The 72,089-nt window shown below is 39.0% G+C and overlaps 1 protein-coding gene and 1 pseudogene across 1 annotated transcript; both read right to left on the minus strand.

Annotated features, from left to right (window-relative positions):
* Nucleotides 1-17,736: 17,736 nt before the first annotated feature.
* On the minus strand, nucleotides 17,737-21,768 carry LOC129042544 (histone demethylase UTY-like; annotated as a pseudogene).
* BPNT2 (3'(2'), 5'-bisphosphate nucleotidase 2) lies at nucleotides 17,737-53,413 on the minus strand. The gene is made up of 5 exons (XM_054498736.2): nucleotides 53,027-53,413; nucleotides 39,876-40,038; nucleotides 37,892-37,987; nucleotides 26,022-26,183; nucleotides 17,737-23,903 (listed from the first exon to the last, which is right to left on the minus strand). Exons 1-5 carry the CDS (start codon nucleotides 53,411-53,413, stop codon nucleotides 23,632-23,634), a joined length of 1,080 nt encoding a protein of 359 aa, XP_054354711.1. The 3' UTR covers nucleotides 17,737-23,631.
* Between the last annotated feature and the right edge of the window lie 18,676 nt (nucleotides 53,414-72,089).

Below are 72,089 nucleotides of genomic sequence, written 5' to 3' on the forward strand. Positions count from 1 at the left end.
GCCCCAGGCTCACTAAGCCAAAGTGAAAAGCCAAGCTGGGTATGGAGTCACACAAAGCTGCCTCTCGTTTTTTTCCTAAATAAGATAGGTACAGAGATAAAAGAGCTACATACCTCCCTCACCATGTGCCCACAATGGGCTCCAAGATCTTTACCCTAAAACAGTTTTGTTGAATTTCATCCTGACAATGTAAGTTGATAGCTCATTTATCTTCACAAGCATGGAACAAAGGACAGAACTTAAAGTCATCCTTCTGCTCACCTGAGCCAAATGTATATCTGATTGCTTCCTCTGCCCTATGTTTATTTCATCTTATGGAAAAATGCAGTTTCACTGAGTGAGAAAAATGCATAAGTGACTATTCCTGTACTTCTTTCTCACATGTAAAATGTGTATTCAATAAACGGTGATCAAAGACTCAAAAGAATGCAACTGCTTGCCTCTTATCTACCCACACCATTATAAACTTTTTTTACTCTTTTCCCAATATATGCCCTTTTCTCTTAAAATATTGAGGTACCAGACCCTCTTTGGAAAAAGCATGAACCACAGTTTTTCCTGTGGTTCCATGTCTTTTTCCCAGGTGCATCCTTAACCTTGGCGAATAAGCCTTTTAAAATGATTGAGACTCACCACTGTCTTTGATTTACACTGACCAATAAAATCCAAATTGCCCAAACAATGGCTGCACATCCACAGAACAATCCCTTCCTTCTCAGAGAATCATCCAAGTTAAACTAGTTAAACTTTCACAGAATGCCTCTTGCCCAAGTCTTGTAAAACATTTCACTCTTGTTCCTTAGTTAGACTGCTCCCTCAGGGCCTTCTAGTCCCTGGGATTTTTGAAGCAAGTCCTATGCTAATGGCAGTGTTGATTTTCACAATTTTTGATGCTGTGACTTAGATAGGGCTTGACCCTGCTACTCAGCATCAACACAAGACAGCAACTTTAGAGAGACTGTTTAAAGAACAACACAATTACATGAGGTCAAATCCTTTTAACAAGTTCCTTATTTTATATACACTTTTTTGTTTTTTTTTTGTTTTGAGATGAAGTATCGTTCCTGTCACCCAGGCTGGAGTGCAATGACACTATGTTGGCTCACTGCGACCCTCCACCTCCCAGGTTAGCCATTCTCCTGCCTCAGCCTGCCAAGTACCTGGGATTACAGGTGCCTGCCACCACGCCTGGCTAATTTTTATATTTTTAGTAGAGACGGGGTTTCACCATGTTGGCCAGGCTGGTCTCGAACTCCTGACCTCAGGCAATCTGCCCACCTCGGCCTCCCAAAGTGCTGGGATTACAGGTATGAGCCACCTTGCCCGTCCTTTTATGTATACTTTTATATACATGTACATAATATATATTCCTAGTGGTTTTGCTTTTCTGATTGAATTTGAATTGATACAGAATTTGGCACCAAGAAAGAGTTTCAGAGGGACAACATCTTAAGGACAAGTTCTTTGAATTGAATATGGAGTTGGTTTTCAATTTGATTAGATTTGAAGGCATTAATGACCCTGTTTCCAGCGGCAAAGGGGCAGAACATGGCAATCAGTTGCAAAAGTCTTGCAAATTTTTAACTACATTTACCCATAGAAGAGAAGTCTCTTGGGGACAAAGTATTTACTACTCTAGAACATTTTAGCAAAATGCAGAGTAAAATAGGGTAGGTTGGTTTCTTCTAAATGTGCTGTAGAACTTAAGGGAAAAAAAATGAGTTCAGGGCTTTAAATTCCCAGGTTAATATCTGCATAAGGACCTGAAAAGCTCCTGTGACTGCCTTAAAAACAATACAGGCCAGGGGCAGTGACTCACGCCTGTAATGCCAGCACTTTGGGAGGCTGAGGTGGGAGAATCACTTGAGGCCAAGTGTTCAAGACCAGCCTGGGCAACATAGTGAGAATCTAACTCTACAAAATTTTTTTAAAATTATCCAAGTGTGGTGGCACATACTTGTAGTCCTAGCTACTTGGGAGGCTGAGGTGGGAGGATCACTTGAACTCAAGAGTTTGAGGTTAAAGTGAGCTATGATTGTGCCACTGTTCTCCAGCTTGGGTGACAGGGCAAGGTCTTGTCTCTAAAATAAATAAAAAACTTAAAAAAAATTCTTATCTCCTGTGACTACAGAACTGAGATTCTGAAAAAACAAATTCAAAGTTTCATCTTGCTGGTGGGTGAATTACAAGGCAAACTGAATACTCAAACTTCATGGTCTATTTTGTTAAAATTAGGGCAATGATTGGGAAGGAATGAGATTCTAAAAATTGGAATTGGGTCATATGGACAGATTCTGATAAATCTGGAGACCTTGTACCCCCAAATTCCACCAAGCCTTCTTTGCACTTCTACTGCTGCTCCCTGAAGACGCTCTAATAACTTTCACTTGGCTGCTTTACAAAGGGCTGCTGGTGCTCTCCAGGACGTACTCCCACCACAGGTCCCTGAGGGCCTCAGAGGGTGAGACTCAAAATGTGGTCTGTAATGAGATGCAATGAACATCAAAATAACTCCATGATTTTCCAACTTATATTGACATAAACCTGAGGAATATATGTGAGAACTGATCTTCAGGGTGTGGAATCAGAGTAGAGAAAATACAATGTTGGATCAATAAATAAAGACACACCCAAGACTGGCTGATTCATAAAGGAAAGAAGTTTAATTGACCTACAGTTCCACATGGCTGGGGAGGCTTCATAATCATGCCAGAAGATGAAGGAAAAGCAGAGGAACATCTTACATGGTGGCAAGCAAAAAAGAGTGAGAGCCAAGAGAAAGGGGAAACCCCTTATAAAACAATCAGATCTCATGAGACTGATTCATGACAATCAGAATCATGAGACACTACCATGAGAACAGTATGGGAGAAACCACCTCCATGATTCAATTATCTCCAACCAGGTCCCTCCCACCACACGTGGGAATTATGGGAGCTACTATTCAAGATGAGATTTGGGTGGGGACATAGCCAAACCATATCAGAAGGCATTCATTATGTGTGTCTGGAAAGAATCTGGAAATTAGAATGAGCTATGCAATGAACTGAATGTGTAACTCCCAAATTCATATGTTGAAACTTAAATCCCAGTGGGATGGCATTTGGAGGTGGGGCCTTTGGGAGGTAATTAGTTCATGAGGGTAGAGCCCTCATGAGTGGGGTTAGTGCCCTTATAAAAAGAGGCCAGAGGCTGAGCTAGCTCTCTTTAGGCCAGGCGAGGAACAGCAAGAAGACAGTTACCTATAAACCAGGAAGAGGCTCCTTACCAAGAACCTGATCCTGCTGGCACCCTAATCTTGGACATCCAACCTCCAGATCTGTGAGAAAGAAATGTTTGTTTTTAAAGCCACACAGTCTATGGTATTTTGTTATAACAGCCTGAGCTGACTAAGATAGGTTACCACTTGTTTTTCAGATTTAGCCGTATGCTAAAGTGAGCATTTTATTCATTACACATTCATGTCACCTACTACCAGAAAAGACAAGCAGAAGCTGAAAATAAAAGGTGGAGGCCTACCAAAACCTTCCACACTCATCTTAATGCAACTATTAAATGCTTCATTAAAAATTTTTAGAAATCTAGGGAAAATATATGACTAAATGGGGTGCTAAACTTCTCACATTAATGAGGATTGTTCTAAGCAAGTGGAAACATAAGTAATTCTACCTATAAGCAAATTCCTGTCATGCTTTTTAATTTTTATGCCCAATTATTTATATGGGTTATGATTTTGTACAATTACTTATCACTCAGTGCTTTTCTTACACATTTAGATGAAACAAACTTGTGTGGCTTCTATGATGATGTCTGTAAAATAATTAAATACCAGACCTGGAGCTGAGCTGCAGTAGACAAGGACATTTAATCCCAGGCTACAGAAAACATAAAAGCATCTATAACTCTTCCAAGTGGCCAGCCAACATGGTATCCAATGTGAAAGGAGTTTTGTCCTCCAGGAAACAAGGAAATAAAACCCTTTTTTGTGACAACATAAAGCTGAAAATGGATCTTAAAAATGGATGGTCAGAAAGAGAACCCTCAAAGAGAAACACCTTCAGGGCTGAGAAAATGAAAGGAAACCATTCCAATGGCAATGAGGAGCAGGCAGTGGGCATGTGGCTGGAGCAAAGCAACCTTCTTTAAACAGTCAATGCGAGCTCTGAATGTAAGATCTGTAATTTGACTATTTACAGTCTGAGAAACTGTGAATGTTCTCCAGTTAAATATGAGGCACAAATTCAGGGAAATAAGTGCAGCAATTCTGGCCCCTGTGAGACATGGACCATGTGGGGCCCACAGATGAAGCTCTGTGGAATAAGAAAACTCAAAAATAGTAAGAATAGCTAACCTTTATAGGTGATATTGATGCAGGTAAACCCCTAAATTGGAGCTCAGCTCAGGAGTTTTCTTGATATTGAAAGAAAGCAGATTTATTAGGGCAACAGCGTACAGCAGAATGGCTGCTCCATAGACAGAGCAGGGCTACCACATAGGCAGAGTAGCACTCGTGAATTGCTGGCTAGCTATATTTATACCTACTCCTAACTAGTTCATGAGTTATTCATGAACTTTCTGGAAAGAGGGCAGAGAGTTCCCTGAACCATATAAGATAAATTCTGGGCATTGCCATGGCATTTGTGAATCGTCACGGCACTGATAGGGGTGTCTTATAGCATGTAAATGTATTATAATTCCTAGTCCTAGCTGTTTTTAGCTGTTTTCTCTGCTTCGTCCTACAGCAGGGCCCTGAAAACAATCCTGCTGCTCTCCTACCTCAATGTGATGCCTTGTGATTAGACCTTAGGGGAAAACAAATTATCCTAATTTTTCAGATAAGAAAACTGAGTCACACAGAGGATAAATCATTTGTCCAAGGTCACTCAACTAGGTGAGAAGCTATCCCATCCGACTTCTGTGCCTGTGTTCACCACTACCCTACATTCCCTCATCTGAGAATAAACATCTCTCTGGGCTGCTGCAACTGCCACAAAGGCTTGTTGTTTTTTTAATAGCTCCTTGAGAGATAGAATAGTAAATTATAATTAGAAATCCACCAAATAGCATTTATGGTTGCTGTACCTGGTTAACTTACACTACCTAAAGCTTGTGAAGTTCTTGTTTCATTGGGTGGAAGGATACTCTTGACAAGTCATTGTTGTTTTCATAAAGTCCCAAACTGTATAGCTTCAAATTAATGCTACTTATCAATATCTCTATGGTGCACACATCACGTGAATATTTTGGAAAATTTCAAGTGCTCAGGAGGTGTATTAGTTTGTTCTCATACTGCTATGAAGAAACACCTGAGACTTAGTAATTTATAAAGGAAAGAGGTTTAATTGATTCACAGTTCAGCCTGGCTGAGGAGGCCTCAGGAAACTTACAATCATGGCAGAAGGCAAAGGAGAAGTTGGCATCTTCTTCACAGGGAGGCAGGACGGAGTGAGCGCAAGCAGGGGAAATACCAGATGCTTATAAAACCATCAGATCTCATGAAACCCACTTATCACAAGAACAGCATGGGGGAATTTTCCCCCTCCACACTTGGTCTCACCCTTGACATGTGGGAATTATGGAGATTAAGGGGACTACAATTCAAGATGAGGTTTTGGGTGAGAACACAGCCGACCCACATCAGAGCGGGAGGGACAGCAAGCAGCTTCCCTTATAGGAGGAAAAGGATGTGGCACCCTTGGCTGGTACAGTGAGTGATTGACATGTGCTGTTTTTCTTGCTATCCAGAAGTCACTATGTGAGATACTGTGAAATATATATTTAGTCTTTATCCCCATTTCCTGTCTTACAACCTTAAAATCCTTGGAATCTCCAAGCACTTTCTGTATGCTAATGTTGATAGATACCTTCAGTGTGGGGCTGGTCACTGGAAAAGAAAGAGCTTGATTCAAGGCTTGGGACTTTCAGCCCCACCCCCAACCACCAGGGAGGGTGAAGGGGGGGTGGTGCTGAAGGTCAAGTTGATTACCAATGGCCAATAGTTTAATCAATCATGCCTGCATCATGAAGTTTCCATAAAACCCAAGAGGACTGGTTTGGATAGCTTCCAAATAGCTGAACTTGTAGAATAGTTTCCTGAAGGGTGCCCTGCCCAGGGAGGGCATGAAAACTCCGTGCCCCTTCCTGCATACCTCGCCCCACACATGTCTTCATTTGTATCCTTTATAATAAATGTGTAAGTGTTTCCCGAATTCTATGAGCTGCTCCTGAACCCAGAGATCCCTGGGGGCATGGGAACCCCAATTTGGAGCTGGTTAGTCAGAAATTCCAGAGACCTAAGATTGGTATCTGTGGGGAGTGAGGAAGTCTTGGAGATTGAGCCCTCAACCTGTGAGATCTGCTGCTATCTCCTGGCAGATAGTGTTGGGATTAGATTGGAGGACACTAGCTGGTGTCCACTGTAGAACTGACTGCTTGCTTGCTGATGCGGGAGAAATCCTCACATATTTTGGGGTCTGTGGGGTTATGATATATATTGATTTTCACCCCCAGTTCCTGGCTCATAGCTCCCATAGCCCTTGTTGCAGTCTTTTGTTATCAAGTTGGGTGTGTTAGGCCTCAGAGGCAGCCCTCTGACCCTCTTCTGCCTTCTTTCACTCTAACATTCCCTGCCTTTCTGATTGTGGCTCCTGAGATTCTCCCATGGAAGACTCGCTTTGTCACCCAGGCTGGAGTGCGGTGGCACAATCTTGGCTCACTGCAACCTCTGGCTCCTGGGTTCAAGTGATTCTCCCTGCCTCAGCCCCCCGAGTAGTTGGGATTACAGGTGTTGCCATCATGCCCAGCTAATTTTTTATTTTTTAGTAGAGACAGGGTTTTGCCATGTTGGCCAGGCTGGTCTTGAACTCTTGACCTCAGGTGATCTGGCCACCTCAGCCTCCCAAAGTGCTGGGGTTATAGGCGTGAGCCACCATACCCAGCCCCATCCTATACTCTTGGGAAAGGAATGCTGACATCATGAAGCTTCCATAAAAACCCAAGAGGACAGGGTTTAGTGAGCTTCCATAGCTGAACACGTGGAAGTTCCTGGAGGGTGGTGCCCTGGGGAGGACATGGAAGCTTTGCATTCCTTCCCCCATACCTTGCCCTCTGGATCTCTTCATCTGTACCCTTTGCAATATCCTTTATAATAAACCAGTAAACATAAGTAAGTGTTTCCCTGAGTTCTGTGAGCTGCTTCAACAAGTTAATCAAACCCAAAGAGGGGTTGTTACTGGGTAGCTAGACAGGCATCAGCAGGGCAGGAGAGGGCTCCCTCTCCCTGCGACACACACACCAGGGGTGTCAGGCACCCATCTGGTGAGGGCCAGGCAATTGTTAAGCTGTCTCTCTAAAATAAGAAATAAAATAAATAATAAAATAAGTTGCAGCCAGTGCCAGGCAAAGACAGTCTCCCAATAGACAGAAACACCTGAAAATGGTGATCAGCTTCCTGATAAAATCTCAGGAGTTGGGCAAGTGGGCTCAAGCATGCACATCAAGAGGCAAAATGATGGAGTTTCACTTCTCTATGACTTTCCTCTAGGAATGCTAGACTGGTAAGGAGAAACACCTCAAGTGAGCAGGCATACAACTCCAGTAAACACACTGCGCCTGCAGCCCCTCCCAGGTGCTGGCAGGCCATTGTGCATGTGGAAAGCTCACACCCAGGGAAGAATCGTGGGAAAGGGATGCAACACCCTGGAAGCCTGCCAACATATAAGACCCCAAGTCAAAGGTCAAACAATGCACTTGATCTCTCAAGTCACCTACTTGGTCCTTTTCCAGGTGTTCTTTATTGCCTTTTCTTCCTACTCTAAAGCTTTTTAATAAACTGTCACTCCTGCTCTAAAACTTTCCTCAGTCTCTCACTCTCTGCCTTATGCCCCTTGGTCAAATTCTTTCTCCTGAGGAGGCAAGAACTGAGGTTGCAGCAGACCTGTATGACTACACCACCAGTAACATGGGGACCCCAACTTGAAGCTCGTCAGTCAGAAATTCTGGAGGCTCAGAATTAAGACTGGTTGTGTGGGGAGGAGCAGTTAGGGACTGAGCCCTCAATCTGTGAGATCTGACACTGTCTCTGGGCAAATACTGTCAGAACTGAATTAGAGGACACCCAGTCTGTGTCCACTACTTGGTGTCTGGGGAAAAAGAAAAACCCACACATTTGGTTACAGAAGTCTTCTGTGTTGATGATTGTTGTGCTGTGAGAGTAGAGAAAAAACAGAGTTTTTTCTACACAAGGTCATATAAGTCTTCTGTGTTGATTGCTGTGGTATAAGAGCAGTGGAGAACAGCTTGAAGGTCTTTTCAAAATAGTATGTCTTGTTTTTTTGCCAAATTTTACCATAATATTTGTGTTAATATTTGCCCTAAGCACTTTTTTTGTGGATCTAGTGCATCCCAGGTTTTGTTCATCTCTTTCTCCATTTAAACCAGATATTTTTTTCCCAAGAAGTTAACCTGGAGTGCTCTTCACATACCCAGAGAAGAATTTCCCCCCCGACTTCAATAACTAAGCAATTGCTGGAGTCAATAAATATTGTCTCTGAATGAACTAAAGATAAAAACCTTTTCTGTGCAAAAATAAATTTATTCTTTTCTGGTTAGAAACACTTTTAATTGCCTTCACAAATGAAAGAACTCATGCCCTAAGTTGACTGTTATTCTGCTTTTATTACCATATAAATAGCTTTTAAATTCAATATATGACTCAAGTTCATGCAAATTATAGAAATAGAAAATGTTCATTTTCAGAAAACTAAAGTCTAGAGTTTACATTTTTTTATACTCCAATAACTAAGCAGTTCAAATTATGAGCATCACAGGAATCCTGACATTTTTATTAGACTACCTATGTTTAATCTTAAAGTGCATATTAATTCTCAAGACATTGACCATCAAATTTCATTCATTATAAATTATTCTTTGTTTTAAAGGAAAAAATAGTAGATAAACTATATTTGTAGATCATGCTTTACTTTCTCTTCATTTTCTGATGTTTTGTAATAAACAAGTGATAAAAGATGGATATTCAACAAAATGCTTAAAAATAAGTTAGTAAATATTATGTCCTCTGGAGCAGGTGTCCCAAACCCCTGGGCCATGGACCAATATCAATCCATGGCCCATTAGGCACTGGGATGCACAGCAGGAGGTGAGCCGTGGGTGAAGCAAAGCTTCATCTGTATCTACAGCCACTCCCCATTGCTTGCATTACTGCCTGAGCTCCGCCTTCTGTAAGATCAGTAGCAGCAATAGATTCTCATAGGAGTGCAAACCCTACTGTGAACTGCACGTGCGAGGGATCTAGGTTTCACACTCTTCATGAGAATCTAATGCTTGATGATCTATCATTGTCTCCTGTCACCTCCCAGATGGAACCATCTAGTTGCAGTAAAACAAGCTCAGGGCTCCCACTGATTCTACATTATGGTGAGCTATATAATTATTTCATTATATATTACAATGTAATAATAATAGAAATAAAGTGCACAATAAATGTAATGTGCTTGAATCTTCCCAAAACCATCCCCCTCCTGCCTTAGTCTGTGGAAAAATTGTTTTTCATGACACTGGTCTCTTATGCCAAAAAGGTTGAGGACCACTGCTCTGGAGAATATGCACCTCTTAAACAAATTTAAAATTTTGTTGAAATAATTTTTCATTGCTCAAGATGCTGACTTCTTGAAATCAAAAGGAACTACACATGCAAAGAGTCAGGAAAATAAATTTCATAATAAGAAAAAAAATTATTTTTTGAGACAGGGTCTTGCTTTGTCACCCAGAGCCACTGGAGTGCACTGGAGTGCCACTGGAGTGCAGTGGCACAATCTCGGCTCACTGCAACCTCTGCCTCCTGAGTCCAAGTGATTCTCCTGCCTCAGCCTCCCAAGTAGCTGGGATTACAGGTGTGCATCACCATGCCCAGCTAATTTTTTGTATTTTTAGTAGAGATGGGGTTTCACCATATTGACCAGGCTGGCCTGGAACTCCTGACCTCCGGTGATCCACCCACCTCTGCCTCCCAAAATGTTGGGATTACAGGCATGAGCTACCGCACCCAGCCTCATGTCCTCATATTTCAAATTCAATCATGCCTTCCCAACAGTCCCCCAAAGTCTTAACTCATTTCAGCATTAACTCAAAGTCCACAGTCCAAAGTCTCATCTGAAACAAGGCAAGTCCCTTCTGCCTATGAGCCTGTAAAATCAAAAGCAAGTTAGTTACTTCCTAGATACAATGGGGGTACAGGTATTGGGTAAATACAGCTGTTCCAAATGGGAGAAATTGACCAATACAAAGGGGCTACAGGCCGCATGTGAGTCTGAAATCCAGCAGGGCAGTCAAATTTTAAAGCTCCAATATGATCTCCTTTGACTCCGTGTCTCACATTCAGGTCATGCTGATGCAAGAGGTGGGTTCCCATGGTCTTGGGCAGCTCTGTCCCTGTGGCTTTGCAGGATACAGCCTCCCTTTCAGCTGATTTCACAGGCTGTCATTGAGTGTCTGCAACTTTTCCAGGTGCACAGTGCAAGCTGTTGGTGGATCTACCATTCTGGGATCTGGAGGACAGTGGCCCTCTTCTCACAGCTCCACTAGGCAGTGCCCCAGCAGGGACTTTGTGTGGGGGCTTCAAGCTCACATTTCCCTTCTGCACTGCCCTAGCAGAGGTTCTCCATGAGAGCCCTGCCCCTGCAGCAAACTTCTGCCTGGACATCCAGGCATTTCCATACATCCTCTGAAATCTAGGCAGAGGTTCCCAAACCTCAATTTTTGTTGAGCACCGACAGGCTCAACACCACGTGGAAGTTGCCAAGGCTTGGGTCTTGCACCCTCTGAAGCCATAACCTGAGCTGTACCTTGGCCCCTTTTTGCCATGGCTAAAGCAGCTGGGAGGCAGGGCACCAAGTCCCTAGATTGCACAGAGCACGGGGACCCTGAGCCTATGAAACCATTTTTTCCTCCTAGGCCTCTGGACCTGTGATGGGAGGGGCTGCTGCAAAGATCTCTAACATACTCTGAAGACATTTTCCCTATTGTCTTGGTGATTAACAGTTGGCTCCTCTTGCTTATGCAAATTTCTGCAGCTGTCTTGAATTTCTCCTCAGAAAATTTTTTTTCTATCCCGTCAGGCTGTAAGTTTTCTGAACTTTTATGCTGTTTCCCTTTTAAAACTGAATGCTTTTAACAGCACCCAAGTCGCTTCTTGAATGCTTTGCTGCTTAGAAATTTCTTCCACCAGCTACCTTAAACCACCTTTCTCAAGTTCAAAGTTCCACAAATCTCTATGGCAGGGGCAAAATGCCACCAGTCTCTTTGTTAAAACATAGCAAGAGTCACCTTTACTCCAGTTCCCAAGAAGTTCCTCATCTCCATCTGAGATGACTTCATCCTGGACCTTACTGTCCATATCACTATCAGCATTTTGGTCAAAGCCATTCAACAAGTCTCTAGGAAGTTCCAAACTTTCCCACATTTTCCTTTTTTCTTCTGAGCCCTCAAAACTGTCCCAACCTCTGCCTGTTACCCAGTTCCATAGTCGCTTCCACATTTTCAGGTATCTTTACAGCAGCACCCCATTCTACTGGTCCCAATTTACTGTATTAGTCTGTTCTCACACTGCTGATAAAGACGTACCCAAAACTGAGTAATTTATAAAAAAAAAAAAAAGGTTTAATGGACTTACAGTTCCACGTGGCTGGGGATGCCCTACAATCATGGCAAAGGCAAAAGGCAAATCTTCCATGGTGGCAGACAAGAAAGAAAATGAGAATCAAGTGAAAGGGGTTTCCCCTTATAAAACTATCAAATCTCATAAAACTTATTCACTACCACAAAAACAGTATGGGGGAAACTGCTCCTATGATTCAAGTACCTCCCACTGGGCCCCTCCCACAACACGTGGGAATTATGGGAACTACAATTAAAGATGAGATTTGGATGGGGACAGAGCCAAACCATATCACATTTATACGATAGAATCCTATTCAACAATTATTTTTAAAAATTCAATTGAGTATTTCTAGACAAAGAAAGACTAAGCAAATAGAATACAATATAAATATGATGGGAAACATATTGATAAGAGGCAGGAGGCAGACAAAGGCCTAGGCAGATAGGGAAGGGTCCCCGGAGAATCTCTGACCCTCCCCACAAGTGTTTACCTGCACAGGGGGCTTGCCTGGGCATGCCCGCAGCAGACTGGAGGCCCACAGGCACTAGGGGAATGGGGTGGAAAAACCAGGAATTCATGCCTTATGCAGGGGAGGGGGCTGGCCTCTTAAGCTTGTGTATGGTAGCCCTGGTATTGAACTGTGACAGGGAAACCTGCTTGAAGAACCCCTCTCTTTGCTGACAGCTTTTCTTTTGCTTAATAAATTCCACCCTCCTCACCCTTCAATGGGTCCATGTGCCTAATTTTTCCTCATCATGAGACAAGAACCCGGATTTAGCTGAACTAAGGAGCAAAAATCCTGCATCAATATGTATATAGACATACAAAGAAATCTAGGTTAGAAAGACATACACCATTTAATGGGACATACCCATTCAATGGGTCCACGGGCCTAATTTTTCCTCGTCATGAGACAAGAACCTGGATTTAGCTGAACTAAGGAGCAAAAATCCTGCATCAATATGTATATAGACATACAAAGAAATCTAGGTTAGAAGGACACACACCAGTATGCAGTAAAGGATTAACGTTGACTAGGAATATTTGGCTCTTGACTAATTTCTAGGAAGTAACCTCTAATCCTTGAAATACCCTCCCTGATAGGACAGTATGTGTTTACATGGGGGCTGTGAGCCACACTAGATAGTCTAGGCTAACAACATAATTTATGGCAGGGACTTTGGTTCACATGGTATCAACCTGACCTCTTAAAGAGCTGTAGACTAAAGTCAGTAATGTGGCCTACCAATCATCCTTAAGTAATCCATCCCAGTAAAAGCCCTGGACACCAGGGCGTGGGTGAGCCTCCTGAAACAAACTTTGCAAAAATTATAACAGTGAAAAAATTGTAACAGTGAAACAGATCTGCTTTAACCAACTCCATCTTGCCTTTAACCTCCAAACTGTCCTTGGCCATTCCTGGGCTTGGGCCAAGCTAACTTTTGGATAAATTTAGTTTGTAGTTTAAATAATAGACCTTTCCAGAAACTAAACTGCCTTTGTAAAACTAATAAAAGGCCACCAGGTTAGGAGGGGGAGGGAGGCTTGAATTCTGCGACAGATAGTAGTTACATGATTACTATCTGTTATTCTGGAGGTCACAAGATTTCCAACTCCCTAATTTCTCCTATAAATAACATCACTATTGTAGGACTGAAGATTGGCCTTTTGAGATGTCTTTTCAGGCTTTTGCATTTCTGATGACCAGATGGCCCCACCCAGACCAACAACTCCTCTGGTGGCCCCCGTCCATAAGCAGACTCAATGCACAAGGACTGATTTTCACACCCCTATTGGTTGCATCCCCAACCAATCAGCAGCACTCATTCCTTAGCCCCTTGCCCATCAAACTATTCTTGAAAAACCCTAGTCTCTGAATTTTCAGGGAGGCTAATTTGAGTCATAATAAAGCGTTGATCTTCCACTTAGCCTTACACAGGCTCTACATGTATTAAACTCTTTCTCTATTGCAATTCCCCTGTCTAGATAAATTGGCTTTATCTGGGGAGTGGGCAAAATAAACCTGTCTGGCATTTACAGTCCCAAGGTGGCAATACTCCATGCATGTTGCCACATAGGGTTGATGACAGAAGTGCTGTCTGCATGACTCCACTGGGAGAGGACAATTAGAAGCTTATATCTAGAACTCTTATGGACTCTGCCCTATGACCCTTTTCCCATTATTAATCTTAATCTTTATCCTTTTGCTTTAATAAATAATTACCATATAACAGTTTTACTGAGTTCTATAAATCCTTCTAATAAGTTGAAGCTAAGAGTGGTCTTGGGGAGCTCTAGAACTTGCAGCCATTATGTAGTGTTTGTCTGGGTGGGGTTCTGCAATTTTGGCTGATCTATAAGTCTTCTATGATAAACATGTATTACTGATTTTATCAGAATGTTTCCACTGCTTTAATCCTTTAAATGTGTGTATTATTTTATATAGAAGTAGTTTAAGGAAGTAATCCCAGGGGTGATCATTGTAATGTTATTTGTAATAGCTAAAATGGGAAATAATTGTACAAAAGAGGATACATTAAGTAAATCATACACATCTGTATAGTTGAATATAAGTTTTATAACATGCTATAATGAATATCTACTGACATAAGAAATCAAAGCTATATTGCTAAGTTAAAAAAGCAGAGAAAAAACATATTTCTATTATTATTGAAATACATAATACAATTTATATTTCCATAGGAAAATATAGACAAAAAAACAATAAAAATGTGAATCACAGTTTTCTTTGGATAGCAGGATTAGGGTGGTTTTTATTTTTTGCATTGCACTTATCTGTATTTTACTCATTTTCTTTTTGAGCATGCATTGTTTTAAATTAGGAAGACAGCCAGGTACAGTGGCTCATGCCTGTAATCCCAGCACTTTGGGAGGCAGGTAGATCACCTGAGCCCAGGAGTTCAAGACCACCCTGGCCAACATGGCGAAGCCCTGTGTCTACTAAAAATACAAAAATTAACCAGGCATGGTGGTGCATGCCTGTGTGCACTTGATAGGCTGAGTCAGGAGAATTGCTTGAACCCGGGAGGCAGAGGTTGCAGTGAGCCAAGATTGCGCCACTCCATTCCAGCCTAGGTGACAAAGTGAGACCTTGTCTCAACAAAAACAAAAAAACAGGAAGAAAACTTACTTGGAAAAAAAAATTACTTTCAGTTCTACCCCTCAATTAATTATTTGTAAATCTTCTAAACCAATTTAATGATAGAATCTAAAATTGTTCAATGGCAAATGGAAAAAGAAATAGTCTCAAGAGACATTGGTGAGTATAAGTTCTTGAAGATGGGGTGAAAATAGACGCAGACAATTAGAGAAAGGTGATGAACATATCTCTAAGTTTCCTAGTTTGGGAGGCTTTTGGACACTATTGTCTTTAGCTAAGGAGACTACCAGAGGTTGTGTACTGCAACATAATTACTTTAGATTTGAACATACTGAATTTGAGGGGCATGCAGTATAGTCAATTAAAGATATGCATTTGAAAATATCGGTCTAAAGTGTAGGATAAATTTAAAGCAGGGATGCATAAATCTGTGGTCATCAGCACAGGCGATATTTGAAAATTGCTCTGGGAGAATATGATGAATGGAGACCCAAAAATGGAAACTTTGAAAACACAAACATTGAAGTGTGAATTGTAGCAGAGGACACAGTAAAGAAACTGAAAAGAATAGTTGAAGAGGTAGGAGGATAACCAGGAGAAAACAAGGTCACTGAAATCAAAGGGGGAAAAATAGTTCCCAGAAAGCATTAATTAGCCACAGCAAAGTTCAAGCCAGACAGCAAGACAGGAAACCCACTGGGAAGTTCGGGAAGTCACTATTGGCCAGTATGAAGACCATCTCTAAAATGGGAATATTTGCCTTCCCCTCCATGGGCTGTAAGTAAGGTTGACATAAGAAATGTAAAAATATTATACAAATTATCTAACCATCCTCAGATGCACATAATCCAATTCCCCACCCTTTTATGTGGACACATTACATTTATCTTCAAGTAACTATCAAATATCCACTGTACTCTCTTCTGCTTTTTACCAGCTTACCTTCTGTGATCTTGACTCTTCTAGGTACTACTTGTTTTTATGTAATCCATGAACAAAGGTATTCCAACACAAGACGCTAGACTCTTAAATATATATATATATATATATATATATATATATATATACACACATATATATGTATTTTGACATGGAGTCTTGCTCTGTCACCCAGGCTGGAGTGCAGTGGCACAATCTCCGCTCACTGCAACCTCTGCCTCCCAGGTTCAAGCAATTTTCCTACCTCAGCCTCCTGAGTAGCTGGGATTACAAGTGCCCGCCACCACGCCCAGCTAATTTTTGCAATTTTAGTAGAGACGGGGTTTCAGCACGTTGGCCAGGCTGGTCTCAAACTTCTGACCTCAGGCAATCCACCAGCCTCGGCCTCCCAAAGTTCTGGGATTATAGGCATGAGGCAATTACAATATTCTAAAAATATAAACCCAATACTCCAATGGACTCATAGACAGTAAAATATTACTTAGGTCTCTAAAAAGCATCAAGAAGTCATGAACTTCTTGTAATATTCAGGTATTTTCTGCCTCTATATGCAATTGTAGCCTGGAGAGTGTTCTTGGAAGTATATGGAAGGAGTGGTAGTGAATTCCAGAACACTGGCCACCTAGACAACACAGGCTGGGGCAGAATTCACCAGCATTCAGAGCAAGCCCACAGTCTCCCCAACCCAGCCATCTTTACATGCAGCTTTGTCAATGGGGAAGTACTAACCTGCAAAGTCAATAAATACTTTTTCCAAGAAGTCCTTAGGAAATTTAATGTGCAAAATTTCAGTCATGCAACATTGGAAAGAATGTCAATTTATACTTAAGAACTATAGCTGAAGAAATTAAGATAATGTTGTGGGTAATAAAATGTTGCTTTCAATGGACTTAAAGAGAGAAACAGTTTGCCAGTGATGGAATGAGAGGTCTTGCTATTTTGAAGCTTGCTTTATTGATCCTCAGAAGAAACTTGAAAAATTTTAAAGAGGCTAGATGATGCCTAACACCTACAAAACTTAAGAACAAAAGCTTGTGTAGCCTTTTCATCATACTTTTTTTATTAGTGAAACTGGCTCAACCAACCAATAGAACTGATGTTTATGGGATTTTTTTCAATCTACATAGAAATTGACCCTCCTGGGCTTAAAGCTTGAAACTTACATTTGTCTTATCTGAGTTCCTTCAGGCCTCCCAGATAATATTAATAGCAAGGAACTGAATCTTACCCAATCATCTCATCCATCCAATGAGATGCCAGACCATTCATTCAACCACTTGCTGCCTGCTGACCCACTCTATTTCCTCACCCCTCCTGTTTTCCTTCTCTGCTACATAAACCTGTAACTTCAGTCAGGAATTTGGGGGGGTTCAGTGACAGACAGATTTGATAGATTTGAGACTTATCTCCCATCTCCCTGACTTAACATCACCCAAATAAATAAAGCCTTTCTTCCTTGGCAATACTCATTGTCTCAGTGATTGGCTTTCTGTGAAGCAAACAACCAGACCTAGACCAAAACCCTGATGTTCAATAACATTACCACCTTTCTACATTTTTTTCCTTTCTTCTTTTGTTCTTTTTTTATCCTCCATCTTACTTTTTAAAAATCTCAGAAAGGATTCAAGTTAGTTTTATAATATGTATGTCATGTACATCCATTCTCAAACAGATGACTTAAGAGTTCAAAATCAGATGAACTCAGAGACAGAAAGCTGAAGAGTTACTAGGAGTTGGCTCGGGGTGGGCGCAGGGATTTTAGCAGTGGCTGGCGAGGATGGTGGAGAATGAAGAGTTACTATTTAATGAGTATAGTTGGTTTAGAAATGATGAATAGGTTCTGGAAATGGTTCCAGGTGGTTGCATAACACTGTAAACGTACTGAATGTCACTGAACTGTACACTTAAAAATGGTTAAAATGGTAAATTTTTATGTGCGCTTTACCACAATGAAAAAAAAGGGGGGGGGGTGCAAAAAAAGGAGATGCAGCACACCATCTCTTTTAGACACGACCAATTTATTCAGAGAATTCAAATTTCGTTTGGCAAAGTATATCCAGGGCAGAGAGTTTGGGATAATTATGTCATTGGAAGCAATCACATTATCTACAGCAAATTGCCTGGGGTAGTATCTGAAGGAAAGGCAAAACTTTTAAAAACAATTTAGTATGTGTGGGGGGGGTGATAATCATAAATATTTGCAAAGGTAAGAAAACAAACAACCAGCTTATACAACCAAGGCACGAAACATGCTAATGCTAATAATCCTTTATTCAATTTAGCTCAACACACATTAAGTACTTAATTTGTGCAAGAGACTGGGCTAGGTGCTGGGGTTGAGGTGGAAATACAAAAACACCAAGATGCAATCCCTCTCAAGAACTGTATAATCTAGTAAGAGCACATATAGAGATGGTGCTTGCAGTTAAAAACTGCTCTAAGACCATGGGGAGAGAAGAGTTTACTTCCTTCCAGAGGGTGAAGTCGGGACCCATTTAAAGTTGGTAGTATGGGTGAGGAAGGTCATTAACACGCTAAGTAAACTGGTGTCTAAGCATGTGACGGCAACAGCTAATGGTCTAGTTCCTCCATGGCTTTAAATACATGAAAGGGAAAAGAGTATTCAAAGGTATTTTTATTTTAATTTCTCATTGTTAGCCCAGTATAAGGCAGGATGACAAAAAATAAATAAAAGTATGAAGATGCAAGAACATAGACTGAACACTCCATTTCCTAGTTTTAGTGTAAACTCAAGCCCTTGTGCATACACATCTAGTTCCTGAAGTCCACACTGCCAAAAGGGAAAAACAAGAAAAACCAGCCCTAGCAGTGCCCTGTCATCATGGCAGAGCACTGTCTCTTCTGTGGGACTGCAACAGCTAGCTTTGGCTACTGCCAGTAGTGGACAATACGGCACATGGAAATTAAAAGTCCATAAATGTGCCCTCCTAACACGAGAATAAGAAAGGTGGCTAAAGGAGATAATTTTAGTGACGGAGGGGATGAAATATTTTTTGGTTAATTGATGTAATGATGACTCACTACGCCTTATTTCCTATTTTTAAAAACACAGAATGAGCAAGTCATTCCTGAACAAAAACTTACTATGTGTATAACATACACCTCAAAATGAATTTTAAGAGAACATATTACTAATCAAATAACACAGTTTATGTTTTTTCAATTTCCACAAATTGTTAATTATGATACTTAAGGGAATCCTTACAAACACAATATATAACAAGTCATTTCAATATTATTCATCATCCTTAACTTCTGAAAGTTTGGTTTATGTTATCTTATCTAGAAAGAAAACTACTTACAAATCTCATTTTCCCACAAAATTAATTCAACATCCAACCTTAAAAATAAATAAAGCTTTGCCAATGGTAAATTGGAATGCATATACCTGCCAGGCTTTGATGAAATAAAAATAAACAATTTATATAAGCAGTACCTGGTAAAACCAAAACCTCCTTTTGAAGTATAAAATTCCATTCTTTTTGCCCTCTCAGAACTGCCAATCAATTAGAATCCTCTCTCCCAGGAACTGTTCTGGTTTGTAATGTCATACACAGTATTTTTTAACATTAATAAATTATTGATATGCTACCATAAATAAGTAGTCACTTTTTAAACCAAAATGACTGCAGAGGACTAACAGCACACTGAAATAATTTATTTAAAACTAAGATTTGTAAAAACGTGATCTATCCTGGTCTAATATTATTAAAATTAAAAATCAAAAGATGAAATATTATTTCAGACCTATATACATCAAGATGCCAGTTCTTATAAAAAACATACTTTAGTTGTAAATGCTAGGTTATGCAAAAATAATTTTATTTCAATTTAATGAACCTCCCCCAACTATAATATTAAAAACATCAAAAGAACTTAAGTTTTAATGGCAAAAAGTTCCTATTTTCCCCATCTACTAAAAAGATTGTTTTCCCTTATTAACATACAATGCCCTATTGTTAAGGCACAACTTTTTTTAGATTAAAAATGAAACCATAGATTAGGTTTATTTTATACAACAGTTACAAGACAGACTTTTTGTAGGCATATAAATACATCTTAAATTCAATCAAGATCTAAAATGAAAAATTATTTTTTCTTTCTAGGATCAATCAACACATAGCCCATAGGTAGTTACAGCTAGAATAATTCCAACAGTTCTTGTTTTAACCCGTCAGATTGTCTCCAGAAGGCCATCTTCAAAGTGCGATCTAAGAGAGGAAAGCTGAATATTTTCCTTTCTGCAATGGCATTCCACCTTTCTTTACTTATGCTCAGCTATCAGAGATGGCTGTCACCTTCAAAGCCTAAGTGAGCTCCAATTTTTGAATTCAACATGAGACAAGGACAGATATCCTGACCCCTGGGGTGACCAGGGGAGATGTCTGCTTTGCATCCTCCCTGTTACCTTTCCCCTGACCTCCCTCTAGCTTCTTTCTGACCCTCTTCCTAGTCACCACCTCTCTCCCTCTGACACAGTTCACAAAATATTCAAAGGGAGCACCTAACAAACAGGAGGAATTTGCACAACTGTTACTTAAAACATACAAACCAAAATGTTTTTGTCACTTCATTATATAGTATAAACAATCAACTGAATAATTACTGATTTAAAATAAAAAAAGAAACACTAAAATTGGGGTAGCACATACCAAGACAAACATGACCATCTTGTAGGTCCTTGTAAATTCAACTGAACTGGGGATACAAGTAGGAAAACAGTAAAAGCAAGTTTCCTCAAGCATGCGTATCTACCCAACTCTCTTGTATTTTTTTTTACATTTACATTCTTGAACAATGGGTAGAAAGAAATATTTTGTAAAAACACTTATATTAGACTTGACAACGTAAAGGTTTGTGGTTTCGAAGGTGATTTTTCCTTTACTTTCTGAGGAGTCTTTGTAATGTAATAGTTAACTAGGCCTCCTCCAGGATTGATCTCTGGTACTAGGAACTTTACCAGAGCTTCAGATTTCAGCAGCCAATATCCAGAAAAATGTATATCTAAAAGAATTTGGGAGTGAGAGTTGTGAGGGACGTATCCTGGCTAAGAAAGAAAAGCAGAGATAAAGGAGAACATGAACCGGTAAGGGAAATGGTCACAAGGTAGAAGAGATGAAGAGGGGCAGAGGAGGGGGACAGCTGATGGGTACTGAGATCACTGATGTCACTGCCTCTACTAAATGTGGTGCATAAAAGTCGTATTTTAACGAAAAATTGCCTCAAAATAAGGGCAACAGTGAAGAAAAGACCAGGAGCTGGTGAGGTGTGGGTCATTAAAAGCAAAAGGTAATGACTTTGCTACTTTTTAGAAATAATTTTCATGTAATTCTGGGAGATTACATTACTCATTCATGAAGGTGTTTTACTAGTATGCTCTAGCACAATGTCTTGTGTAAATAAATATAAATACTGTTCCTAATTCTGCAATGTATATTGGCTTTTAAAAACAAACAATTTTAAAAATGAACTTTTTATAAAAGTACTTAAAAATCATTAGTAACTAGACTATACCCAACATATTATAAAAACAATGTATTTAACTCTCAACCAGTATCTTAAGTTTTGCACACAACACACATCCTTCACAAAGTCATTATCTACATGCAGATTAATACAATTAAAAATAAAAATAAAATCATCACTTTGGGAGGCCGAGGCGGGCGGATCACCTGAGGTCGGGAGTTTGAGACCAGCCTGACCAACATGGAGAAAACCTGTCTCTAACAAAAATACAAAAAAATTAGCTGGGTGTGGTGGTGCATGCCTGTAATCCCAGCTACTTGAGAGGCTGAGGCAGGAGAATCGCTTGAACCCGGGAGGCAGAGGCTGTGGTGAGCCGAGATCACTCCATTGCATTCCAGCCTGGCCAACAAGAGTGAAATTCTGTCTCGAAAAAATAAAATAAAATAAAATAATTCCTGCTAATATGAACTAGTTTGCTTCCCATTAAATCAGAGTTCCCATATAACATTGAAATTAAATTCCATTTTTTACTTGCCAGTCCCATTTCCCTAACTTTGACATACTATAATAAAAACAGATGCTTATACCACAGGACTCTGGCAACAGCATATACCTTTGCCATCTCTCCTGAAAAAGAAAGCTTCTTCAGCTTATTGCAAAGTAAAAAAGATGAGGTCTCTGATACTCTTTTCAAAATTTTCAAGTCCTATTTAAATATCAAGTGTTCCACCTACCAAAACTTTGAATGAATTTTCACTGAAAAGGCCTACTAATGAGGCCCACCACCTTCTCAAATTTGACCAGTTGGAAGAGATTGGGTGAAAACATTTGTGTCATATTAGATTCAGTAATATGACTAATAAGAAAGTAAAGGGCTTTGGACAATGTAACATACAAACCTAAAGTATGCACATTCCACCAGGCTAGAACGTACATTCTTTGGTCAATTTTACTTCCAAGATAGGAAAATAAACGGAAAGCTGCTTTACGGTTAAAAAATTTAGCAAAGAAAGAAACCATGAGAAATCCCTCTTCTTATCAGTATGTTATGGAATACAAGGGCACTGGAGTCACATGAAATAATGGCATGGATACTTTACATGAAGTTTCCAGATTTCACATTGAGAGAAACCATACATCCCAATGAAAGATAGTTCACAAAGCAAGGTTCTAGTTACGGTAACACAATGAATATGTCACAACTTTTTTTTTCTAACCAGACTAGAAAAAAATTTCATCAAAAAGTACCTCCAACCTTCTCTATTTTAATCTGAAGGGAAATTAAGAGAATCTCAAAAGTTACTACACTTTCAGAGTTTGGTTAGGCTAGATACATTTATTAATAGTAAAAGTAACCATGGCAAAAGCAACCATACTCATTCTTGATAATGAAAGGATCTTCTATATACAAACCTGGCAAATTTAAAAAAATATACTAAAACAAAGTATCTGAAAATAATGAAAGCTAGTTCAATTAATGTAATGTCAAGTAACTTTCAATTGTAATAGAATCATTTATATTCTTATAGTGCCTTACATCATATTTTATCCTTAATGAGAAAATGAACCAAAACTATAGTGCTAACCCTGAAACCTTAAACCGAACCTTACAAAGTTAAAGACTAAGTGTTGGTCAGAAGGAAAAGGATGCAACCATGCATCTTCCACAGGGAAAATGAAAATAGCAAGATAGCAGAAATGCTGAACTCATGGGTACAAACACACTTTTCTTTATAAAAACAAAACAACACACACACATACACACAGAAATTATTACAATGCAAACCATCATGTGTCTCTATTTCCTACCAGCTGGTGAACCTGTTATTAAAATTTCAAAGAAAAAATCAATTAAACTTTTTCTATTTTAATCCATAGAAATATTCAGTAACATAAATACAACATTTGTTGCATATTAATGAATGTGTGGCTTCTTGTGCTTTCCATCCAACTTAGAGGTAAAAATCCCCAATGACTTTATTTTCAATGAGATATAGTTGTAAAGTTATATTAAACATCTACACAAAAATCAATCTTTCCTTCAACCGAATTCTATATGAAAGTACTAACAGTGAAGATTCATGATGTTGTGTGAAAATGGTGACTCATAACAATGTAGACTCAGTTACAGATTTTAATTCACAAATATATATATGCGCCTTGTGTATGACAACTGTATGAAAATAGTCTCAAAAATAAAGACAATACTTGAGACACAAAGCAACCCATTTTCCCTGATCTTGCATCCTATTACAGGGAAAATAAATCTCTGATGCTTCATAAATACTTTAAAAAGTTCAGGATGGCCTTAACCATGCATAGTCTCCACCAATCTTTTGAAGCTTCCAGCATCTCAGGCTAATAACCATTTCAGCTGTGAAGAACTGTACCCTGTAGTCAGTTATGCTTATTTATGTCCTGTCTTTTCTAGATCTGGGAGTTTTCTGACCAGGGCCTGGTGGTTCATTCTGATGCTAGCAAGGAGTCCCCCTTCAATGCCGTCTGAACCAGTGTAACTGATTTCTTCACCACTCAGGGTAGTCATATGCCCCCCTAGGGCTTTTAAGATGGCATTACCAGCACATATATCCCACTTTTTGATGTATGTCACATGGATATATAAATCAGCTTTTTCTTGACTCTTATCAGGCACATCCAAAAGTGCTAAAACTTTATAACCTAAAAGATAAACAAAGAATTTAGGTTATTATTCAAAAAATTTTAAGAAAGTAGCATACTTTTTTGATTAAGTATCCTGTTAAAATAACAGGATGGGGTGTGCAGGAGCTTGCTGCAGTCTCTGCAACTGCCTAAGTTTAAAATTATTTCAAATTTAAAAAATTTTAAAGTAACAGTATAAACATTAAACTCAGAACAAAAATACATTGCAAAGTAACTTATTTTTTATTTTTATTTATTTATTTATTTATTTTTTGAGACAGAGTCTCGCTCTGTCACCCAGGCTGGAGTGCAACAGGGTGATCTCGGCTCACTGCAACTTCCACCTCTCGGGTTCAAGTGATTCTCCTGCCTCAGCCTCCTGAGCAGCTGGGATTACAGGTGCGTGCCACCATGCCCTGCTAAATTTTTTTGTATTTTTTAGTAGAGACGGGGTTTCTCCATGTTGGTCATGCTGGTCTTGAACTCCTGGCCTCGTGATCCGCCTGCCTCGGCCTCCCAAAGTGTTGGGATTACAGGCGTGAGCCACTGCACCAGGCCTGCAAAGTAACTTATTAAGCTAGTCTCAAATGTAACCAAATATATACCTACCATTTAAAAATTTTAAATCTACATTGTGGTTATTTTCTATGGAATGACACATTCAGTATGTGCCATTTTCTATGGAATGACATATTATACACACAAGTTTTACCTAAACATCTAAGTAGGCCTGATGTGAAAGAGAACTAATAGTAACACTACCACTCTAAAGCCTTTTTGTAATGAGGCAGAATTTAAAAATTAAAGTAATAAAACAAATGCAGAAGAAACTGGGTCTAGAACCTAGTCATCTCATCCCTGCTGGGTATTCTGGACATTACTTTTCCTAACCAACCTAACAGAGAGCCTCTAAGAAAATAATGAAGCCATATGAAAGAAGGCAGATATATAGAACAGAAAATTAAAATTATTAGGCATAAAAGTTAAAAAGTATTGGCCAGGTGTGGTGGCTCACGCCTGTAATCCTAGCACTTTGGGAGGCCACAGCAGGCAGACTGCCTGAGCTCAGGAGCTCAAGACCAGCCTGGGCAATGTGGCAAAACCCTGTCTCTACTAAAAATAAAAAATTAGCCAGGCATGGTGGTGCATGCCTGTAGTCCGAGCTACTTGGGAGGCTGAGGCACGAAAATCACCTGAGCCCAGGAGGCGGAGGTTGCAATGAGCCTAGATCATACCACTGCACTCCAGCCTGGGAGACAGAATGAGACCCTATCTCAAAAAAAGAAAAAAAAAAAAAAAAGAACTATTACTTCTCCCTTTATGTGTGCTGAGGTGGTTTTCCAACACATTTATTTTCTGACCATAATTTGCTATTAACCTGAATTAAAACATTTCTGACATGTTAGACAGTACTCATAACAGGAATTGACAAACAGCCCCTCAAGCTAAATCCAGGTCATGGCCTGTTTGTACAGGGCTCTTAAGATGAGAATTTTTAAAAAAATATGTTCAAAAGTTCATTAAAGAAAATCAAAGAATAGTATGCAACAGAGACGGTATATGGCTCACAAGGCTTGAAATTTTATTATCAGTTTATTTTCTGAAAAACTAGGCTGACTATAATACAATAGTACAGAATATACGGTACGGTAGGTGCGCACTAGCCTCTCTTGCTCATCCCAGGCATGCAGGTTAAAGAGTTCAGGGGTGTTAAAAGTGACTTAGGGATTAGCCTTTCTAATAATACTTATGATGACTCCTGGCGTCTTTCTGCCATATGAAGCATCTTAAGTGCTTGATCTTTCTTCCTCTCCCTGATATTCCCACAGTTAAGTAAGACAATTATTTTGAAATCAGATTGCATAAAAAGCAATTAATGGTAGATCTAATGGGAATATGCTTTTGTGTATTCAAGAAAGAGAAATCACTGTTGTGAGATTGCTTCTTTCTAATAAGAAGGGCAGAGTGACTAAAATCCCACCCTCGAGGTTACCAAACAGGAGACCAAGCCTGCCTTGAAAGTACACCACTCCTCCTCACTTTCTTCGCAAGCATGGACAAGCAAATTAGTCTCCTAACATAGCCTTGACCATGCCAGGAACATTCTCCAGGGATCACACAGGAAGAGGAACATACCAGCACCACCAGCTGGGATAATTGTAGTCTGGTTTCCAAAAGTCTGAAGAGCGACCTGTTTGACCATCCCTGAATGGGAACGAGACACAACGATCCTTGGGGTCTTCTCATTGTAGGAAGAGCGGGCTTTCACATTTGAACCACCATCTACCATTGCCCAAGCTGAAAAGCAAATATAATATCCATTAATGGCACTGAAGCTTTAAAACTAAAGGTTATATTCTTCAGAACCCAAAGTGCCATGTATGAATGACAAAATAACTCTCTTCTAAAAAATTATTTGTATTTTCCCCCAAAACAGAAAGCTTTTTTTCCACAGTACAAAAGTAGTATATGTGTATTTGTAAAATAGACATGTATTAAGACAAAACTAAAAAAGGTCATGTTATCTTGCACAGCCAAAGACAATGACTATTAAATATTTGGCTTAAGGATTCCCATGCTCCACTGGGATGACACTGCAACTCCACTTCTCCCTGCATCTATCCCACTTCCTTCCCTCTCTTTCACAGTTGTGATCCCAACAGCACTCCCTAATAAACATCCCGAAGCTAATCTCCAGCTCCAAGTCTGATTCCTGGAGAACCCAACCTGCAACATAAGCACAAGTAACTTCCCTAACTCCAATTTTAAAACGCATTTTCTCCTATACTGCCTCCACTTCTATATATTCATGGTTTCAATTATTTGCATATTAGCTCAATCTCCTAAGTGACTTTATAAACAGAAAACAGTTAAAAGAGGTGAGTTAGGTTTACATATCAGCCTTATCAGAGAGTATTAAAGAAAAAGCCTTAGATTTCAAAACAGAATAGATTTTTTAAAAGGGAAGGGGATGTCAGAGATGGCTTCAGATGATTTTCTTGGTTTGGAAGTTTTCTTCACTGACTATAAAACTATACAAGAGAACAAACTTACTCAGAATTATCCCAATTAGATTGTTGTTTTAGCAGTCACTCACTACAGGGCAAGATATAGTCAGTCCACCATGGCTAGTAATGAAACCAGCTGCATCACCAGCTTATTTCTGGCTGCAGAGAAAAAAATCAAAAACATTAGCTGAGTTTGGGTTTCTGAGTTCCCCAAGAATGATGGCAGTCTCCTGGACTCTTCTCATACCTCCTTCTAAAAACTATACACAGCAACAAGAAGAACAAATAGAAATACCCATGCTCTGTACCTACAGAGTAAGTAGGAGACAGACAGAAGAGAGCTATCAACACAAACGTATGAGAAAGTAGGGAGGTAAACACTGAAGAACAGCAGGATAAGTGCTAGAGCTGACCCTAGTGTGAGGATTACAGCAAGAGCTTCACAGAGGTGCTAAGAGGTCAGAGAACTCTCAGTGGCTGTAGGACTCAGGTAACAGCAGCCAGGATTTCTCCCCAGAAGGAAGAGGTTCCATCTAAAATGGGAAGTACTGAAAAAGGCCTGAAACTTGGCAACAAAGCATCAAGAAGCAGCTTGGAGGAGACACGGGACCAGAATTGTAGTCTTGAGAACACCCTGGTGGCAGCAAGGGAGGGGATGATGATGTAAGACATCTTTTGGGATTTGGAAGGTAGCAACTAGAGCTGAAGAGAAGGAAGAGATTAAGATAGGGGCTTTATTGAAACAAGGTCAGATCAAACAAGAAAGAAGAGCTCTGAAAACCAAAAACCATACTGACAATGAAGATAAAGCCTTTCCCACACTAACAGAAATGAAAGCTCCTGAACTGAGAATCATCCAAACTCCCTTCCTGCCACCAACCTTCCATTAATCCCACAATAGCTGGCCCAAACAGGGATAAGAAGTATAAAACTGCAATGTCCACTGAAAAATATAAAAAGAAAACATAAAGAACATAGATTAAAACATTTCAGGATACTCAAATTTCCACAATGCAGAGAAAAACCATAAACCAATATTCTAACATGATTAAAAATAATAAGCAACAATATATTGAATAAATGCCATGAAACACAAGATCAACAACTCAGAAAAGATGGGCAAACAATAACAAGATGTAAAGTGGGAACTCATATAACACAGAAAAGAAACTGAATAAAAAGAACAGAACAAAATCACTGCAGGCTTAGCACTAAATCACAAGACACACAAAGGGCAACAGACTTCTCCAAAAGTATGGCAAGCAATGAGAAAAGCAAAAAGGAAAGTGAAACAAGTAAACAGATAAAAGGGACCACAGAGAAAGTGATAGATTAACAAAAAAAGAAAACAAAAAAGAGTCAACATACATATATAAGGAGTCCCTGAAAAAGAAAAATTAATGGGATAGAGCTAATCTTTAAAATTACAATTCAAGAAAATGTCCCTAAAAAACAAAAGAGAACCTTAGTCTGGGCTCAGTGGCTTGTGCCTATAATCCTAGCACTATGGGAGGCCAAGGTCGGAGGATCACTTGTTGAGCCCAAGAGTTCAAGGCTGCAGTGAGCTATGATCATGCCACTGCACTCCAGTCTGGGCAACAGAGTGAGATCTTGTCTCTAAAAAAATAAAAAATGTAGGAGAGGACCTAAACATCTACACTGAGAGACACACCGAGTACCTGGGAAATTTGCCCAGAATGCCAATTCTAAAAGACATCATAGTTACATCATTGAAGTTTAGTGGGTTGAACAGTGTCCTACCAAACTTCATGTCCACTTGGAACCTTCAGATTGTGAACTCATTTGGAAGTAGGATCTTTGCAAATGCAATTAGTTCAGCTGAGGTCATAGTGGAGTAAGGTGGGCCCTAAATCTAATGACTGGTGTCCTTATAAGCAGGGGAGACAGAAAGGAGACTGTCATGTGAAGATAGGCAGAGACTGGCTGGAGTGATGCATCTACTGACTAAGGAATGCCAACAATGTCTGGAGCCACCAAAAGCTGCAAGAGAAAACTTCCTTCAAGCACGCAGAGAAAGCATGGCCCTACTGACTCCTTGATACCAGACTTCTGGCCTCCAAAACTTCGAAAGAATAATTTTCTGTTGTTTCAAGTTTGTGGTAACTTATTACAACAGCCCGAGGAAACTAATACAGGGTGAACCAAAGACTGTATTACTAGCCAAGTAGTCTTTTAAGTATCAAGACTATAGACAAAGTTGTTAGTATGTACTCAGGGAAGATCATACCATGAGTTAGCTCTTCTAAGGTAATCTATTAGAGGACAAGCTTTATCCAACCAAGGGGTGACTGAGAAACTCTCAGCAAATGCATTGTCGGTTACCATTGAACAAATTTAACTGTGGATTTAAGGGGAAACCAAAGATGAGAATAAGGTAAAAGAATAAAGGTGTATAAATGGTTTTCTCATAGTTGGCTGATAAAAGTTAAAGGACACCATTTAACTCTGACAAGCTGAACAGCAGTCGAAAAGTAAACATCAAAAAAAAAACTGTCTAAAATGAAATGACGGTCAAGGATGAAATATGCTAATTTCACTGATGCTTATAGTAGTGAACCAAGAGACAATGAGACAATGTCTAAAGAAAAGGACTACATGAGTATGTAAAGAAAAAAGGATAAATAAACGCACTAGTAAAAGCAACAAAAAGAACAAATTTAACTTAAAAATAATAACAGTAGTTGTTTGAACCACATTGAACATATAAAATTCATTAAGATCATAAGAGTATTTTACAGAGAGAGAAAGCCTGTTCCTTCCTGGAAAAACATGTTACCGCTAGAAGGGTTCGATACTCTAACTCCTTACTCTGAAAATTGGTAAGTAAAGTAAAAGAATTAAACATTTATCCTGCTTTTCTAGAAAAAACATTTCAGGATAAACAAACTAATTCCAGTTAATAGAGAAAGTTCTCTATAGAAGAATTCATGCTAATATATGTAGAAACAACAGAAATAGAAAATCTCATTTTATAACATCTTTAATAGATCTTAAAACTATTATGCAAAAGGTTTAATAAAACTGGATCTCAAATGATGTCAAAATCTCTCCAGATTACCTGCTAGTAGCAAAAAAATAAAAATTTTGTAACTAAGAGATCAGGTCATGAACACTTTAATCATCTGAGCATCATGAATGGCGAGACAAGTATTATGTAATATGATGCAGTAGGAAGTATGTGAAAAGTACCTACAATGTATTAATGACAAAAATGCTTAACCTCAATCCAATCAAGGATTCAGATCTAATCTGCACTTTATAAGAGGATATAAAAATAAAGAAGTTAAATGACATCCTTTGGAAACAATCAGACAAGTCCAAAAGACGGACTATTCTAAACGAGAAATGACTTAAGCTTCCCAACATCAATGTCATGGGGGGCATAAGGGGCCTAGGGGTTGTTCTAGATTAAGAAACCTTAACTTAACAACCTATCAACCAAAATAAATGCTTGTTGGTTGACTGGATCTTGGTTTGAAGTAACCAGCTGTAAAATCCACTTTAGCAGCATTTGCTGTTAAATGGGGAAATGTAAATATTTGATGACATTAGGAAATAATTGTTAATTTTATTACATTAATATACTGCCCTTTTGTAGAAAATCTCCTTACTTTTTAGAGATGCATACTGAAGTATAAGGGTAAAATGTTTATTATGATCCTTATAATTTTCTTTAAGGTACATAGGCCAAAAAATAGGAAAGCAAATATGTAAAACTGTTATCAACTGTTAAATCAGGATGAAGGGGTATATAAGTATTCATTATAATTTTATGTTTGTTTGAAATTATGCATAAAAGTAAAAAAAAATGAAGAGGAAAAAAACAAAAAATCCTCTTAATGCTTTTTATAAATATTCCAAAAACCAGTTTTACTAAGTGAATTTACAGTGCTTTATCTCTAGAGGTCAGTACTGCGTAAGAGAATAAAAATATTATAGCATATCTCAGTACATACTACCGGAATAATGTAAGAATTGCTGACTTAGTATTTTTAAAAATGTTCTTCATGTTACATAAACTCAATACATTTATTAGTAACACTTACATGAACATAATTATTTCAAGTGTCTAGTACAGTAGGTGCTTAAATAAATATAAATGATGGATGATAATGAGGTATAGTGGTAAGGCAGAAGAGCAGCTACAAAATGTGTTTATTTTACCTGTAAGATATGCTAAAAAAAAAAAAAAAAGCCCAGTAGGAAATAAAAAGTGGTTGGTACGTTCCTACACCTACTTCAGACATAACAATTTATTATTAATAGCTACAAAATTTCCACCAAGTGAATATACACTTGACCCTTGAACAACACAGGTTTGAACTGTGTGGCTCCCCTTATACCCAGATATTTTTCAATAAATATTTTGGTAAGCTTTTTGGAGATTTGTGACGATTTGAAAAAAATTCACGGACAAATTATGTAGCCTAGAAATATTAAAAATTTAAGAAAAAGCTAGGTATGTTATGAATGCATAAAATGTATGTTGGTACTAACTTATTTTATCATTTACTACCATAAAATATACACAAAGTATAAAAAGTTAAAACCAAAACTTAGGCACACAAGCACTTACAGACCATACATACGTAGCGCCATTCACAGTTTAGAGAAATGTAAAGAAATATAAAATCATAAACTGCACAGAATTATAGTACGTATTACTGAAATAATTTTGTACCACCCCCCCCTCCAATGCTATTGTGTGAGCCCAAGTGTCATGAGCACCCACTTAAAACCCCATGTGACTTTGGGAGGCTGAGGCGTGCAGATCACGAGGTCAGAAGATCGAGACCATCCTGGCTAACATGGTGAAACCCCGTCTCTACTAAAAATACAAAAAATTAGCCGGGCGTGGTGGCGGGCATCTGTAGTCCCAGCTACTCGGGAGGCTGAAGCAGGAGAACGGCGTGAACCTGGGAGGTGGAGCCTGCAGTGAGCTGAGATCGCGCCACTGCACTCCAGCCCGGGCGACAGAGTGAGACTCCATCTCAAAAAAAAAGAAAAAAAAAAAAGGAAACCTATGTGATGTAATCATCTCTGTGTGAGCAGTTTCTCTCTCCGGCAAATTGCTTATCATGGTAAAAAGTGATCTTTTGTGGGTTTTGCATATTTTTCATAGTGTTTAATACAATTTCATAGTGTTTAATGAAAACTTTGAATAACACCATGAGACTCATTTGAAGAGCCACTAGTGATGCCAGAAGTGCTCCCACCTAGAGAAAAATCATGACATTACAAGAAAAAGTTGAATTGCTTGATACACACCACAGATTGAGGTCTGTAACTGTGGCTGCCTGCTATCTCAAGATAAATGAATACAGCGTAAGAATAATTGTGGAAAAAAAAAAACAAGAAAACTCATGAAGCCATTGCTGAAGCTACACCAACAGGTGCAAAAACCTTAACACTTTTTAATGAATTACCTTTTTATCTCATATTGAAAATGCAGCTATTATGTGGGTACAAAATTGCTATATGCCTAAAGGCTTTAGCATGATTCAAGAAAAAATGAAGTCATATGACAACTTTAAAAAAACAGAAGGTGAAGAATCTAAAGCTGTATTATTTAATGCCAGTAAAGGATGGTTTGATAATTTTAGAAAGAGATCTGGTTTTACAAAATGCCAAGATAACAGGAGTAGCAGCTTCTACTAACCAAGAGGCAGCAGACAAGTCCCCAGATGCCATTAAGAAAATCACTGAGTTCTGTCTGCTTGAACAGGTTTTCAATGCAGACAAGTGTCCTATTCTGGAAAAAAAAAAAAAAATTTAAAAAAAGGGCCACAAAATACATTTATTAGTAAGGAAGAGAAATGAGCACTAGGATTTAAGACAGGAAGGGATGGGCTAACTCTACTGTTTTGTATAATGCAGTCAGGTTTATGACCAGGACAGCCCTTATCTACAAAACCGCTAAACCCCGAGTCTTGAAAGGAAAAGATAAAACACCAGCTGCTTGCTAGTCTTCTGACTACAACAAGAAGGCCTGGACAACAAGAATCCTTTTCTGGATTGAGTCCACTGATGCTTTGACTCTGAAGTCTGAAAGTACTTTGCCAGTAAGGGACTGCCTTTTAAAGTTCTTTGAGTACTGGACAATGCCCCTGGCTACCAAGAACTCCACGAGTTCAACACTAAAAGCATCAAGTGATCTACTTGCCCCCAAACACTATGTCTCTAACCCAGCCTCTACAGCAGGAGGTCATAAGGACCTTTAAGGCTCATTATACAAAGTACTCTATGGAAAGGATTGTCAATACTAACAGTAGAGAACCCTGACAGAGAAAATCATTCAAAGTCTGGAAGGATTACACCACTAAAGATGCCACTGTTACAGAAAAAACCCATGAATTCATTAAGCCCAAAATAATAAGTTTCTGCTGGAAAAAACCGTCCAGATGTTGTGCATGTCTCCACAAGATTCATAACAGAGGCAATCAAGAAAATCATGAGAGTGCAGATATTATTTTTAAAAGGTAGGGGGTAGAGGGTTTCAAGATAGGGATCTTGGAGACATTCAAGAGTGAACAGACACCACACCAGATGAATTAACAGAAGACGACTTGATGGAGATGAATGCTTCAAACCAGGGCTAGACAATGAGAAAGAAGATGTAGAAGAAGCAGTGCCAGAAAATAAATTGATTTTAGACAAACTGGAAGAAAGGTTCTCATTATTCAAGACTGCTTTTGACTTCTTTTATGACATGGACCATTTTACGATACAGTCACTGAAACTAAAGCAAATAACGAAGGATTGGTACCATATAGTAAAATTTTTAGAGAAATGAAAAGTAAAAAAGTCAAACAGACATTACAACATATTTTCACAAAGTTACATCAAGTATATCCTGCCTCTCCTTCCACCTCCTCCACCCGAGACAACAAGACTAATAATCCTTTCTCTTTCTCCTCCTCCTCTGCCTATTCAATGTGAAGACAAAGAGGATGAAGACCTTTAGGATAAGCCATTTCCCTCTTATTCAATCATGTATTTGCTCTTATGATTTTCTCAGTAACATTTTCTTTCCTCTAGCTTACTTTATTGTAAGAAACAGTACATCATAAATATGCAAAATCTGTGTTAATCAGCTCTTTATGTTGGTAAGATTTCTGGTCAAAATGAGGCTATTCGCAGTTAAGTTTTTAAGGAGTCAAAAGTTACACACAGATTTTCAACAATCAGTGCCCCAACCCCTGCACTGTTCGTGGGTCTACTGTACTACACTTACTTATACATTTATATATTACTTCAGTAAAATACTATTCAAGTATCTCTTGATTCTAAGAATTTCAAACTCAAGGAATTAATTCTAATTAAGTCTGATAAAAATTTTTATAAGCTTTGCTCCAACTACTGCCAACAACAATAATATCTAGTTCCCACTATAGTGAAGTGTAGCTAAATTCTGGTAAACATACCAATACTTAACAACTGGTATTCCTCCAACATCAACATACCGTCTGGATCTGAAAATAATATTCCAGGAGGAGGGCACAAGCAAACATTCAGTGTGGGAATGGAAGGTCAACCTAACACAATTATAAACGTATTGATTATTTTAGAGAGTTTGCGGACTAGCAAGCACCTTTGTGTTCCAGTACATTGGGCAAGTTAGCTGCATTACAGAAGAATGGGGTATTATATTACTAACTTAAAAAGACATTTTTAGAAACCACTTTTTGCTAAGTTAGGGACGTTTGACTTCTTTAAGGTGGGTAAGCCTACAGATGAGACAAGAATATATATTCTTATTAAATAAAGGTTTCTAAAAAGGGGCATTTTATTATCCCTATTCTTCCCCCTAATACGTACAGATGTGGAAATCAATGCCCAGAGAATGTCAATCTATTTGCCTATCTAATATCAATTTCCTCTTCATTTCCTTTATTGAGCTTCCAATTCTCTTTGGAATAGCAGGCTTTGTTTGCAGCTAAGGGTGTCATGTGACATTCGGCCAATAAAATGAAGCAGAGGTTTAATGGATAGGACTTCCAAGATATTTTTTTCCTCATACAAAGAATATCTAGGGTAGACCTTTTGTCTCTCTTCTTTCTCCTTTCTTTCTGCCTAGAACAGAGAACATGGTAAATGAGAGGAGCCACCTTTGTGAACATGCAAACAAAAAGCTACCTTCTAAGAAAAAAAAGCAAAAAGAGAGGAGTCAGATCCTTATACGTATTATGGAGCCACTAAAGCACACCTATGCTTTGGCCTTCTTGTTAGTTGAGAAAAAGAAACCCTTGTTGAACCACTGTAATCAGATTTACACTGTGTGTAGCTAAATGCCATTCTAACTGATATAGTGAGATAATAAGGGACAGTGTCAAAAGAACAAGAGGGATTCAAAGACTTAAGCTCTGTATTTAACTTTTATATGCCTGTTTTTTTAATTTAAAAAAGTCATAATTTCCATTTTATATTCCTTCCAGAGTTACTGAAGACTGAAAAAACTTATGTCAATGCACTTCATAAACTGTGAAAATATAAAATAATTGTAAGATACTATTAAGGAGTGGTTAGTTCTTAGAGTAACATTTTGAACTTATGGTTTCATGATAGGAGCTCCTAAGTCCATTTTTTCATCTACAAAAAAAGATGTCTTTCCTTGTCACATAGTTACTGAAAGGTTCAAATGAGATAACATTAAGTATACTGCAAATTGTTAAACATGACATAAATGCTAGAAATTATGGAGTTGCTATTTTGAAAGTGGTGTGATACTGATTTGAATAAAATTTCTATGGTTGATTCTACCACTAATTTACATGAATGACCTTGAGGAAGGTATTAAATTTTTGAGTCTCATTTCCTCATTTGTAAGTGAGAGTACTGATTTTAGAAACTGTGTCCCTCTCTCTGTGTAGCAGTACTATGCTGTACTCCAACATCCACTTTCCCTGTTTTCCTTGAATGACAGAATCCCTACATTTTAGTTTGGATGGCCATTGAAAATAAGGACTACATTTTTTTGCCTCCTTTGTGACTAGGTTCTAGATAGCAATGGGATGTGAGGTGAAGAGATGCATGTTTGACTTCACAAGTCAAACCCTTAGTGGGAAATGTCCTCCACATCTTCCCTTTTACCCTTTCCACGGTGAAATACAGCTGAAGTGGTGAGCCATCCTCAGTTACACAGAGGACGACAACAGCAAAGCAGCAATAGAGATAGAACTGCATGCCTGGCACCAGGGAACTACCTTGGCAGTCATGGGCTGCTTATATACTGTCTGTTAGAGAAGAGAAAAATAAACTACTTTGTATTCAACCTCATATATTTTGGTGTACATTACAGCAGTCTAAATTAACGGCCTAGTGTGTATCTTAACTAATTCAGTAAAGATTAAGGAAAATATGTGAAGGTAATCCATAAGCCATAAAGCAATTATATAATTAATCTTACAGTATATTGTCATAGCAATGGCACAAATCTTTTGTAGCTTATCAAACCATCAACTTTAAAAATTATTTGAATTATAAAAAGAAGAAAAAAGGTCAGATAGCACAAAGTGGACTTGATTTTGAAACACAGAGCCAACACTCAAATAGATGTTTAGCCAATCTCAGAGCAGCCAGAATTTGGGATTCAGTTATTCAGCAAAACAAATACATAATTTTAGAGTAATCAAAAATTAACTTTGTCTTTCCGTTTCTCCCCACTTCACAGACAGCCTTTTTATGCAATTATCAGTCACGCCCTTAAGACACAATGGGGATGACTGCAGTAAACGACGGTAGTATGGGATGCCCATTGTATCAGTGTCCTAAAGCTGCCATAAAAAACTACAGGTTGAGAATCCCTAATCCAAAATTCCAAAATCTGAAATGCCAGGACAAGCACTGACATGATGTCACAAGTGGAAAATTCCATACTGGACCTCATGATAGCTCACAGATACAACTTTGCTTCAACCATAAAATTATTTAAAATGTTGTATAACATTACCTTCAAGCTATGTAAACAAGCTATATATGAAATATAAATAAATTTCATGTTTATACTTGGGTCCCATCTCCAAGATATCTCATTATATATATGCAAATACATTAAATCTGCAATGTGAAACACTTCTGGTCCCCAAACATTTCAGATAATGGATACTCAATCTGTACCACAAACTTGGTGGCTTACAAAAATATATATATTTTCTTATAGTTCTAAAGGCCAGAAGTCTAAAATCAAGGGGTCAGCAGGGTGAGTTTCTTCTGGAGGCTCTGAGGGAAAATAACTTTCATGGCTCTCTCCTAGCTTCTGGTGACTGCAGTCCTTAGCCTATTAAAGACATCACTCCAATCTCTGCCTCCACCTTCACATCATCTTATCCCACGTGTCTATGTCCTTTCTCTTTCTTATAAAAACACTCTAATTGGCTTAAGAACCTTCTCTAATCCAGTATAATCTCATCTCAATGCTTACCTTAACTTTCTGGGTTGTTATGATTAAACTGTGTCCCCCAAAAAGATATGTTGACATCCTCACTCCCAGCACCTCGAAATCTGACTTTATTTGGAAATAGGGTCATGGCAGATGTACTAGGTTGAGATGAGGTCACACTAGAGTAGAGTGGGCGCTGAATCCAATATGACTGGTGTGCTTGTAAGAGGAGAAGAGACACAGACACACAGAGAGAATGCCATATGATGATGGAGGCAGACACTGGAATAAGCACTTATAAGCCAATGAACACCACAGAATGCTGGCAAATTGCCAGCTAAGAGAAACACAAAAAGATAGTCCCTTACAGGTTTCAGGGAGAGCATGGCTCTGCCAGCACCACAATTTTAGATTTCTAGGCTCCAGAACTGTCAGACACTACATTTTTGTTGTTTAAGACACATACTTTGCGTTTTTTTGTTACAGCAGCCGTAGGAAACTAATACAGAAATGGACACAAATTTAGGTACATGACAGTAAACACTATAGACAAACGGTTCAACAACAATAATTCTTGAAAGCTCTAGCAAATTTCATACCTGTATATTCGGAAAATGGCTTATGTATAACTCCTAGCATGGGTTTACCATTTACAGCCACACACACCATAGTAGTGACGTACTTTCGAAGATCCTCTATGAGAAAAAAAACAAAACAACATACACAAATGCCAAAGTAATGTGCATAAATTCAGGATACAATATTACACTTTAGTTCATTAAAAAATTTATATACATGAAATATCTTTCCAAAACAATCCCTTCAAGCAAATAGAGTCCGAGGGCAAGAGCCCGTTTAAAGGAGTGGCTAACAGTTCTGGTTCACGATGAGATACCATCTCACACCAGTTAGAATGGCTATTATTAAAAAGTCAAAAAATAACAGATGCAAGTGAGGTTGTGGAAAAAAAGGAATGCTTATACAACGTTGGTGGGAGTGTAAATTAGTTAAGCCACTGTGGAAGACAGTGTGGCAATTCCTCAAAGGCTTAAAGAAAGAAATACTATTCGACCCAGCATTCCCATTACTGGTCCAAAAGAATATAAATCATTCTATTATAAAAACACATGCATGTGTATGTTCATTGCAGCACTATTCACAATAGCAAAGACATGGAATCATCTTAAATGCCCATCAATGATAGACCAGGTAAAAAAAAAAATGTGGTACATATACACCATGCAATACTATGCGGCCATAAAAAAGAACAAGATCAGGTCCTTTGCAGGGGCATGGATGGAGCTGGAGGCCATTATCCTTAGCAAACTAACACAGGAACAGAAAACCAAATACCACGTGTTCTCTAAGTGGGGAGCTAAATGATGAGAACACATGGACACACAGAGGGGGACAACACACACTGGGGCCTTTCAGAGGATAGAGAGTGGGAGGAGGAAGAGAATCAGGAAAAATAACTAATGGATACTAACTAGGCTTAATACTTGGGTGTTGAAATAAATCTGTACAACAAACCCTCATGACACAAGTTTACCCTATGTAACAAACCTGCACTTGTACTCCTGAACTTAAAAGTTTTAAAACAAATTGCATTTAGAGTCAAGACCCTTTTATATTATTAAAATCACACAAACAAAAGAGTTCTGGTTCTACAGGCATTACCTGGGTTATTCTCCTAGCCCACCATTTTGTTAACTGAATGTCTTTGAGTAAATTACTTAAATTCAGCTTCCTTGTCTATATAATACAAACAATAACTAAGCACTCATCTTTAGGTATAAATTAACTTTTAATTAAAAAAATCAAATTAGACTCTTAAGATAGTCCCTGCACAAGGGATGTGCTCACTAAATGTTATTATTATATGAACAGGCCAATCTCAGTTTAGGAATAACTTTTTATGACCAAATTTCTCAATATTCCATATTTCTATTATCTACTCCTGAAAAGTTCTGTGTTGTAATTTTAGTTACTATTAGATATATACATCTAGTGTCTTCTCCCTGTTCTCCAAAGTTATGTATTGATTGTTATGGTTCAAATTCAGTGCAAAAGCACTGAAATATAAAGGTAAAAAGGTAGAAGCCTCCACATTTAGGGAACTTAGCATCTATCAGGATAAATAGATAAATTTTAACATATAAACCAAATGAAGAGTGAAAAGGCAGAAATTAGCTACCTCTGGGTAAGAAACAAGGCCTGAGAGGGGATCTACAAAAATAAAATCTGACTAGGACTAGGTAAAAAAGGGGACTGGAGGGACAGTAGTTCTGTTTTGTTACTTACTTGCCTTCTGGGTACCTAGAAATTTACTATTTTGAATTCCAAAGTCAGACGTACATGCATTAAAACTTAAATTCCTAATATCCCGAGTAAACATTAAATTCTGGCTAAAGAAGTTTCTTCAATTATAGGTGTCCAATATAAAACATTCCGCTACTACTGTTAAAAATGCTTCTTTACTGAACAATCAGTGAGCCACTATCACCTACAGGAAGTATGCCTTGGTTCTGGTTCTCCACTACTAAACGTCAATCAAATGTTTTGAGTTCAGTTTAAATGTACCTGTATATTCCTGTGTAGCATCAAGTGGGTCAATCCAGACAGTAACACTTTCTGCTGGTACCTCTTTAGGAGTAGTTACTTCCTTTAGAATATCCTCAGGAATCTTATGATCCCACAAGATAACCTCCTGATCAGCTGCATCCACGTGTTCCTCAGTATTAATCTGCATTAAAAACAGGTGACAGTTAAAAAAGATAAGAAAAACAATCACTATTTGATAAACTACAAAAGAAAAAGTATTTCAGACAAAAATCTCACAAATTATAAATAAGTAAATCCCTATTTTTATTTCTTTGATGCTCCATATTGCAAAATGAAAATGACAAAAAAATCCATGACATCAGGTCTTTAAATGCTTCCCAATCTAATATTCAAGCCTGGTTTGTTGACTAATCAAGACAGATAATTCGGATATAGAGAAATATAGAGAAACTGAGCATTGAAGAAACAAGCTATTTAAACCTTAACAATGCTTTATGAAAGATAATAGCTCTAAAGTATGAAAATAGACAATATTCTGGAACACAACACAAGAAACTAGAGTTAGAAGAAAGACGTATCACAGAATAGGGAGGTACAGTCAAATTTTCTACCTTTTTTTTTTTAACTAAGGAACAAAATTAAAACATAAAATAAATTTGACTTACCATACAGATATGTAAGGATGTGGGGTAAGGAGAGAAATATAAGTAGAGAAAGGGTTGTTACGAGAATAGAGGAATATATTCTCTCCTTACCCCACACCCTTACATACACACATATATACATATACACACACACACACACACACAAACCCCCCTTACATATATATATTCTCTCTATATAATATATATTATATATTATTTCTATATATAACGTATATATACATGTGTTTGTATAGTACTTTATGTAAGTATTCTATTCATTTACAAACACATTACAGATTCCTTTAAATTGAGATTGGTCAACTTTGGCACGACTGACAATTTGGACTGTATAATTCTTTGTTGTGGGGCTGTCCTGTGCATTGTAGGATGTTTAACAGCATCCCTGGCTAAATGCCACTAGAACACACCAGATGCCAGCAGCAACACCCTCAGGTGTGACAAACAAAAATGTCTCCAGACATTGTCAAGTATGCCCCTGTCCCATCCTATGTAAAAAACACTGTTTTCAACCGTGTGCTTCTTAATGCATCCTAAAATATAGTCTAATTTGTAAAATAGTGTTTTAAAAATAATGTTTTGGCCAAGGGTGGTGGCTCACGCCTGTAATCCCAGCACTTTGGGAGGCGGAGGTGGGCGGATCACGAGGTCAAGAGATCAAGGCCATCCTGGCCAACATGGTAAAACCCCATCTCTACTAAAAATACAAAAATTAGCCGGGCGTGGTGGTGCATGCCTGTAGTTCCAACCACTCGGGAGGCTGAGGCAGGAGAATCACTTGAACCCCGGAAGTGGAGGTTGCAGTGAGCCAAGATCACGCCACTGCACTCCAGCCTGGCGACAGAGCAAGACTCCATCTCAAAAAAACAAAAAATAATAATAAAAAAAATGTTTTAGAACTGCATTTACTTTTGTAAACTGGCATATACCAATTGACTAAATCTAAGAATTGAGTGTTCTTTAAGAATTAAGTTAATAACAGATCATCAATCTTATTTGAATACTGCCTCACCACGAGACTTCTATCACATCACAATACACACACACAAGAAAAAATGTCCCCAAAATTTGGATTTTAGTTAGGGACTTACACTCTCAGCAGGACAGGCTGTTGGGTCCTGTGCTTTCTGACAAGCTCCCTTTCCAGAGTAGATCATGTTTATGCTACATGTGATGCCATGCCTAGACCCCATGCTACAATGCCAGAGTGATTACAGCATTGACAATACATGAGTATTGTCAATACACCATCTCTCACCTGTAGTCTTCAGAAAGTCACAGACACACAGACATGATTTTAAAAAATACAACTATTAGCAGTCTCCAGAAGGTACCCTGAAACACCCCAAATTATCACAGGAGAGGTTAAAAATAGTAATATTCTAGAAACATCAAACCACTTAAATCATTAAATATCTTTTTTTTTTTTTGAGACGGAGTCTCACTCTGTCACCAGGTTGGAGTGCAGTGGTGTGATCTCAGCACACTGCAACCTCCACTTTCCAGGTTCAAGTGATTCTCCTGCCTCAGCCTCTGAGTAGCCGGCACTACAGGCACCCACTACCACACCCAGCTAATTTTTGTATTTTTAGTAGAAACGAGATTTCACCGTGTTGGCCAGGATGGTCTCGATCTCCTGACTTCATGATCTGCCCCCCTCGGCCTCCCAAAGCACTGGGATTACAGGCATGAGCCACCGCGCCTGGCAAATCATTAAATATTTCTCAGTATAGAGCAAAGTAAACATTCAATTTATTCACTTATGTCTTTATTAATTCAGCAAATGCTTATTGATTGCCTACTATATGACAGACACAGTTACAGGTCCTAAAGATACCACAGTGATCAATGTGAGACAAAAATTTCTGCCCTGTGGAACTTAGATTCTAGTATAGATAAACAACAAGACACATGAAGAAACATGTAGTATGCTGGATAGTGATAAAGAGGAAAAAATAAAGACCAAAAGGACAGAAAGAGTGTTGTTGGAGAGTAGAGAAAGGACTGTTAGAGAGTACAGGAAGGGTTATTCTTTAAGAAAAAGGGGTAGATAGGATTAAGAAAGGGTGGCTAGGCAATTATTCATAATGGCTAAAACCAGAAAACTACTAATTCCATCAATTAGTAGTTTATCCATTATCCTGATGAATGGATAAATATATTTGGTATATCCATACAATGGAAAGTTAGCCATATATAGGAATAAAGTATTGATCATGCTAAATCATGGATGAACCCCCTTGCTTTGTGAAAGCATCAACATACAACAGATCATATACTGTCTGATTCCATTAATGTAAAATGTCCGGAAAGGCAAATCTATAGAGAAAGACCAATTAGCGTTGCCTGGGATAAGGGATAAAAACAAGAATAAACAGTTAATGGGGACAGGGGTATTATTAGGGTGGTGAAAATGTTCTAAAACTGATTAATGATGATAGTTGTACAATTTGGCAGTTCTAACAATTACTGAATTGTATACTTGAAATACGCAAATTGTAAGATATAAAAACTATGCTGCAATGAAGTTGTTTTGAAAAAAAGGTAATGTAGCTAGAGAAGCCCCTCACTGAAAAGACGGTATTTGAGTGAAGAGATCTAAAGAAAATAAGCCTGGCAGGCATCTAGAAGTGCATTCTAGCCCAATAAATAACAAATGAAAAGATCCTAAGGTGGGAATGTGCCTGGTGTGTTCAGAGGGCAGCAAGGAGGCCAGCAAGGCTACAGCAGAGTGAGCCAAGGAGAAAGCCTAAGGAGTTGAGGTCAGAGAGTAATGGAAGCCAGATGGTGAAGGACCTTGCAGGCTGCAACACAGAGCCAGTTGCCTTCCATCATAACAACTATTAACAATGTGCAGAGGGTCCTAGTCATTGCAGTAAGCTAAACGGAGAGAGGAGCAAGTGGGGAGGTACAAAGTTTAGAAAGAAAGAAACCAATCCATAATATGAAGTTGATTATTGAGCACTGAGAAAATCTAAAACAGCTTGCAGATAAATGCAACTCCAATCAAAATCCCGTGTTTTTTGTTGTTGTTGGTTTTTTTAACCTTCTCCTTGGAAAGTGGACAAGCCATTTCTGAAAATTACATGGTAGAACAAAAAGTCAAGAAGCAACACAACATTTTGGGAAGAGCGGAAAAAAAATAGCATCATGGTGTGGTGACTTACCTTACCAGATATCAAGACCAGAATAATTAAGACAGTGTGGCACTGGTGAGGCATTTTGGCTTCAGAAACCACTCTTAACAACAATGCCAGACTACCTCAGATGAATGAAGGTAACAGTAACACCATGCAAAAAGGAATAAACTTAAAAAAAAAAAAGAAACGTGACTCCTAGAAAAGACGAAGTAGCTTATGGGCCCTAACCACTGTAGCTTACAAAAAAGGCAGTGCCAAGTCTGGCAACTACTGAGCTTCACTGATTTTTTGCACAATTCAAGTCAGCTTCTCCATATACTTGCAGCTGAGTATGAGCGAACACATTATAGAACAGTATTTGAAAAGATCTTCACTGAGAATCGGGTTAGGGAGAAACAGAGCAGGAGAACAAGAACATTAGCACAAATACCTAATCTGCTTTTGGGTAACTGCTATTTACAACCTGCCACAACCACTACACATCTACAAATTTGAAAAATCTACTACCCACCAATGTAAACAACCTTATCAATAGTTGCTATGGTCAACACCAGAAAGTCTTCCTCTATCCTTTTTCACGTGCCACATCCAATCAGTCAGTAAGTCCTGGAAATTCCACCTCCCAATTCTAAATATGTCATCATGTCTACCAAGAAAATCTTAGTTTAGGCCACCATCTCTCACCTGGATTTCTACAATAGTCCTCAATTGTTCTCGCCTCCTACAGTATATTCATTCACCCATTCGTTCAATATCTAATGGCTATATACTCTAAACTGTTTTGGGCATTGGAATACAGTAATGAACAAAATAGACAAAATCACTGCTTTTACAGAGCTTCCCTTCTCACCCCAGCAACCTGCCATCTTCCTAAATCAGACCATGGCACTCTAGTTTAAAACCTTCCAATGGTTTCTCATTATGCAGAGATAAAATCCAGACTCCTTATCATAATCTACAACATTAAGTTCCAGATGATCTGGGTAATGACAGCAGTAAGTGCTATCCCGTAATCTCTCTCTTGTTTGCACCCTTATTTACTGTACCCCAGATTTACTCGTCTTCTCATGGTCACTCAGCCTCAGGGCCTTTGTACTTACTGTATTCTTCTGTTTGTACACACTTTCCCAGATCTCTGCATGACATCCTGGTTCTTATTAAGGTCTCGGCTCAAATGAGACTGCCTCAAAGTGGCCTTTCCTGACTACCATTGATAAAGAAGGACCACCAGACACTCTCCCGGCATGACCCTATTTTTTCTTCTTCAAAGCCCTTATCAGAAACGATGTTACATTTACTATATTGTTTACATTTACTATCTTGATCAGCTAGAACGTAAATTCTGTGAGTGCAAGGACACAATTTTCTTCATTACTGTAGCTCCATCCCCATTGTCTAAACCAAAGTAGGTACTCAATAAATACACCTTAACTGACAATATTATTCTCAGCCACTGTAGTTTTTCATTTCTTCCCCATAATCCTCTTCCACTCAACCTACTCTTCCTTCCTCATCCTTACTGCCTGTCAAAGACCTCAACAGGGAACTGAAGCATAAGAAATCAACCCAAGCTCCAAAAACCCATACCTACAAACAGCCCTGGCCAATCCCTGCCCCCTCCCGACACCCAGCCAATCACTCCCAAAGAAGCCCATTATGGTGGGAATGAACAATGCACCTTTTAGAGAACCTATAATTTTAGAAGGGTAAGCATAAAAAGGTTCTAGAAATCAGAAAACACTAAACTGATCTTGGTCTATGCTGATACATAATAGCTCATCTTGCAGTCTCCACCTATACCTGGCAACTATCAAAACATTCTCAGATCCTTTTGTTAGCCTCTATGTATAGCAAGTAGGGATTTCTTTAGGTTAACTTGCCTCCTGTGTAGGCATTTCTAGTACTCACAATGTCCACTTTTCTTTTCCTTCGTGAACATCTGGGAGACTATACTTCCCATATGCCTCGTAGTTAGAGGCAAATGAGAGTAATTCTGGCCAGTAGAATATGGACAAAAATGTAGATGTACAAAATATGGACAAAAATGTGAATGTGCATCACTTTCTGGCTTAGGCAATAAAAAGAAAGCTCCTGCCCAATTCTCCAATCTCTTCTCTTTCCCTGCTATGTTGACATGGCAGAATCACATATCAACATCAACCAGGTCACAGTCACTTCACGGAGGACAATTGCTTTGTAGAGTGTCAGGCTTCTGAGAATTGGAGGATGTCGTTACTACAGCATTGCCTACTCAGTCTTTCCTGACTAATGCATTTTCCCTTTTATAAAAGTAAATACTCCTAAGTAGTTTAAGAGCCAGAAGAAATTCACACATGTGAATCAATTTAATTTGAGTCTCTTCCTTTATACCTCAACCTTGCATCAGGAACTCTGAGAAAAAACAAAACAAAAAATTGTTGTTACTGGATGGGAGGTAGGGGAAATAGGAAAAATAATTTGGGGGATAAAATAGTAATAGCTAGGTGCAGATCTGAAGGCAAAGCACAGCTTAAATGAGGCAGCATTAGATATGAGAATAGGTACAGAATAGTAGGAGTGTTCCATAATTGTGAGGACAGAAAATGTTTAATCTATATGCTAAATAATACCTTAAAATTAGTACAACCAAGTCAGGAGTCAGGAATCAAATGCTTATGCAATACAAATGCTCCTCAACTTACAATGGGGTTACGTCCTGATAAACCCATTGTGAATTGAGAAGCATTTGTACTGCATAAGTTGAAAATATCTGAAGTCAAAAATGCATTTGATACATCTAACCTACCAAACATCACAGCATAGCCTAGCTAACCTTAAATGTAGTCAGAACACTAACACTAGCCTACAGTTGGGCACAATCATCTAACACAAAGCCTAATTCATAATAAAGTATTAAATATCTCATGTAATTTATTGACTACCCTATTAAAACTGGAAAACAGAACAGTTGTATGGGTACTACAAGTACAGTTTCTTTGCAATGAATGGCGCATATCATTTTTGCACCATTGTAAAGAAATCCTAAGTTGAACCATCTTAAGTTGGGAACCATCTGTACAAAGGTTCTTAAGACAAGTTTGTCTATTTAAAGATTTTATTTAATTATATGGACATATACACACACATATACATATACATATAATACATATACACACATATGTGTATCTAGGCTAGTCTTTTAAATTCCAGAAAGGGGAAGGAAACTATTCTCCATCAGTATTGTCAAAGTTCAAGGCCCCCAAACACAATCAATGCCATTAGTATGCTAGTTCAGTTACTTTGGGGTTTGAAGGGACTTCTGGTTAATGCCTTAAGAAGGAATCGATCATTTACTTCATTTCTCCATAAATCATTATATCCTAACCTCACACAGTGCCTATCATACCATAGGTGTGATAGTTAATTTTATATGGCAACTTGACTGGATTATGGAATGCCCAGAGATTTGGCTAACATTATTTCTGGTTGTATTTGTGAGGGTGTTTCTGGAGAAGATTAGCATTTGAATCAGTGAACTCAATAAAATAGACTGCCCTCTCTAATGTGGATGGGCAGCACTCAATGTTTTCAGAGTGTGAATAGAACAAAAGGAGGGAGAAGAAAGACTCTGCCAATTCTTCTGCCTTACTGCTGAGCTGAAACATCAGTCTTCTCCTGCCCTCCAACTGAGACTACCACCACCAGCTCTCCTGGTTCTCAGCCCTTTGGACTTGGACTGAATCACATCACTTGCTTTCCTGGGTTTCCAGCTTGCAGGTTTCCAGCTGACAGATCAAGGGACTTCTCAACCTCCATAATCACATGAGCCAATTCCTTATAATAAATCTCTATTGGTTCTCTTTCTCTGGAAAACTCTGATCAATACAGTAGGCATTCAATAACTATTTTCTTTCCTTTTTTTTTTTTTTTTGAGATGGAGTCTTGCTCTGCCACCCAGACTGGAATGCAGTGGTGTGATCTCGGCTCACTGCAAGCTCCACCTCCCAAGTTCACGCCAGTCTCCTACCTCACCCTCCCGAGTAGCTGGGACTACAGACGCCCGCCACCACGCCCAGCTAATTTTTTGTATTTTCAGTAAAGACGGGGTTTCACTGTGTTAGCCAGAATGGTCTCGATCTCCCGACCTCATGATCTACCCACCTTGGCCTCCCAAAGTGATGGGATTACAGGCATGAGCCACCACGCCCGGCCTCAATAACTATTTTCTAAACATATAAATAAACGTCCCTCTACCTGTCCTATTCTCTTCCCACCTTTACAGAAACCTTTTACTATCAGCTATTATCTCTCAAATATATCTCTATAAACAATTAAACATGCTGTAGTGTCTCATATCTTAAAAATAAATATACCAAAAAGAAAGCACAGAACCTTCTCTTAGGAAACATAATACACCTAACACCCCAGCCAACTTCCTTAAAAGCCCAATTTCTCACAAGACTTGTCTTTACTCACTGTCTCCATTTCCTCACCTCCTAATCATAGGTTGCCTGAGTTCAAATGCCAACTCCTCAATTTATTGGGTATATGAATAATTTAGGCTAGTCACCTAAACTTTCTGAGCTACAATTACCTCATTGGTAAAAAGGGACAATGATCTAGCTCCCTGTAAGGTTCTTAAGAAGACTGAAAGAGAAAAGGTAAAACAAACTTAGTACAGTGCTTAGCACAGAGTAAGCATTTAATAAAGGTTGGTTGCTGCTATTCTTCTTAAATGATTGTTTTCAGTCTTCATTATCCTTGGTTCAAGGCCCTGATATTCCCCTTTCATGTTATATTCTCTCCCTAACCAATTCTGTCCACAACCAGTTTCAATTAACATCACAACACCGATGACTCGCAGATTTGTATTTTCAGTTCAGATGTTTCTTCAGAGCTTCAGACTCATATATTCAACTGCCTCTTTGACAGCTCCCCTTGGACATATCAAAGGCATCTCTAACATAGCAAGTCTAAACTGGCATTCATAATCTGTCCCCCAACTTAACCACCACTCCCCTTCACCAGCAACAAAACCCCAATTGTGAAAGCTATAGAGGAGTTATTTTTGACATATCCCTAAAAATTCTTTCATTTCCTTCTACATCTATCTTCTCTACAACCATAACCCTAATTCAAAAGATATTAGCTCTCACCTGAAAAAGGGCCTCCTAACTGGTCTCCCAGTATTTACTTTGCTCCCCTCCAAACCATCCTCCAAGCAACTACTCTGAGTCCTTCCATTCATTTTTAACACTGTAGTTAAGAGTATACTTCTGTTACATCTGCTATACTGCCTTATATAGAGAATTAGACAGACCTGAGATGATTCTCTGATCATTAAGTTAATCTCAGTGACTCTAAGATTATTCTCATGGTGAAACCCCGTCTCTACTAAAAATACAAAAAATTAGCTGGGCGTAGTGGCGGCACCTGTAGTACCAGCTACTGGGGAGGCTGAGGCAGGAGAATGGCATGAACCTGGGAGGCAGAGCTTGCAGTGAGATGAGATTGCGCCACTGCACTCCAGCCTGGGCGACAGAGCGAGACTCCACCTCAAAAAAAAAAAAAAAAAAAAATTTCTAGCTGGACAATCTTTGGCAAATTATTTAGCCTCTCCAAGTCTTTACCTGAAACATAGAGGCTGTAATACTTAACCTCCTTTGTTGCTGTGAAGATAAAATTAATAATGTCATTAAGAAGTTTAATTCAATTTTTGTGGCTTGCAAAAGGCTATGCAAATGTTAGCTAGTAAAACAAGCTCAGCATAACTTCCCCACTGCTTGAGTCCTGGTCCTCATCTCTCACATGGCCTGTTCTAACAGTCTCTAACTAGTTCCTATCTACCTCCAAATGCCCAAAGCCCAAAGTATGGCTTACTGCAGGCCTCAAGAAAAGTCAGCCAAATCTGGCCTTCTTTTAGTATTCTAGCAGTCAACTATGGACTAGGTCCAAATTCCTTTGAGCTTGGAATATGACCTAGCCCCTACCTACCTTTCCAGTCTCTTCCACAATAATTCTCCCAAGTGCATTTTACTCAAACTCATTCAATTACAAGAATTAGCTGTCCTACTATCTCTCGGGCCTGTTCCTTTGAACTAGATTCTTTTCCTCTGTTTTCAGTGCTTATGTCTACACCAATTACTAGTTATTCTGATTTTACAGAAGAGGAAACTATGGCTCAAAAAAGTTAAATGACTGGCCAGTACCACCTAGGCTGGTGACTGCACAAGATGTCAATGCAAGTGCTCTGTGCACTATATTAGTGCTTCTCAAACTTTTCTGGGACATACTTCTGTTGAAAGAGAGAAGCTTAACTTCCATCTCATAGGTCAAGGAAGGCACAGACCCAAGTGGCTGCTACCAGCTTGGAGTACCATGCTTTACCTTCAGATAAGTCATTGTCAGAACTTTGAACAAATCAAGTTGAGGATAGGAGCCCCTCAAACAGACAGTCCCCTGTACATTAAATCAAAACTATAAATCTCGGTTTGTCTGTTCTGTGGCTGCAAACCCACTCCACAAAAGTATCGTCAGCCTTCATTTTCATCGTTACCTGCAAGGATAAAGAGACAGTGCTATACAAATGGCTGGAGTTACTATTACTTTGACATAATGAAGTCAAGCATTGCCAAAGTGTTTAGGAAGAGGAGACTAGCTGCCCGGAGGACTCTCTGGGATCTCTAACCTGGAGAAAACTGAAGACAAAAGGAAATCCAGGGAGCCTAGGTGAAATCTGAGTTTTGTTAGGACAGCAGTCACTTGTCTGGAGTATGATTCCTCAACTTGGGCATCAATTGACAAATGGAGCAGATAACTCTTCGTTACAGGGGGCTGTCCTGTGCATTACAGGATGTTTACCCTCCACCTACTAGATGCCAATAGCATCCCACCCCTGGTTGTGACAACCAAAAATGTCTTCCGACGTTGTCAAATGTCAGTTAGGGAACAAAACTGTCTCCAGCTGAGTGCTCTAGGATAACCTCTGGTATATCCTTTTACTAGGGAGTGAACATTACATATGAAAGCTCAGACTTCAGACTCTACATAGGAAAGTAGTGGGAGAAAACAGATCTTTCTACATTTACATAGGGCACTAGGATAAAAGAAAGAAGTATCTGTTGCTTCTCAATGGTCTTTTTCCACTAGGAAGTAAACTAAGTGGGATATAATTTAAGTTTCTTACCAAGAAATTTGGGGTGAGGCTTCAAAATCAACCAGGCATTTAAGACTGTACTTCTGGGCATTAGGAGAGGGGAAGGCAAAAAAGGAGAAAGATTCTTTTGGGTTGATTCTCCACTTAGCTGGCTACAATATTTGGCCTCTAGCCTATAACACAGGGGTATAAGGAGATCGCTCAACATGACACCATCCCTACTTTGACACTGTTTAAATAAGCACAAACCTCCTCTATTCCTTCAGTCATGACCCAACATGAATACTACAGAAGCACATGCAAACATTCAAATAGTCACAAGAAAACAAAAAGTTATTTTATATTAAGCCACAGACTTCAACATCTGCAATTCCAAAAGCTTAGCTTTTGTGTTAATAAAATGCAGCTCACTACCCTTGGCAGCCATTCCCTTATTGTTTGCTAATAAATGAGAATGCACACACATACAGATGTGTTTTCAACATTTAAGATACTTTTGTTTTTACTCAAAAAAGAAAAATCAACTCTGCTTGCTGTATTTCACTATTACTGCTTTTAAGCTTCTACAATTATAAGTTTTAAATAGCCTTCTAAAGATCTAGCTAAAATGTGGGATAGTTCATATAAGCTGGAGTGTCATGAGCCTCAGATTTCCCATTTGTATAGTAGGCAGAAATAAAATTTGCTTCTTAAAGTTGCTGTTAAGGATCAAATGAAGTCCTGTGTAGCCAGTATTTGGGCATGTAGAATATATTCAATAAATGGTTATTATTAGTACTGTTATAACCATTAAATAGCAATTTCTCTGAATCTCCTGTTTCCTCTATAAATTCTTGGGGAAAGAAACACATATGTTTTGTAAAGGGGGTAAAATATTTCATAAACACATCTTACATCTAGATGCAAAAAAATTTAAGTATTATTTGTGATGTTAAAAACAGAGTAGGGAAGAAGAAAAAGTGGAAATATTCTGTGTTTTAAGTAGAAATTTGAAAAAAAAAAATTCTAACGTTAATTACATCTGGTATCCAGTAGCTCATGATAGGAAATCCAATGTTCCTTTCCACCGGAAAAAAGAAAAAGACGAAAGAAAAGGGAGGAAGAGAGGAAAATAAAAAACAAAACCAAAGCAATATTATGATAGACTGGAAGAAGCCTTACACAAAATACATAACTAAACAATAACAATATTCTCCTCTTTCAAGATCAGCAGTAAAAGGTGAGTCACCTTCCAAAGAAGCCTAGGTTTGCACATCACTGTTCATCTAATAAAATTCCAGTGAAGACAATTTTTCTTCCCAGTAGCCAAAACTACAGTTAGGTGAGTTAAGATATATGTTAATAAGGTGCTGCTACGCTATGTTGAGCTCTTCCTCAACAAAATTTGCAGTTCCTGGAATTGCAAATTTTAAATATGCTTTATTCAACTCAATAGCAGCTCCAGTGAAATGATGAATTCAAAAAGTATTAATAACAAATCCAAAATGTCTGCATTTCCTTAAGAAAATGTCAACTCCCTTCCTAGAAACCTATCCAAAGAAAAGACAAATGTTATTTAATTCTTATTCTCTGGAGTAAATATGGATCTTTAATCAAGGGCCAGGTAGGATCAACAGCTGGTATATGTCTAAATACCTCCTTAAAGGGCCCGCAAACTATAAACTGAAGAGCGTCCTGACAAAACGACAGCTAAATGAGCATACTCATCCCCCACTCCCCCACCCCCACCACCGCGCGCGCACACACGCACACACAAATGCCCCGCACGCTAACAGCTCTGCAACAAGACTCGGTCTTTCAGCTGGCTACTGGCAGGCCAACCAGAAAATGTGTACTCCAGTTTCGACCCTTCTAGGGATGAAATCAAGGAAGGATAGAGGGTCTTGGTGGATTTTAGCCAACTCCTTAATTCTACAGAGGAGCCTGAAGCTGCGGGTGCAATTAACTTTGTCAGCCTTTTCGTTTCAAGGCCTTCTGATCCCAGGTACACACGGCGCACACCCGACCCAGGACGAGCCAAAAGGGCACGGGCCCTGAGTCAGACTACGTGCAACCTCACTCAGCTCCTCTGCTGTTTGTCTGACCTTGTGCACGTTAACTTCTGCGTCTCAATTTCCACATCTACATAATGGAACCAGAAGCTCCACACCCCATACTGTTAAGAGTCGACAGAGTCGACTGGCCGAGACGCGCTACCCGGCTCGAGTGGGCGCTCCGCCCGTGGGCTCCCACCTGGACGCTGGGGAAGGCGGTCTTGAGCAGGTAGAACATCTTGCGGTTGGACAGCACGTCGCCGCTGGTCATCTTGTCCTCGGCTCCCTCGCGCGTCTTCCCCTTGGACTTCTCGTGGAGGACGTTGCTCTCGCGGACGCGCCTCACCTCGTCGCCGCCGCGGACTGCGGCCAGCACTGACACAGCCAGCATCTCGCGCAAGTCCACGGTGCCCCCGTCGGCCGCGGCCGCGGGCCCCGCCGCGCCGCCGCCAGGCTCGCCGCCCAGGCCGAAGAAGCTGAAGCGGCCGGCCAAGAAGCCCGAGTAGAGGTGGTAGAGCACGCCGAGCCCCAGCAGGCAAAACACGGCCACCCCCAGTGGGGAAAGGCGGATGCCCATGGGAGCCATGGCGCGGGAAGCCGGGCGCTCCGAGCTGCGGCTCTCACAGGCCTCCCAGCGCCCGCCGCCGCCGCCGCGCTTCGGGCCAGCCGCCCGCGGGCTACACCGGCGCCCGCTCCCCGGCCCCGGTGCGCCCCATCACTCCCTCCCAGAAAAGGCCGAGGTGCGCCGCGAAGACCACCAACGCCGCCCCGCGCGCCTGACTCGCCAGGCAGCGCGGTCTAGGTTCTTCCGCCGGCCGGCTGGTCCGACTTCCACGTTAGCCTACGGCCGCGAGGTGAAAGGGGAGCGTGGGTGTGTATCCGGGTTACGCGACGGGGCGGGGCGAGGGCGAGGGCGAGGGGCGGGGAGAGCTGGGCACCTCCCCTTAGGGCGGGGCGAGACGGGAGGCGCTGGACTGAGCTGCTTTTCTTGGTCTGGGTGGGAAGGTATTCCTGGAAGTGGCGAGCAGCAATCCGCGCAGGAAAGTGTGCTGTGCTGAGTGCCTTGTGGATGTTTAAATTAAATATCCCATTGTACGACTATGGATGACTGTAATAAAGCCACAGTAACAATCTAGTCTTCTTATCACTCTCAGATTATTGAGGAATGGAGGAAAACACAATAAACCATTTTAAAAGATTGATGTGCAAGCTTTTTTAGCCAGCGGGGGTGTAGACAGCCTGTACCTTTAAGTCGCTTCTCCGCGCTCTTCCCGGCAAGACGGGGAACTGGGCGGTAAGGGGAAGAATTTTACTTGGCTCTTTATTCTGTTGACATCTTTGTCGTGCCCTAAATGCTTATGTGTGTATAGAGTTTCCCTCCTCCACCTGCCAGAATAAACCATCCTTGAAGCAGCTGAAAAACATGCCTTGACCCGGGTTTTTCATAATGAAAGAAAACAAACCAGGCTTCTCTCATTTCCAAGGGTACTCGAGCCTGGCTCTCCTACCAGAGCTTAAGGAGAAGAGGAATTGCTTGACAGAGTCCACTTAAAATAGAGGTTATCCGGAGATGGTCAATCTAGAACATGTAATCTTTGAGTCAGTGTAGGCTCTCGAAGTATTTGACAGAAATAACTACCTTCTACTATAACACCGATCTTAGCTAGAATGATAGTGAATACTTTATAAGTATTCATGAGTTTATCTTTAATCTTAAAAGTGAATATTAAGATGTATAGTATTGTTCTTAAATTTTAAAATATCTATATAAATCAACTTAAAATGTAGCCTGTTTTACTGTTCATAGCAAAACAGCATTGGTTTTAAGTGGACTTTAGAATTAACCACCTGAAAAACTGCAAGTATACCAAACTTCTAAACATCCATTGCTAAGCAAGTCATGTAGAGCCTGACCTTTACCCCTTACTTAGAGTTCAGGGCATCCCTAGAATTTGCATGTGATTATACAGATACAACAAAAGCACTGACTATTGATTGTTTGATTTCTCTGCCAGCAATCTAAGTAGCTTGAAAATAATCACAGCACAAAATCAAGTACAAATACAAATCAATGAAAGAATAATCCCTAGAGTATTGACAGCACCAGAACTTAAAGAACTAGCATTGCCTTTCTTGTCAGCTTTTGAGAGTAACTTTGCAATGAAGCAAAGCTGCTTTCAAATATCTAAAAGTGAATGTCACAGAGTAATTCTCAAAACCCATCCCAGGGATAAAGATAAAGATCAGGGTTGAAATATAAAGGTTTAAGTTAAACAGAACCACCCCAACCTACACTATGAGAGCAACAAAAAGATGAGTTAGATAGTAGTCATGTCAATATTAAAAGCATCATTGGGAAGTCTGAAATTTCTCAAAATAAACGGAATAATATTTTCCAAGGATATTGGAGAATAATATAGGGTCACATTCAGTGTGGCAGTATACACAGTATACCACTGAGGGAAATACTAAAAGTTCTGGAGCATTTCTACTGCAAAAAAGGGATTTAAGACTTGAGGGAGAAAATGCCAAGGTATATGGAAAGAAGGAGTGACTTTAAAGATTGTAGCTCCAAGAGGCATTCTAGCACTCAAGTGATAATTGATCCTAGAGAATGGGTATTAACAGATAACATTTAATCAACAAGAGAAGTTATGATAATAAGATAACATTTGATTAATTACGTGTGGTACAGTGATGTCAGAAAACCTTTATAGGAATTTGATTGAAAGAAACTTGTTTTTTTAGTATCAAGTTGTCAGAAGCTTCAAACAATGCATACATACAAATGAAAATTATATGGCTTTCATATTAAGATTGTGGACAGTCTGTTCTTAAAACATAATCTACATCTATTCTTAAAACTGTTTTCCCCAAGATTTTGAAATAAACAATTAAATGTGTTAACGTTTAGGCCGGGCGCTGTGGCTCATGCCTGTAATCCCAGCACTTTGGGAGGCCGAGGCGGGTGGATCACGAGGTCAGGAGATTGAGACCATCCTGGCTAACACGGTGAAACCCCGTCTCTACTAAAGAAAAAAAAAATACAAAAAATTAGCTGGGCGTGGTGGTGAGGGCCTTCCAGCCTGGGCGACAGAGCCAGACTTCGTCTCAAAAAAAAAAAAAAAGTGTTTTTACTACCTCTCTGAGAAAGAAAACAATGAACTGATGGCATTTTACATGTTTAAAATATAAAACTTCCAGGAAGATTATTATTTGCATATTCTTTCCTTAAGTGATTATATCCTATAGAAACAATAATTCTGTTTTTTAATAGATCCAGTGATATGGTGTTTGCTTCTGCCATTAAAGTTCTTTCTTTGGCAGATAATTGAAGTTCAGAAACAGTGGCTTTCATATATCAAGGTTGTGGATAGTCTTTTTCTAAAACAGGATCTACATCTATTCTTAAAATTGTTTCTCCCAGATTTAGAAATAAACAATTAAACGTGTAACTTTTAAAATTAATGTAAAATAATTATGTTAGCATTATAACATTGTACTATGGTTCCAGTCCTAGCACTAGTAATATTGAATTCTTATTGGAGACAGTTCTGTAGGTATAATCATACTTTGGTATCCGCAGGGTTTGGTTCCAAGACCCCCACAGATACCAACATTTGAGATGCTCAAGTTCCTTATAAAAAATGATATAGTGTTTGCATATAGCCTACACACATCCTTCCATTTACTTTAAATCAACCCTAGATTACTTATAATACCTAATACAATATAAATGGTACGTAAATAGTTGTTATACTGTATTGCTTATTTGTATTATTTTTACCATGGCATTGTTATTTTTACTGGTATTTTGTTTTTCAAATATTTTTGATCTTGTTGATTGAATGCATGGATGTGGAACCCACAGATAGAGAGGGACAACTATATATACAACAGAAAACTGGAAATAGTTGCAACCCTTGGAAATTATAATCACTCTGATCCATAGGCACAACATAAAGCCAGGTAAGTAATTTACATATCTTTGTATCTTCTGACTTAACTCAGATCATATGCATATAGCAAGAACTCAGGAAGTATTTATGAAACTGGACTTTTAAAAGCTACTTTTTAATGAAATGTTATATATTTTGTAAAGTGTTTCTCAAAAAATGAATTTAACAAATACATTAAGGACCCAACATTCATTTTGCTTATTCAAAACACTTGTTTCACAAGCATACAAATCGGCCTAAACATATATATATATATATATTTGCTTTGGCACCATTAAGATATCAAATATTTGTTAACTTTTTTGTCTGTACTTTTCATTAAATCTTATTGCTTGCAAAGCATCAATTCAGTGAGTAATGTAAAATTTCCCACATTATATTTTATTCTCTAGGTGATCTGGACATATACATTTTGCTCACTACCTATCTAAAACCTGAGGTAAAATTATCACCTTAAAATTTCATTTATTAAAAAAAATATAGTCTTGGCACAATGGCTCACACCTGTAATCCCAACACTTTGGGAGGTCAAGATGGGTAGATTGCCTGAGCTCAGGAGTTTGAGACCAGGCTGGGCAACATGGCAAAACCCTGTCTCTACAAAAAATACAAAAGTTAGCTGGGTGTGGTGGTGCATGCCTATAGTCCCAGCTACTTGAGAGGCTGAGGCAGGAGGATTGCTTGACTCCAAGAGGCTGAGGCTGCAGTGAGTCCAGATCCCACCACTGCACTCCAGTCTGAGTGAAAGAGCAAGACCCTGTCTCTAAAAAGTATATATATATAATATCTAAAATTTTCTCATCTGCAGAAAATAGCATTTGAATGCTATTCATCAATCATAATTAGAATATGTAGTCTGTGGACTTTTGTTCATAATTTATATTATGTAAAAATCTCAACATAATACATATTGCTATTACACAGATTTAGACACAAAACAAGACAAATTGTGTCACCTAGAATGTAAGAACTCAATGTAGCCATCATGTCCTAGCAAGTTTCTCAAACTTTTTGGAATTAAAATAAGTTTTACATTTAGATATAGCAAACAAAGCCTTTGCTAAATAATACTTACCCTGATGCATGACATATTCTTGTATATTTTTATACCCTTCAAACTGATTTGAAGGTTCCATTAGTGAGTGGCTGTTGAGAGACAAATCTCTGTGATTTCTTGTGTTTCTCAATGTCTTTCCTGCAGAGGGACTGACTCCCTTTTCAAGAATGTTATCTTTTCAATGATGTTTATACAGCCTTGGAAGACACAGATGGTGTTTCCCTCTAGAGCAAAGGACAAGTTGGTTTTATTTACATTATAATGTAAATGATGGCTCACTCTGGGGCAAAGGTAGGGCAGGTTTATTGCCAGTTATAAAAGATTTAGGATTCCTCAACTCAGAGTTCCTTTCCTGGAATGCATCCAGTTGTGTGTGCACAAGTTGAGACCCTCTTAGTGTCACCCTGTGGAAGCTGGGGCTTGAGGAACAAGTGCAAATGCTGACACTCTAAATGCCATAATTGCTTTGTCTTGAGCCTGGAGTCTAGTGACTTCTGCCAGCATCCATGTGGCTAGCAGACTCACTTGTTAGCTGCAAGGAGAGTAAAGTCTCAGAACCTTCACACTCTTGACAGTCACAATCCCCACATTTTGGAGAAAACTTCTGTGGTTTATATATAGAACTATAATTTTGTCCACATTGAGATTTCACTACACCCTCAAGTTAAAAAAAAAACTTGAAAATTAAAGGATAATCATATGAAAAATGACATTTTTTTTAAATTCAGACTTCTTCAGAGATGACTTCGAGTTTTTTATAACTTCCTGTAACTTTTAAGCAAAGTTGAACTATAAGATAAATTTTTCCTTGTCATGTTATTTCAAATACTTCATGTTAGCATGCCCAGAAATTGGCCTAAAAAGGATTAATAATAAAGCCAGTCTTTCTAATAGCAAAAAAACCCCTCTTTTTTGCTTTTATGAGTTTGAAGACAATTCTAATCATAATTCAATAAATAAAACACAACCCAAATTAATTAAGTGGTAAAACCAACTTTCCCAATTTATTTCTTTATCTTAGTCTCGAACCAAATAGAAAATATATAGTTTTGCCACATCAACTTGGTAAAACTGTATTATGCTGTAAGGTCTTCCTGAATAACCCATTCTTTGAGAAGAACTAGCTGCTTACTCATCTGTCTTCACGTATAAGCCCCATTCAGATGGAGACATCCTCCTGCCTGCCCCTGAGGTTTTCACAGTTGTAAAAGATGAGACACACCCATATTTCTCTGGGTGATAGGAGTTTGTGAACAAATACCTGTAGTAAAGAGGAGCCCAGGAAGGCAAGCAACTGTAGAGTCATTCTGTCTCTCAGCACTTCTAAAACTCATGTTCAGCAGATCCTGAAGCTCTTCAAGAATGACTCATAGTCATGCAGAATACAAAAGCAACTCTACTGACCCACTTTTTCTTTTTTTTTTTTTTTTGAGATGGAATCTCTCTCTGTCACCCAGGCTGGAGTGCAGTGGCACCATCTTGCCTCACTACAACCTCCGCCTCCCAGGTTCAAGCAATTCTCATGCCTCAGGCTCCCGAGTAGCTGGAATTACAGGCATGCGCCACCAGCCCAGCTAATTTTTGTATTTTTCGTAGAGATGGGGTTTCACCATGTTGGTCAGGCTGGCCTCGAACTCCTGACCTCAAGTTATCCGCCCGCCTTAGCCTCCCAAAGTGCTGGGATTACAGGTGTGAGCCACTGCACTCGACCTTTCTCTTCCACGTATCAATGTTCACACCGGCATGAAGAGCTCCCGTTGGGTCATTGATGCTGGTTGTGTTTCACCCCAAGCTCCTTATCACTCTGTAGTTCTCACATACATTCACATAGCTGTCTTGCATCTGGCCAAATCATTTCAGCCAGAGTAGCAAGGTTGTTTGTATTTGACTTCCACACACATGGGAAAAGCCATAGCAACTTGAAGAAGTGTAATGGCCTGATGGTACTTTCCTTTGCAGAGGGCTGTGGCAGATATGGCCATTGTTACCCTTCTAATAAAGTTCCTCAAGAAATAACATGATTATACCTCATGACAAAGTTATAAACATCTGCTGAGTGCACATCAAATCAGAAAATTTTAGAGGTTAGAGCGCTAGAGCCATAATTTAGCTCAATCTCTCGATTGTATAGGTGAGTAAACTGAGTTTTCTGAAGGCTAGGCCAAATTGAGAAACGTGGTCTCCCAGTTCCCATTTAACATGATTTCCACCAAATGCCCAGATATGGATGATGCAAATATCCTTGGGAACAGAGTAAGTGTGTTAGCCCCTCAAATGCAGAGAACGAGTTTTCAGCCCCTGCTATCGTGCCTGCTCCATAGTGGGGTGCAGAGTGTTCTTTCTCATTCTTTCTTTTTTCATTTTTTAAAATTTCTTTGAACCACTTTTGATTTCCATATGATTCAGATTGCATTTTTATTTTTCTTCACTTCTTAAGTGCTTTTGATTGATACAACTTAATTTTAAATATTCTCCTATTTCTCCTTTATGAATCACTTATTACTATGGACAACCCTGACAAATTCTCAAGTTTTATACGCCTCATATTTTTCAAGGCTGGTTTTAGATATCACAATCTTTAAGAAGCCTGCTTGACCACAAGACATTTCGTGTTTTGCTTTTGTTTTTGTGTGTGGTAAATACAAATTTTATTCTGTATAAATATAATAAAAACATTCCTGCATTCTAAAGGTCTTAAAACTCCAATCAGTGCAACATTTTTGGTATTTAAATAAACAAAATACTTATTTCAAATTAAAATACAGTACATATTCTGTTTCTTTTAACTTTTTAGTTTTAGGGGCACATGTACAGGTTTGTTACATAGAATATTGTGTATTGCTGAGATTTGGTGTATGAATGATACTGTCACCTAGGTAGTAAGCACAGTACCTGATAGGTAGTTTTTCAACCCCCACCTCCCACCCCCTTTAATTGTCCCCTGTGTCTATTGTTCCCATCTTTGTGTCCATGTATATTCAATGGTTAGCTCAAAACTTACAAGTGAGAACATGCAGTGTTTGGTTTTTTGTTCCTGCATTAATCCATTTAGGGTAATGGCCTCCAGCTCCATTCATGTTGCTACAAAGGAGTGTTATCTCATTCTTTTATATGGCTCATTCCTTTTTATGGCTGTGTAGTATTCTACAGTGCATATGTACCACATTTTCTTGATCCATTCCACCACTGATGGGCATCAAGGTTGATTCGTGTTTTTGTAATTGTGAATAGTGCTACAATGAACAAATGAGTGTGTGTGTATTTTTGGTGATACAATTTATTTTGTTTTGGGTACATACCCAGTAATGGGGTTGCAGGGTCAAATGGTAGTTCTGTTGTAAGTTCTTTGAGCAATCTCAAAATCAAAGTAACTAATTTACTTCCCTGCCAACAGTGTGTTGGCAAATAATGATTTGCATTTCTCTAATGATTAGTGATGTTGAGCACTTTTTCATATCTTTGTTGGCCACATATATGTCTTCTTTTGAAAAGTGTCTATTCATGTCCTTTGCTTATTTTTTAATGGGGCTGCTTGTTTTTTGCTTGTTGAATTGTTTAAATTCCTTATAGATTCTAGATATTAGACCTTTGTTGGCTGCATAGTTTGATAATATTTTCTTCCATTCTGTAGGTTGTCTGTATACTCTGTTGATAGTTTCTTCTGCTGTGCAGAAGCTCTTTAGTTTAATTAGATTCCTCTTGCCAATTTTCGTTTTTGTTGAAACTGCTTTTGGTGACAGCTTATTAATTCTTTGCCAAGGCCAATGTCCAGAATGGTATTTCCTAGGTATTCTTCCAGGATTTTTATAGTGTAAGGACTTCAGTTAAGTCTTTAATCCATCTTGAGTTGATTTTTTTTGTTTGTTGTTTTTTTTGTTTTTTTTTTTTTGAGACAGAGTTTCACTCTTGTTGCCCAGGCTGGAGTGCAATGGCACAATCTCAGCTCACTGCAACCTCCTTTTCCCAGGTTCAAGCAATTCTCCTGCCTCAGCCTCCCAAGTAGCTGGGATTATAGGCACCTGCCACCACGCCTGGCTAATTTTTGTATTTTTTAGTAGCAATGGGGTTTCACCCTGTTGGCCAGGCTGGTCTCGAACTCTTGATCTCAGGTGATCCACCCACCTCAGCCTCCCAAAGTGCTGGGATTACAGGTGTGACCCACAGCACCCAGCTGAGTTGAGTTTTATGTATAGTAAAAGGTAGGGGGGGTTCAGATTCAATCTGCTAGCCAGTTATCCCAACACCATTGTTGGGAACAGGCCCCCAAATCTGGCCATAAACTGGCCCCAAACTGACCATAAACAAAATCTCTGCAGCACTGTGACATGTTGGTGATGGCCATGATGCCCACGCTGAAGGCATCGGAATGAGTGCAAAGAACACCTGACCCACCCAGGGTGGAAAACCACTTAAAGGCATTGCTCAGCCACAAATAATAGCATGAGCAATCTATGCCTTAAGTACATGTTCCTGCTGTAGATAACTAGCCAGAGGCCATCCCTTTGTTTCGACCCATCCCTTTGTTTCCTGTAAGGAATACTTTTAGTTAATCTATAATCTATAGAAATAATGCTTATCACTGGCTTGCTGTCAATAAATACGTGGGTAAATCTCTGTTCCGGGCTCTCAGCTCTGAAGGCTGTGAGTCCCCTGATTTCCCACTCCACATGCTATATTTCTGTGTGTGTGTCTTTAATTTCTCTAGCACCTGTGGGTTAGGGTCTCCCTGACCGAGCTGGCCTCAGCACCATTTATTGAAATGGGATTCCTTTCCCCTATTGCTTGTCATTATCAGCTTTGTTGAAGGTCAGATAGTTGCAGGTATGTAGCTTTATTTCTGGATTCTCTATCCTCTTCCATTTGTCTATGTATCTGTTTTTGTACCAGTACCAAGCTGTTTTGGTTACTGTAGCCTTGCAGTATAGTTTGAAGTCAGGCAGCATGATGTCTCCAGGTTTGTTCTTTTCGCTTGGGATTGCTTTGTCTATTCAGGCTCTTTTCTGGTTCCATGTGAATTTTGGAGTAGTATTTTCTAGTTCTGTGATAAATTATGTTTATGGTTTAATAGGAAGTGCATTGAATCTATAGACTGCTTTGGACAGTATGGCCATTTTAACAATATTGATTCTTCTATCCATGAGCATGGAATGGTGGGATGTTTTTCTATTTGTTTTTGTCATCTCTGATTTCTTTCAGCAGTGCCTTGTAATTCTCATTGTAGAGTTCTTTCACCTCTTTGGTTAGCTCTATTCCTAGGTATTTTGTTCTTTTTGTGGCTATTGTAAGTGGTGTTCTTAATTTGGCTGTCAGCTTGCTCATTAGTGGTGTATAGAAATGCCACTGATTTGTGTATGTTGATTTTGTATCCTAAATCTTTACTGAAGTTATTTATCAGTTCAAGGAGCTTTTTGGTGGAGTGCTTAGGGATTTCTAAGTATAGACTTATATTGTCTGTGAAGAAAGATGATTTGACTTCCTGTCTTTCTATTTAGATACCTTTTATTTCTTTCTCTTACCAGATTGCTCTGGCTAGGACTTCCAGTACTATGCTGAATAAGAGCAGTGAGAGTGGGCATCCTTGTCTTGTCCCAGTTCTCAGGGATAATACTTCCAGTTTTTGCTCATCAGTTATAATCTTGGTGGTGGGTTTGGATCTTATTATTTTGAGGTATATTCCTTTGATGCCTAATTTGTTGAAAAGTTTTAAGATGAAATGATATTGAATTTTATCAAAAGTCTTTTCTTCTTCTAAGGAAATGGTCATGTGTTTTTGTTTTAATTCTGTTTGTGTGGTGATCACATTTATTGACTTGTGTATGTTGAACCAACCTTTCATTTTAGGAATAAACCCTGCTTGATCATGTTGAATTAGCTTTTTGATGTGCTGCTGGATTCAGTTTGTTAGTATTTTGTTAAGGAATTTTGTGTCTGTGCTCATCAGGGATATTGACTGGAGATTTTCTCTTTTCATTGTGTCTCTGCACAACTTTGGTATCAGAATGATGCTGGTTTCATAAAATGCATTAAAGAGGAGTCCTTCCTCCTTGATTTTTGCAACAATTTTAATAAAACTGTTCTTTATTTCTCTCGAGGGTTTGACTGGTATAAATTGGGTATAGTTTACTGACTTTGTTTCTGGCTCAGCTTGACACTCCTAGGCTGTACTCTCTAACCCTGGGGGCTGGCACCAGTCCTGTGGTTTTATTCTCTGACTCCTCAAAGTCAAGTACCAGCTGTGCCAGGGGTGCTGAGGTGCTCTCTGGCTGCTAGCAAAAGCACTCCATTGGGGGGCCACCAGCTAAAGCACTCCTTTGGGGACAGCAGAGGCTGCTGGTGGTACACTCCCTGGGGTGGTAAGGACTGCTAGCGAGGGCACTCTGTCAGGAGGCTGTTGGCAAAAGTGCTCCAGTAGAGTAGTGGGGGCCATCAGTAAAAGCACGACAGCAGTGGTCTTCAGCAGAACACCAGTAGAGCAGTGGAGGCTGTGCTATGTGCTCACTCCATTGCAAGCAGCCAGGCAGGGACCCTAGGAGGGGCCAGTAAACAGGAGACATGTAGCTCCAATTTGCCCTAGTTCCAGGAGGAAGACAGGCCAGATCTTTCCAGGTCTGGCAGTTAACAAAGGCCTGAGCCACCTAGAGGAGTATGGAGAGCCTTGGGGAATGGGTATCTATGGCTGTGTTCCTTTGCAGCTGTCTCTGCACCAAACTTCCTAGGTTTTGTGCAGACTCAAGCTCTGTCTCTGTTGACTCTCTGGGCAGGTCCCCCTGCCAAGTCAAATGTCCATGGGTATTGTGAGATTTCCTGCAGCTAGGATCCCAGAGGTCCATGGTGAGAGTGAGCCACACTGCAGTTATTTCACTTACCCTTTCCTTAGAAGCTGTTTAGGGGGCCAGGTGTGGTGGCTCACACCTGTAATCCCAGCTTTGGGAGGCTGACATGGGTGTATCACTTGAGGTCAGGAGTTCTAGACCGGCCTGACCAACATGGTGAAACCCTATCTCTACTAAAATACAAAATTAGCCAAACGTGGTGACACACACTTGTAATCCCAGCTACTTGGGAGGCTGAGGCAGGATAATCGCTTGAACCCAGGAGGCGGAGGTTGCAGTGAGCCAAGATCACACCATTGCCCTCCAGCCTGGGTGACAAGAGCAAAACTCCATCCCCCCAAAAAAAAGAAAAGAAAAGAAAAGAAAAAGAAAAGAAAAGAAGGTGTTTAGGGCCAGGAATGAGTCCTAGCACTTGGGCAACCCTGTGCAGGGTTCCGAGCTTCCTTCTCCTGTAGCCCCACTGTCTCTGTCACCTTTCCATCCACTTTCAGCACATTCTCTCAGAATATCTCAGCCTGCTTTTTGTGTGTGCTCCCATAGTAAATAGTGTTGCTGCTCTCATTGCATGCATCACTTATCATCTTTGCCTGATTACCTGGCTGTCTCCCCTACTTGGATGTATGCCTGTGGGTGAGAATCACAGCATATTCTGGTTTAGTATCTCAGAATTGTGCTTGACACGTGCTCAACAAATGGTTTATAATGAATATTTATTCATCTCACCATATTTATACTGCAATTGTCCATCCTCTAGATGCATTGCTCGAGCCTCATTCACTCATTATTCCTTATCTTTTCCTACTTCCACAGGTTAATAACATAACAATCTTTCAGAAACAAAGCTTTATCAAAATCTAGCCAAAGGGTAATAGAAAAATAAGTAGGAGTTGGAGTTTACTACATTTAATTGCATCTGTGCATCTCGTTCTCTTTAAGCACAGAGTGTGTTTTCAACCTCTGAGGAGATGCCAATTAGCATGACATATCTTTGGAAACATGGAGCTAGTATATCTTTGATATACATGGAGCAAATCAACAAAGATAATGAGTCCAGCTGGTGGCTATGGAAGTGGACAGAAGGTAGGCAGATTTTAATGATTTCCAATTCTTCCGGATGCCAATTAGGAAATGACCAACAACGTGCAATCACTGTAGATTAAGAACAAGATGCCATAGGGAACATTTACATTACCAAGCTGTTTTTTAGACTGTCAACATTCCTCTTCATATTTAAGATAGGGAACAAGTTTCCCAGGGACAAGGCTAGGAGAAGGGGATTGACTGCAAGGGCCTCTGAAGGGACATCTGGAGCGGCAGGAGTGTTCTACATCATGATTGTGGGGTAGCTATGTGACTCTATACACTTACCAAAAATTATCAGATTGAGCATTTAAAATCGGTGAATTTTTGCATGTAAATGAAACCTTGAGAAAACTGATTTTTTAGAAGAAAGAAAGAAAAAGTAAAAAATAACAAAGAAAAAAGAAAGGGGGAAAGAAAAAAGGCGATCAAGTCAAGAAGCAGAATGCTGTGGTTCACATGTTTGTCTTCTTCAAAACTCATGTTGAAGTTTAATCTCCATAGTGATAGTTTTGAGTGGTGAAGCCTTTAAGGGGAGAATGAATTAATCCACTTATGAATTAATAAATTAATAAATTAATGGGCTATCATGAGAATGGAGCTGGTGGCTTTGTAAGAAGAGGAAGAGAGACCTGAGCTAGCATATTAGCATGCTCATCCTCCTTACCATGTGATGCTCTGCTCCCCTTCAAGACTCTGCAGAGTGTCCCCACCAGCAAGAAGGCTGTCACCAGATGCAATCCCTCAACCCTGGATTTCCCAGCTGGCAGAACTGTAATAAATAAATTTTGTCCCTTATAAATTATTCTGTTTCAGTGTTCTGTTGGAAGCAACAGAAAACTAAGATAGAAAATTGGTACTGAGGAATGTGGTATTGATGATAATGAATACCTGAAAACATGGAAGCAGCTTTGGAGCCAGATAATGGGGTGAGGCTGGAAGAATTTGGGAAAGCAGGCTAGAAAAACCCTATATTTCTGTAAATGGAACATTAAAGATGGTTCTGGAGAGATCCTCAGAAGGCAAAAAGACTAGGGAATGTTTGGAATTCCTTAGAAATTGGTTAAGTGGTCATACCAAAATGCAGATAGAACTATGGTCAGTAAAGGCCATTCTAATGAAATCTCAGATGGAACTGGGATACAGATATCTACATATATGTATATATATATGTGTTTGTATGTGTGTGTGTGTACACAGAAGGGATAAGCTCATGGGTTATGGATCTAGAATATATCTTGATAGGTAGGTAGATAGATAGTCCATTTTGAAGCTGTTTCTTCAAAATGTAAAAAATCACTCAAGCCACTACCACTCATCACTTTTTAATTACATGTGCATCATGACAGCCATGGCTCAAAGATTTGGGTTATAGCTTCATGAGGTTAGTTCTTGCTATAGACTATATCTTTACTTTTACTTCTTATTGCCAGGCTCTTAGGTTATTAATGAGTTTCTTTTTCTTAAAAAAGAAAGCCGGGTAAGAGGCTTATGCATAGAAATCTAAGAATCATGGGAATTATATGGTCTAATTACATTGATGTTTATTAAATATTTATAATTTCATATATAATAAAAAATATATGATAAAAATACATTATCTTAAAACATCAGATACTAAATAGAAAAAGGAAGAAAAGAATTTAGCTAGTTATAAATAATGCTATCATTTATTGAGCATTTAATTCATACCTAGACCTTGGATAAGAACTTAAGAAAAATTATTTCATTTAATAAAAGCTTTGTAGCTTTTAATAAAAGGGTAACTTCTAAGATTTCTGAATTATTGAAGTATTTAATCTTGCTTTTTTCAGCTTTGAACTCTTATATATAACAGCTTGATTGGGTTGAAAATTATTTTCTCTTAAAATTCTTTCTAATTTATTTATTTTTTTTTGAGACAGAGTCTCACTTTGTCACTCAGGCTGGAATACAGCAGCATGATCATAGCTCACTATAGCCTCAACCTCCTGGGCTCAAGTGATCCTCCCACCTCAGCCTCCTAAGTATCTGGGACCATAAGCACAAGCCATCATACATGGCTAATTTTTAAATTTTTTGTACAGATGGGGGTCTTGCCATGTTGCCCAGGCTGGTCTTGAACTCCTGGACTCAATCTTCCTACCTCAGCCTCCCTAAGTGCTGGCATTACAGGTGTGAGCTACCATATCCAGCCTAAATTCTTAATTATTTATGAGTTGTTACAAACTAGAGTCACTGTACATTACTCAGGTGGCTTCCATTAATTAGCATTAATTATTTATTATACATTTTATTGTATATATTTAAGGTATACAACATGATACTGTGGACTACGTGTAGATGGTAAAACCATTATTATAGTGGAGCAGATTATCATTTCACATAGTTACCCTTTGTTTGTGTGGCAAGAATAGCTAAAATCTACTCATTTAGTATGAAACCTAAAACCGTGTAGTTTTATTACCTAAAGCCTTTAAGTCATACATTAGATCTCAAGACTTGTTTATCCTCCATATCTGTTCCTTTGTATCCTCTGATCTGCATCTCCTCTAATCTTCATCAATCTGAGCTCTTCCCTAGGTAAGCCAGACCCCACTCAGTCCTGCTCTATTTGTGGAGCAACACTGTCTTTTATTCAATGTATGTGTTATTACTATGCTTATATAGATGCTGCACGGATATAGGACAGAGTCAAAATACAGAAATCTAGATAGAAACAAATTTAGTACTCTTTTGTTGAAGATGTACTCATCCTTTGGGAAAGTTCCTACTAGACAATGTGATTGTTGCAGCTTAGCTTACATTTGAAAGCATATTAACATATAATTTAACCTTCCATACAATGGAATATACAGATTACATTTTAACCAAACAATATGAGTCATAAGCCAAATTTGTCACTAAAATTCACTGCTAAATAGCTGGTTTAGCCTAGAGGAAAACAATAGGAAATGTGTAGGAAAAAGGTAATTCCAGGATATTCTGAGCATGGAGGCAAGCAGAAAATAAACATTCTGGTTTGGTACTGTAATATGGTCATAAGTGAATAACATTGAATGTGGCTTTTTTTTATAACAAGATTTTAAAAAATAAGTGAATAACAATTCAAATAAGATTTAAAGTGCCTGCATTTCCTTCCCAGTAAGCTCTAAATGGAGGAAGATGAATAAGAGTCTAAAACAGAGGCTATTAAGAAAAGACACTCTGGCTCTAAGGGTTTGCCAAAAAAGAAAAAAAAGGAAAGACAGAAAAGTTGAGAGGAAGACGGATAGAGCAATTTTTACAAAGGTTTTTTTCATTGCAATGTGTTTGGCATATGCCTGACATCCTTCTGATTTAACGTTGCTATTGAAACGACACTTGCTGTAGCTTGGGCCTGCATTGTAATTAGGAAAACACACTATACTCTGAAGCCGAGATGATCACTTGCTCTTTGTTCTGGAAACAGTATAGTTTCCAGAAAATGTCTTAACCTATCCAGTCAAACTGACACAATCCACATTGTGTTAATCCAGTTGTGGATTTTGTTGATTTGATTGGATATGTGAACTGTTAAAGTTAACAGACATACTTTTATAAAACAAACGGAACCGTCAATTTAGAAAATATAGCATATGTAACTAGATTCCTAAAGTGGAGCATTTTAAAATGTTTGAATCAGAATACCACAATACCAAAGAAATTCTCTGCAACTTGAAAGAGTACCTGCTAAACATTTTTTTTTTTTTTTTTTTTTTGAGACTGAGTCTGGCTCTGTCACCCAGGCTGGAGTGCAGTGACGGGATCTCGGCTCACTGCAAGCTCTGCCTCCTGGGTTCACGCCATTCTCCTGCCTCAGCCTCCCGAGTAGCTGGAACTGCAGGCGCCCACCACTACGCCTGGCTAATTTTTTTTGTATTTTTAGTAGAGATGGCGTTTCACTGTGTTAACCAGGATGGTCTTGGTCTTCTGACCTTGTGATCCACCCGCCTCGGCCTCCCAAAGTCCTGGGATTACAGGCGTGAGCCACTGTGCCTGGCCTAGAACTTTTTATTCCAGCATGGTCCACAGACCCAACAGCATCAGCATCACTTGGGAGCTGGTTAGAAATGCAGACCTTCTAATTTAGAATTTGAACTTTAGATGATTCTTATCCCTGCTAGAGTTTGAGGGGCACTAGCTTAGAATACTTACTCTACTACCAGTGAGTGAAAGGTATGAAGGGAAAAAGAAGCCCTTTTCTGACACCATTTTTCTCCTTTTAAACCAGTAATTTCTTCAGAATAGGAACGTTTCTTATTTATCTTTGTGATACTTATAACTAGTAGTATCTGGTCTGTAACAGGCAATCAAATATTTGTTAAATAGCTGAATTTGCTAATAATCCATTTTTTAAACTCTCTTTAGCACAGGCAAGCTTAGGGAGATGCCGATAGAGAGGTTAATTCACCAGACTGATATTTTTTAACGGCAGCTCTAGCAAATGAATATAGGTATATAATTCTATGTGGAAGACATTTTTCCTCAGTAGTTTGAAGACCTTGCTCAAAACTGTGAAGTCAGCCCTATGTAAAGTATAATATTTTGTCCTTTATAAGTAAGCTATTTTTTCACTCTGGTTTCTTTAATATTTTTCTTCTTTTTTGTCCTGTAGTTTCATCATATTCTAAATGTGGATTTTTTTTCTTTCTTTTTTTTCTTTAATCTTGCTTTCTTTTTTATTTTAGGTTTGGAGGTACATGTGCAGGTTTGTTATATAGGTAAACTCATGTGACAGGGGTTTGTTTTACAGATTATTTTATCATTCAGGTACTAAGCCTAGTACCCAATAGTTATTTTTTCTGCTCCTCTCCCTCCTCCTACCCTCCACCCTTAAGGTGGGCCCAGTGTGTGTTCTCTCCTTTATGCCCATGAGTTTCTCATTATGTAGCTCCCACTGATAAGACAGAACATGTGGTATTTGGTTTTCTGTTCCTGCGTTAGTTTGCTAAAGATAATGGCCTCCAGCTCCATCCATGTTCCCACAAAAGACATGATCTCGTTCTTTTTATGACTGCCTAGTATTCCATGGTGTATAAGTACCACCAAATGTGGATTATTTTCTTCTTGTTTAAAACTGCGTGTTTCTTCCGCATGCTCTCACTCATAGGTGGGAACTGAACAATGAGAACACTTGGACACAGGATGGGGAACATCACACACTGGGGCTGTTGTGAGGTTGGGGGAGGGGGGAGGGATAGCATTAGGAGATATACCTAATGTAAATGACGAGTTAATGGGTGCAGCACACCAACATGGCACATGTATACATGTGTAACAAACTTGCACATTGTGCACATGTACCCTAGAACTTTAAGTATAATAATAAAAACAATAATAATAATGAAAAGATTTTAGAAAAAAAATTGTGTTTCTTGAATCTAAGGATTATCTTCCAGTAACTTTTGAAAATTATTTATTTGACATTCTATCTTCAAATACATCTATTTTCTCAATGATTTACAGCCTCTTCTTCTGGGACTCTGGTATACATATATATGATAGATCTTATCTCTACCCAGTCTCTACCTTTCTGTAATAGTTTCATTCTAATAAATCTTGGGTTATATTTTGGATAATTCCATCAATTTATAGCCCAATCTGCTATTAATAAATCCATTTATTTTTTAATTTTACTAGCTATATGTTGTATTACTAGCATTCTATTCTTTTTTCCCTTTTTTATACTTTGGTAAGTTGACTTTAAAAACTATCTCATAAGAAAGAATAAAATATTTCTTAGGTCTCAAGTATTTCTGTTATTTTAAATTATTTTCAGCATAGGCTTTTAAAATCATCTTTTTAGTTTGTTTCTATAGTTACACGCCCTTGGGGTGGTAAGTCTGCTGACTCTTGCTCATGGTGACTGTTTCCTCAAGTTTTTAATAATATTTTATCTTAAGTGTATCTTCAGTGGAGGTTTGTCTATTAGATTCTCATGTACTCTGGACTATAGGAGGAGTTTTGCATTCACTTCTGCCAAATTCTTCAGGGGTGTTGTTACAGGATCTTCGAGGTGTCATTTTTCTGGCTAGAAACCTTTGTGACCTGTGGTGCCTTTGCCCAAGTTTTGCTCAACTCCCTTGGGCTTTTTTCGCCCACTTGGCGTGTCAGGCTGTGCTTGGCTTATACTACTGGCCTGGGTCCCACACCTGCCAAGGGTGAGTCAGGCATGGAGTTGTGACGGGTGTGTGGGCAAGCATGGGGTCTGGCCACTGTGCAGTCAGACATGCCAGCTGCTGCAGCAGGGCAGGGAGCTCCAGGTGCTGGCATGGGCTCAGGCTCTCTGCAAGGATGCAGCCGGACTAGGTGCACTGGAAGCAGCTTCCACAA

This window comes from Pongo pygmaeus, chromosome 7 (assembly GCF_028885625.2).
Source record: "Pongo pygmaeus isolate AG05252 chromosome 7, NHGRI_mPonPyg2-v2.0_pri, whole genome shotgun sequence".
In the NCBI taxonomy this organism is placed as follows: Eukaryota; Metazoa; Chordata; class Mammalia; order Primates; family Hominidae; genus Pongo; species Pongo pygmaeus.

Coding starts and splice junctions, on each gene's coding strand:
- BPNT2 (XM_054498736.2), bottom strand. CDS start 53,413: ATGGCTCCCATGGGCATCCGCCTTTCCCCACTGGGGGTGGCCGTGTTT. Junction 40,039..53,026: donor CCGCCTTCCCCAGCGTCCAG/GTGGGAGCCCAC, acceptor TTTTTAATGCAG/ATTAATACTGAGGAACACGT. Junction 23,904..26,021: donor TATCCCAGCTGGTGGTGCTG/GTATGTTCCTCT, acceptor TTTATCTTTTAG/GTTATAAAGTTTTAGCACTT.